General features: G+C 35.9%; 3 protein-coding genes and 1 pseudogene across 5 annotated transcripts; 2 read left to right on the top strand and 2 right to left on the bottom strand.

The window, feature by feature from the left end:
• Window positions 1-31,935: 31,935 nt before the first annotated feature.
• On the top strand, window positions 31,936-43,249 carry LOC137741599 (xanthine dehydrogenase 1-like). 3 transcript variants are annotated; one of them, XM_068481291.1, is made up of 14 exons: window positions 31,936-32,242; window positions 33,252-33,351; window positions 33,449-33,557; window positions 34,803-36,305; window positions 36,579-36,821; window positions 36,992-37,306; window positions 38,393-38,632; window positions 39,127-39,411; window positions 39,521-39,742; window positions 40,027-40,188; window positions 40,842-40,976; window positions 41,477-41,713; window positions 42,195-42,368; window positions 42,806-43,249. In XM_068481291.1, exons 1-14 carry the CDS (start codon window positions 32,104-32,106, stop codon window positions 43,046-43,048), a joined length of 4,107 nt encoding a protein of 1,368 aa, XP_068337392.1. In that variant the 5' UTR covers window positions 31,936-32,103; the 3' UTR covers window positions 43,049-43,249. The 3 variants fall into 3 exon arrangements, with proteins under 3 accessions (XP_068337392.1, XP_068337395.1, XP_068337393.1); XM_068481294.1 differs by lacking the exons at window positions 31,936-32,242; window positions 33,252-33,351; window positions 33,449-33,557 and adding exons at window positions 33,637-34,063; window positions 34,136-34,234; XM_068481292.1 differs by lacking the exons at window positions 31,936-32,242; window positions 33,252-33,351; window positions 33,449-33,557 and adding an exon at window positions 33,637-34,234.
• A 6,253-nt stretch (window positions 43,250-49,502) lies between these two features.
• LOC137742935 (extensin-2-like) lies at window positions 49,503-54,918 on the top strand (annotated as a pseudogene).
• Window positions 54,919-57,342: 2,424 nt separating this feature from the next.
• On the bottom strand, window positions 57,343-66,053 carry LOC137742934 (E3 ubiquitin-protein ligase BIG BROTHER-like). Its single transcript, XM_068482870.1, has 11 exons — window positions 65,769-66,053; window positions 64,811-64,905; window positions 64,546-64,715; window positions 64,016-64,259; window positions 63,420-63,454; window positions 63,068-63,112; window positions 62,055-62,182; window positions 61,084-61,196; window positions 58,672-58,768; window positions 58,519-58,588; window positions 57,343-57,525 (listed from the first exon to the last, which is right to left on the bottom strand). Exons 3-11 carry the CDS (start codon window positions 64,684-64,686, stop codon window positions 57,343-57,345), a joined length of 1,056 nt encoding a protein of 351 aa, XP_068338971.1. The 5' UTR covers window positions 64,687-64,715; window positions 64,811-64,905; window positions 65,769-66,053.
• A 2,887-nt stretch (window positions 66,054-68,940) lies between these two features.
• Window positions 68,941-70,387, bottom strand: LOC137741365 (ADP,ATP carrier protein 1, mitochondrial-like). The gene is made up of 3 exons (XM_068481086.1): window positions 69,905-70,387; window positions 69,418-69,789; window positions 68,941-69,307 (listed from the first exon to the last, which is right to left on the bottom strand). Exons 1-3 carry the CDS (start codon window positions 70,385-70,387, stop codon window positions 69,011-69,013), a joined length of 1,152 nt encoding a protein of 383 aa, XP_068337187.1. The 3' UTR covers window positions 68,941-69,010.
• Between the last annotated feature and the right edge of the window lie 1,702 nt (window positions 70,388-72,089).

Below are 72,089 nucleotides of genomic sequence, written 5' to 3'. Positions count from 1 at the left end.
GGGTTCCGTAGGAACTCCGAAGTTAAGCGAGAAGGGGGCTAAAGCAATCCCATGATGGGTGACCCACTGGGAAGTTGCTCGTGAGTTCCCAAAAACAAAACCGTGAAGGAATGGTAAGCCCAAAGCAGACAATATCGTGCTACGGTGGTGGAGCGGGCCCGGGAAGTGATCCGCCCCGGGCGGGGATGTGACATAATTAATTACTATCCTTGAATAAATGAAATTATTTTGAATTGATATTTTTTTTAAAACTTTTATGCATTTGACTGATTAAATTAGTTTTTCATTCTAGGTATGACTAGTGGGGAAGTTAGTTGTTTAGCAGATAGTGCAACCAAGCACACCGTTTTGCATGAACACATATATTTCACAAACTTCATACCTAAGAATGCACCTCTAACAACCCTCTTAGGCCTATCCAACCTGATAGAAGGATACGGTAAGGCACGTATAATGTTGTCCAATGGTATAATCTTGACCATTGCTGAGGCACTCTATTCTCCACGTTCCGAAAGAACGTTGTTAAGTTTCAAGGACATTAGAGATAATAATTACCATGCTGAAACCCACATAGAAAATGGAGTTAAATTTCTATAATTACCACGCTGAAACTCACATAGAAAATCGAGTTGAATTTCTATGCATATCTTCCTACGAATATGGCTAGAAGCGTATTCTAGAGAATATGGAATGTATCCCGAGTGGTCTGTATACTACGACCATACACCCCATAGAATGCCACTATGTGGCCGGCCTTACAACTGGGACCACGCATGAAATTACACTTTGGCATGACCATTTGGGACATCCTGGACGAACAGCGATGCGCCGTATCTTCAAATCTTCACACAGGTATCCTCTAACCTGAAGCTTAGGTTCAATCCAAGGAATCGTATGTCAAACATGTTCGATGGGAAAGCTTATTACTAAGCCTTATTATGACAAGATTTGTTCGAATCCTCCCATTTTTCTACAATGGATTCATAGGGACATTTGTGGACCGATTCACCCTCCCTGTAGACCATTTAGATACTTTATGGTTGTTGTCCATAAAGAACGCTGCATTCTCCAAACTATTGGCTTAGGTTATCAAGCTCAGGGCTCACTACCCTAATTATCCGATCAAATCTATTCGGTTGGATAATGCTGGGGAATTCACATCTAAAACTTTTGATGACTATTGCATGTCGGTTGGGGTTAAAACTGAACATCTTGTACCCTATGTTCACACCTAGAACGGCCTGGCAGAGGCTTTCATTAAGCGCTTACAAATGATTGCTCGATCGTTGGTCATACGTACCAAGTTTTCTATAGCTGCTTGGGGCCATGCAATATTGCACGCAACAAAGTTAGTCTGCCTGAGGTTTGTTGCGACACAACCATTTAGTGCTCTTTAGTTGGTTACCGGATACGAACCCAACATATCACATCTGCGCGTTTTTGGGTATGCAATATATGTGCTGATCTCGCCGCCCTTACATACAAAAATGGGGCCTTAACGAAGGATGGGAATCCATGTCGGATGTGATTGTCCTTCGATTATTTATTACTTAGAACCTTTGACATTCGATCTGTTTACCGCTCATTTCACGGATTGTTACTTCTATGAGATAGTCTTCCAGTCGTTAGAGGAAGATAAGAACGTCCACGTTCCTAAAGAATAACCTGAAATATCGTGGACGACCCCCACTTTGTCTCATTTAGATCCTCACACTGTTTAGTCTGAAACTGAAGTCTAGTGCATATTAGATCTCCAGAGCATAGCTCAGAGCATGCCAGATGCTTTCACCAATCTAGCGTGCGTGACAATATCACATAGTCCAGCTGTGAATACGCCTGCAAAGATAGATGTACCAAATGTACATCGGACTTCCCTCCTGGAGGCCTAGGACGCCAATCTTGGTGATCCACATACATCAGTGGCTAGCCAATCATCTGTCCCTACACAAAAGCATGGCAGACCTCTTGGTTTAAAGGATTCACACCCCCAAAAGAGGAACCCATGGCACAAAGTCCCGAAGAGCCTATCGTGAATCCGACTATCGCTTACTTATTTTATCCAACTCATAAGGAAATTATAGATTATGGAAGCGCCCTCGAAGAGACGAATCATCATCCTGAGAATCATGAGATTTTGGTCTATTATGCTAGCTTGGATGATATGTGGGATAGAAATGAGATGATTGTCGATGATGCATTAGCATATGCAGTAGCTACTGAGATCATGTTAAGCAATGACATTGAACCGCATTCCGTTGATGAATGTCGATGTAGAACTGATTGGTCAAACTGGAATGTCGACGTAGAACTGATTGGTCAAACTGAAACCAAGCAATCCAAGTCAAACTCGATTCGCTTGCAAAACAAAAGGTGCTTGGACCTGTTACTCCTATACCTCCACATGTGAAGCTCGTTGGCTACAAGTGGGTTTTTGTTTAAAAGCGTAATGAGAAGAACGAAATTGTGCGTTACAAAGCTCGTCTTGTTGCACAAGGCTTCTCACAACGCCTCGGTATTGACTATGATGAAACTTATTCACCCGTTATGGATGTGATTATTTTTCGCTACCTTATCAGTTTGGTAGTTTCCAAAAAACTAGATATGCAGCTGATGGCCGTAGTAACCGCGTATCTCTATGGGGATCTTGATACGGAAATTTATATGAAAGTTCCCGGAAGACTTACATTGATTGGTTCAAATATTTCCAAACCCCGGAACACGCTCTCAATTCAGCTGAGGCATTCACTCTAAGGTTTAAAGCAATCCGGAAAATTGTGGTATTACCATGTGAGTGAGTATTTGACTAATTAGGGATATGTGAACAACGAACTATGCCCTTGTGTGTTCATTAAGAAGTCACATTCCAGATTTGTGATTGTTGCAGTATATGTGGATGACATGAACCTTATCGGAATTCCTAAAGAGCTCGCGAGAACTACCGCGCACCTGAAGTCGAAATTTGAGATGAAAGATCTAGGTAAGACTCGATATTGTCTCGGTCTTGAGATAGAGCATTGTTCGGATGGAATCTTAGTACATCAATTGAACTACACCCAAAAGGTGTTGTGCCGCTTTAATGAGGATAAAATGAAGCCTTTGAGTACTCCAATGGTCGTTCGATTGCTAGAAGCAAAATGAGATCCCTTCTATCTGAAGGACGATGATGAAGAGATTTTGGAGCCTCAAGTTCCTTATCTAAGTGCGATAAGCGCTTTATTGTATTTAGCTCAATGCACTAGACCTAACATCTCCTTCACTGTTAATCTTTTGGCAAGATACAGTAATACACCTACACGCAGACAATGGACTGGAGTGAAAGACATCTTTTGTTATCTTAAGGGTACTCCGAATTTGGGTTTGTTCTATCCCTATGGATCCTCGAATGATGCCGCACCCTATGCTTCTTGAGTTGATTCTCGCCCTTGTTGGTTATGCCGATGCATGATACTTATCTGATATGCACAAGGCGCATTCTTAAATGGGTTATGTCTTTACCGTTAGAGGCACCGCAATCTCTTGGAGGTCAACTAAACAGACTTTAGTTGCCACTTCGTCTAACCATGCTGAAGTTCTTGCCTTACATGAAGCAACTCGAGAATGTTTTTGGTTGAGAGCAGTAGTGGGCCATATTCGAAGCTCCTGCGATCTTTATCCCGATGTTGATGTCATGACGACGATTTTTGAAGACAACGAAGCATGCATCAAACAACTCAAGAAGGTTTACATCAAAGAAGACAACACCATTGTGCCGAAGTTTTTCTTTTCACATTAACAACAAGAGCATCAGAAGATTGAAGTCACGCAAATCCGTTCACAAGACAATCTGGCTAGCCTCTTCACCAAATCACTACCGAAGACGACGTTTCAGAAGCTTGTTCATGGAATTGGTATGCGTAAACTTTCTGAGTTGTAACTTTGGTATTTCTCTTTGGAATTGTGTCGAACTTAGGGGGAGTGTCTTAAAGTTACTTGCTTGATCTTAATGTACTTTTTTTTCCCCACGATTAGGAGCATTTTTCCCACTAGGTTTTTGCTACCTAACTAGATTTTAACGAGGCACCCACCTTAAGCTGGTAATATCCTTGATGACGTCCCGTAGACGTTTCTTTTGACTTTGCATTTCTAACGCATTTTTCCTTAGATTATGGATTTTGTCCCTACTCGGGTTTTTACCATATCCTTAGGGTTTTTTAGTGAGACTTATTACTTATGCAAGTTCCTACCTTATTGAGAATAAGCGTTGTTCCTTAGAATTAGTGTCGACGAGTTGACTTCCTCAACTTCTGCATGATGCTGAATCTACCTTGAGTATTTACACACTCAAGTGGGAGTGTTGTAAACATTCCTAGTTTAAATGTGATTTTGTAAATCCTAGATTAGATTTTATTCTAGTTATCCTTTCCTACTGTATCTTGTATTCCTTGGGGATGAAGGAATATCTTCTCTCCTTTTACTACTATAAATAAAGGCACAATGTAGGAGGGATAACAACACACATTCCCCTGCAATTCTAGAAACACATCTCTCTCACTCTCTCTTCTCCTTGCCGCCGGCCACCATAACCTTGTCAAATAAAATAGACCACAACGAGTATTTGTTGAACATATCGTTTTGACGGGATACACATTCTACAAAACTAATTTCAACAATCCAACCGTCAAACTTGTTTATATATACTTCGATATCACTTACGCTAAAAATACAAAAAACAAACATTCAAAGAAAAGGTAACAGGACAAAAAATTTCAACGGTTATAAACGAAAAATCATGATTTAACAGTTATTTTAGCTCTTATTTTGATTTTTTTTACAAGTACACTCCTCAAACCTATAAGAATACAATGAACTAATTCAATCTTCAATTTAAAATATTTACACTACTGAATACCACATAATCAAATATTTACACTAGCCAATATTTTTTCCGACGACAACTACATACCCTCATAAATAAATATTCAATTTTAAGAGCCATTGATTGCCCTCGAAAAGAGATAGTTGTTTTTGAAGGCCTCTAGTTCCTCTCACAAATACACAATCACTTCCAATAATAACTAATCATCCTTGAAAATAGAGTAACCACTACCAACGACCACTTGTTACCCTTGGAAATAAACAATTACTTCCGACAATTTAAACAAGCCCTCAGAAAAAATATAACTATTACCAACGAAAATAAGTTTTGTCTTAAATAAATTTGGTGCCAAAATTTTCCTCCAAAAAATAGCTATTTCCGACGGTGATGGATCTCTTTTATGAAGGCTAGTAAACCTCTTGTCGACATATTTCTGACAGAGTATTTGTAGGTCCTCGGAAAAAGTTGGTTGCTAATGACTATTTTTTTTTTTTAGTGTGACTATTCAGAAAAGTCTCACAACTCTTTGGTACGATGAAGTCTATAAAAAATGAATTCATTCATTCAGACAAATATTATTCAACTCTAAACAGATTATCTTCTTTCCTTTGGCGTGCTACTTTTCCATTGGCACCCCTGCATAGTAATCAATAGCTACTTTTCCATTCTCAACATGCCCCCCCCTCATGTATGACTGAATTTCAACCCTACCACGTGGAAAACACAATGGGGTGACGTGGAGCGCGTGTGGCCGTTCACACGTGGGACAACGTGCTTTGATATCATGAAGAAAGTTGAGGTTCCACTATAAAACCAATTGATAATATGGGAAGTAACCCAACTTACTTATAAACCCATACAAGGTTTATCCTCCCATCAATGTGGGATTCATTACTAACACATAATGAGGACTTACACTTAAAGGAACTTGCAACGATCCTCTATAAGTTTATGCCTTTACTAGTTTGTTTCTATTTATTTTAGAAGATAAAATTAGTGTCGAACTTAATTTTTAAAATATAGTAAATTTTCATTGTATATTGAGTGGTATTATTTGGGTTGTTGATGGTGCATTGTGAATACGGCTAACAAAATTTTGAGTCTATTATAGTGGAGAGACTCAATAATATTAACATTGCATATGGAAATTGATCATTGCACATGGAAAAGAAGTACCACATACCTTCTAAACCATGAGAAAACTTTGTATACAAGTGAGAGACACATTGAAGGATTTCGGAGTTATACAAAGTGGAGATGGAATGGCTTGTGCCTCTATGCTCATGCATATAAAGGTGATTTGATTCTTCTTTATGAGGCGATACAATTCACAGATCGATATCAACTTACTTTAGTGATATATGTGAATCGTGTAAATAGCAATCCAATGAGGCAAAATTTCAATGGAGACCAAGACATGATTGAAACTCATGATATCGTCATGTGGAGAGATATAATTAATGATCATGACAATGATATGGTTAATGATGTGCTAGTAGGTTCTAATAACAATTATTAGAACAGTGGGAGAAAGAGAAAAAGAGATCACTTTAAATATTGAAATGTCATTAAATTTTCATCTTGAAAAGATTGATCAAATTAGTGGGAGACCCAAAGGAAACCTTGTTTCGGATTTTAGTGGGAGACCGAAGGAAACTTTGTTTCGGTTTTTGTTTTCAAACAAAGAAGATGATTACATATTTAATTAGGCAAGTTAACAAGAAGTCAAGACGGTTAGCAAGAACTTAAGGTATGAAATTTATTGAATTAAGTAATAAATTTTTTTTTTCTTACATTGTAGTGCTTTTTTGCAGAAAATTTGGATTAAAAACATAATGGTCACTTCTTGATTAATTAAGAAACAAAATTATGTGATAATATGGACTGGTCAGTACTCCTTAGTATGTATTGTTTAGTGATATATATGGATACTATATTCCTAGAAAGTCTGTCAATGTGTTTTATGATAATATGTCCGTCATCTTTTAGGAATTGTTAGTTCATAAGAACACGTTGATGTAAAGTATCATTATATGGAACTATAGTGGAGAATGATGAAGTGAAAGTCAACCACACACCTTCGGATAAGATGGCAAATGATCTTATGAACAAAGGATTGCTCTGAAAGAAAAATCATCTACATGTTGCAATCAGAGCACAAGGTATGCGCATCAATAGAAGGATTTTGGGGACGCCTGAAATGAACATTTAATGCGAGTCTATCTAATTAATTGGTCGCATAAAAGATTGAGAGGCACTTGGCACATAGATAAGGTATATCGAGGAAAGCCTTAGGATTGGCTTAGGAGGTACTTGATCGAAATTTCAGCACAGGTCAAGTTGGACTTGGTTGAAGTTCGCCATTAATACTAGGTATAGTGGTATTTTCCAAATAAAGAGTAATTGTCCCTTGGTAATTGAAAGATTAGTAAAATGGAGTCGCTAATACAAGTGCATTTAGTAATAGTGGTCAAAGTCTGCACACGTATAAGCCGAATCATGAAGTGGTGATAGTTTACAAATGTTTGTAATCCAATATGGATTTGATACTCAGTAATGATATCCAATATGTGTGTTCGACAAGATTTTACATCATCACAAACAAGTGAGAGGTGTTGGAATATGATCATGATGATGTTAACTTTACAATGTGTGTATTTGATGTATGGAGGTGCACCATAAGATTGGTGTACTGATATACGCTTAACCAAAGGGTATGATAAGAGGTATGACTTGTCATAAGGGTTATACCTTTCTATAAGTGATGTGTCGTTTTATGAATGGATAAGACCATTTAGAGAAGTCTCACAATTCTCTCGAAAAGGTATGACGAAGTCTATAAAAGGATGATTCATTCCTACAGACAAATTATTCAACGTGAAATAGATTCTCTTCTAATTCCCTTAGATGTGCAATTTCGTTATTGGCACTACCGCATAGTAATCAATAATCTTACGGCATTAAAATTAATCATGTTGAATCCTACAATATATAATTAATATTGTGGGCACCCAAAAGTATGTGTAAGTGCTGAATAAGATATTAGCTAGCTTCGAAAGACCTCCATTGATTCGTCGGCCCGTCACTTTGAATGCATGGTTAGCTTGACAAGAACGTTTATGTTGATGATCAGTGGCTTTTAATCTGGTTCACGAGACCTCTTGCCCTTGATTAGTGGACCAAAGCTACTCTGTTTATGAAAGAGATAGGAGCCTCAGTGACAATTTTATTAGTAGGAGTGACAATTAATTGATTGTTATGTGTGCAAAACTCGAGAAAATAAAATCCTAAACTTAAATTAATGACTAGAAATTAATTAATACTCACGTACTATTGAATAAATTGTGTGTATATATAGTAAATCCTACTACATGGACGAACTTCAACTCAAGTAAGTGTTAACTATAAATAAATTGAGTTAAGGAGTATATATCATAGAATTAGAACATGTATTAAAAAGATAAATATGCGTTGAGACGAGTTACATATGCAAATTTCAACTTGACTCGAAGTATTATGTTCACATTCTTTAAGATCAAACCAGAGTGCAGATAAAAGTAAACGATCGAGTATGCAAATTATTATATGCAAACGATGAATTGACTTCAAGTCTTCCAGTCTTCAAGTGATGGTGATTAGCTGATTTTGGGTTGCTTTGGGATTGTGGCGCTTAAAAAAATAAAAAATAAACAGCTTATTAAAAAAATTTGAAACATCAAATGTGTTTAGTAAAACAAAAAAAAAGAGTTTTTTTTTTTAATTGTTGTCAATAACTGGAGGAAAGTATAAAAAAGCAGAAGTAGGGTGTACTATACTTCTAAAAAAATGTTTTTTTTTTCAAAGCATAGTAATTAGCACCATTTAATGAAATTTTCAAATGACAAGTATAGCCCTACATATTTTACAAAATTACAAGTAGTCCCTACATTATTCTATTTGACAATTATCATACTACATTAAATATCATATTTTTTTTTAGTCATTTAACATATTCATAGCAATTTATATAGGGAAATACTCCAAAATGGGACATTTTCTTAATCTTAGGACAGAAGAAGGATTTTTTGACTATGCACAGAGCATGCACACGCCATGCACATTGGTTGCACAAAAATAGGATTTTCCTAACCTTGAAATGACCTAATTGCCCTCATATATAAATGGGTTATTTCCTTCCAGTTTTTTATTTCTCTCTCTACTCTCTTTCTCTGTCAAAGAACTCTAACGATGCACTCACCCTTTAACAACCCACATCACCGGAGACAACCCTTTTTTCTCTCATCGATAACCATCCTTTCACCAGTCCCCTTACTCCTTTGTTTTCGAACTGATGACCCAAGATTCATATCGCATCTAACTTTTGGGTGGCTGTACAATTCCCAACGCACAATCCCAAAAGCTTGGTGTGTAATGGATAATAATTCATCCACGAAAGCTCTCATAAAGGCTGTAAGTGGGATTGGATGAATCAACAGGAGCCAAAGTATGAGTGATGTGGGTTTCTTTACGATATTTGGGAAATAATTTTTTTATAATTTTTTTAAGTTTTGTTTATGGGTTTTGATTTCAAAGTGCAATATTTTTTAGTATTAATTTCTAGGTTCATATGTTTTATGGCTTTTGGGTTTCTTAGCTTTACCCGTATTTTGTGAGTTCACGGGTTCTATGGTTGGGGTCAAATATTTATTGGCTTTGACTTCAATTTTTCCAGAAAACTATACACGAGATGCATAAAGGAGGTCAAATTTGGGTTTGTGCTTAATTATTGTAGTCTAATTTTGACGTAACGCGGTGAACAACGATACAGAATCACTTCCTCCACGATTCGAACCTACGACATCGGGTTTTAGAGACTTAAGTATGCTTTGTGCTGTGCATCTTTTCATTTAAGGAAGCAAACAATGTTAATGATACCAAAAACTTTTCCCTTTTCCATTTACTAACAAAAAGTACATGACAACTAAATTTGAAGAAAAGTAAAGAAAAAGAAACAAATCTAGTCCCTATTAAAACCATTTAACATACCACAAAAAATGTTCATTTCCTAATGCCATCTACACGAATTGCAACTACTGAATTTGTCATGGCACCAGAAATCCCAATGGGGTCGGACTGTGAAGGGACCTTGTGCACTTCCACAGTTGCTGCATGCTTTAACGGCAGCACTGTCCTCGTGAAATTTTATTATTCTACCTCTAACTTCCCTGTCCACCCGAATTGACCAAAAAAACCGCCAAGCTCTTTCTCTACACTCTATTACGCTCACTAATTTCTGATGCTTGACAGAATGTAAAAGGCTGAGGCCTATGTCTTTTTCATCCCCCCTGGTACAACAACATTGCACCATTGACGTGCATTGATGCTTGATGACCCTTGGAGATCGCCGTCATCAGAGACTCAATTCTGAGTTCTGAATTATTGTAATGGAAGTACCATCTCATCATATAGTTGTACAGGGGCTCGAGATTGTTGCACTCTGTGCACCATTCCAAGAACTTGTGCTTTTCTTCATATCTCCTCCATGAAGTTAGTGGGTCGACCTTTTCAAATCTCTAAATGCTGATGTGTTCGAAGAAGCAATCATGTTGGGCGAGTTGGTTGAACTTCTTGCACATCATTTTTGCTAAATATAGGGAACGAAATGAACGGGAAGTAACCTAGGTGAGTATTTCCAGAAGAAGCTTGTCCGGAAGAGATTGTATGAAAGTTAAGGTTGTTGTGCCTTTCTTCATCACTATGTCTTTCATCATAGTAATGCCTTTCTTCATCGTTCTGCAAATGGATGAGGTGGTTTGTGCTTGTACAAACATGAATAAATGCACCACCTCTCATGCAACCCAAAAGTCATTCATGCACAATTTCGTAATTAATTATCACAATTTCCTAATTATACCTACTAAATTAAGCTTCTTGTTTATGTATGCACAATAACCAACTGGATGAGGTGGTTGAGACTTTACTACCCAACCATGCATGCATAATCACCAAACATTATCACTCTTTAATTCAGACAACCCTGGAGAACCCAACCACACACCAAACCTATAAGACTCGTCACTGACTATTATTTATACTTTTTTGGTCTGTTTAGGGGACATGAAGATGGTGTGTGCAAATATTGTGCATTTCATGTGCATGTGCATTTACTTAGCATTTTTTTGTGCTTAGAATGTACATTGTCTTTGCATGCCAATCATTCATGCATAATATCCAAAGAAAATAATAAAAAGATAGACAACCATTGATGAGTGGGAAAAAGTGGTGGCAAGTTGGATCGATGACATGGTAATGATGACACCTTGGGCTAGCTTTTGGTAATTATGCCTAGTTTTTAAAGCTTGTTGTTTGTGTATCTGTACCTATCTCTACTACATAATATATCACAAAATATATTCACTTCTTGATGCCATCTACAGGCATTACAAGTAGTGAATTTTTCATGGTCACATGCATCCCAATACGTTCAAAGTGTGGCCGGACCCTATGGACTTCCATAGTCATTGCAAAGTTTTATGGTGGCGTTGTCATGGTGCAATTTTAGGATTCGAGCCCTTACTACCCTATGCATCAAAAAACTCGACAAACACAGCCAAAACCTCTCTCGGCATTCCATTATACTCTACCGTCCCGAGTTGTTTCGTGCTTGGAACCCCACATGTGGCACACTAAATCGCACCATACACGTGCGTTGCTACTTGATGGCCCTCTGAGATTGCACTCTTAAGCCACTGAATTCCGGCTTCTTCCTTGTTGTCTCTGAAGAAGTATCACATCCCCACCATGTAGAAGGCCTCGAGGTTGCAGCACTGGATGTAGTGATTAATGAAGGTTATAACTTTGTTAGACGCACCCCATTACTTGTGTAATATATTATTTTTAAACATTGACTAAAACCCACTACTTGTAAGTACCTCAAGTAATGGGTTGACATTGGGAAATTTATTTTTCAACATTGGGAAATTTATTAGTTGATATGAGGAAAAAACATATCTTACACATAGTGAATGCAATGCACACCTCAAGTATGTTAGGACAAACATGAGGGTCATGTACACCACATCTTCACCGCATCTACCTTATCTTGTCAATTTGCTAACTAGTTTGCCAACCAATCCATTTAGAAACAAAGCATGGAAGGTAAAATTTGCTATCCAATTTGCACTTTATTGTTTGGGATTTCACTAATACGAGGATGGTGCATTTTCATAGATATGAAACCCTAAACTAATGGGGTAAGTCTCATCCCTTTTGCTGCCTAGTCTTGAAGAGAATCCCAAGGCCAACATGCTAATGCCGACTGGGCTTACAGCAATGTGTGGAAAAAAATTGACTTTTTATGTGGTACAATATTGGGTATGTTCCAATTTTTGTTTCAGTTCAATTGCAGAAATTTCACAAAATTCTCCCGATGTGTGTATACGACGTGCATATGTTGTGCAGTGTGTGCATACAACGTGCATATGTTGTGCAGGTTGTGTAGATAAGGTGTGCATGTCTTGCGCATGGCATTTATACAATATTATAAGGTGATATGCATATTATACGCATTTTGTGTGCATGTTTTGTGCATATAACAAGGGTACATAGTACACATGTCTATTATCATAAAATACTTAGCTAATACATTGCACAACAATAAAATGTCATATAATCCCATTATGGTTGACGCGGTTCCTTTCCTTCACTAGTCGACGAGAATCCTCAAAGCCCTTTTGCATTCCTCCTCTATTTCGGATGCTTAGTTCATCATACAATTTGCATCTCTAAACAACCAATTACACCATCAACCAGTCACAGAAATTCAAAATTCCATGACCATCTAATTCTTTTCATAGATTACAGCAACCTTGATTCACTGGATTACTGATTAAACACATAAACCACATAAAACTGCCACACACTTTAATACATCAGACAAACCAAAATCTGTCAAGACTTTGTTGTGTACAAATATAGTCAAATTAACAAGGGGAGAAATGATATCCTTAAAAATAATTTTTTTTCTAAAAGAATTACCTCTATGTTTTAGAGCAGTAAACAACCTCCACTTTTCTTAGCACCAAAACGTAATCTACTTACACATTCAAACTATCAAAACTAATTCCTGGAAACAGTACAGTATTGATTTCCGCATTTCTACTACAAAATTACCAAAACATAAACAAATTGAGCTTCATATAATCATTGTAAACAAGTACAAATGCAAATTTAGAGTACCTGAGGAGGAAGAGTCGGTGAATTTTGGAATTGAATAGCCTAGGCCGGTCTAGGGAGTCTTGGCATGGGCAAACCGTGAAGGGCAGAAAGTGAGACAAAAAGAGGGACTGCTGTCACTAACCCAGTCTTCCCAGCCACCAAACACTAATAATTAAAGAAAACCCAAAATTGATTTTTAAAATAAAGAATAATAAAAATTAACCCACGTTTTTTTTTCTTTTTGCTTCCCTTTTCTTCACTGACCTCCTCCTCTGCTTCTTTGTCTTCGAGTTTCCGTCTTTCTATCTCATTCTACAAAACTCAAAATTGACTACAATAAACAAAAAACCCACCAAAAATTACCTTCATAAAAAATGGCACCAAAACCAAGGAAAACACAAAAAATCTGAGAGAGAGTATTAGATAAAATGCTTACCAGACCGTAGGTCTGGCAATTCCTGACACGACACGAAATTAACAGGTGTTCGGGTCGACACGATAACGAATCAGGTTGTTATCGGGTAACCCGATAAGCACCTGTTAAGATAACGGGTTGATTCGGGTATACATGTGAGTAACACGATACACAATAAGAAGAATATTATTTTAATAATTTTATAACCCTAAAAAAATACAGTAATAATTATATACATTAATTTAACAATTTTATATCCCTAAAAACTATAATAAATAAATATATATATATATATATATATTAAATTAACTATAAAGTCTATAATAATTATAATAATTATATATACTATAATAATTATACTCCCAAAATATTAACTATCTATAATAATTATATAATTATATATATATATATATATTAAATTTTGAATTAAATTTTATAAAAACTATATTAATTATTAATTAATATGCGTGATGCATGATGCATCCATTGATTTGATTCCATTCCATTCCTGCTGCCCTTTTTGAAGAAAAATGGAGGGAAAATAAAAATGATAAGAAAAGTTGAAAATGAAACAAAAAAGTGAGGGAATTAGGAAAAGATACTGGAGGGAAAAGTGAAAATTATAAGAAAAATTGAAAAGGAAACAAAAAAGAGAGGGAAAAATGAAAATTAATAGAAGTGGTGAGAATTTTTTTTTATTTTTTTTTATAAGTTATTAACTTTTTGTCACACATATGACATATCTCACTATTTTTATAATGACACACATGATATACTACTCCGTGTACCAGTCAATTATACGTACAAAATAAATAGATTTAAATCTACTTAATAAATATATATACACACACACACACACACACCATTGGAACTTGATGGGATACGAATTCTCCGAAACTAATTTCAACGATCCTAACCGTCAAACTTGTTTGTATATGCTTTGAGATCACATCAGTAAAAAATCGCAAAAAACAAACATTCAGAGATCAAGTAACGTGACAAAGCTTTTCGACGATTATAAAAGAAAAATCACAATTTAACGGTTATTTTAACTTCGATTTTGATGATTTTTTATAGCTACACTCCTTGACCATATATGAATACAATGAATGAATTCGATCTTCAATTTAAAATATTTACACAAGTGGATACTACAAAATCTTATGTTATACTTGATGAAAGTATAAATAAACTCTAAGTGTTAGTTAATCTATTGTTTTTATGGGATACGAATTCTCTTAAACTAATTTCAACGATCCCAACCGTCAAACTTGTTTGTATATGCTTTGAGATCACATTAGCAAAAAATCACAAAAAAAAAACATTCAGAGATCAAGTAACGGGACAAAGCTTTTCGACGGTTATAAACGAAAAATCACGATTTAACGGTTATTTTAACTCCGATTTTGATGATTTTTTACAGGTACACTCCTTGACCCTATATGAATACAATGAATGAATTCGATCTTCAATTTAAAATATTTACACAAGTGGATACCGCAAAATCTTATGTTATACTTAATGAAAGTATAAATAAACTCTAAGTGTTAGTCAATCTATCGTTTCGATGGGATACGAATTCTCCAAAACTAATTTCAACGATCCAAACCATCAAACTTGTTTGTATATGCTTGGAGATCACATCAGCAAAAAATCAAAAAAAACAAACATTCAGAGATCAAGTAACGTGACAAAGCTTTTCGACGGTTATAAACAAAAAATCACGATTTAACGGTTATTTTAACTCTGATTTTGATGATTTTTTTATAGCTACACTCCTTGACCCTATATGAATACAATGAATAAATTCGATCTTCAATTTAAAATATTTACACAAGTGGATACCACAAATCTTATGTTATACTTAATGAAAGTATAAATAAACTCTAAGTGTTAGTCAATCTATCGTTTTGATGGGATACGAATTCTCCAAAACTAATTTCAACGATCTAAACCGTCAAACTTGTTTGTATATGCTTGGAGATCACATCAGCAAAAAATCACAAAAAACAAACATTCAGAGATCAAGTAACGGGACAAAGTTTTTTGACGGTTATAAACGAAAAATCACAATTTAACGGTTATTTAAACTCCGATTTTGATGATTTTTTACAGCTACACTCCTTGACCCTATATGAATACAATGAATGAATTCGATCTTCAATTTAAAATATTTACACAAGTGGATACCACAAAATCTTATGTTATACTTAATGAAAGTATAAATAAACTCTTAAGTGTTAGTCAATCTATCGTTTTGATGGGATACGAATTCTCCAAAACTAATTTCAATGATCCAAACCGTCAAACTTGTTTGTATATGCTTGGAGATCACATCAATAAAAAATCACAAAAAACAAACATTCAGAGATCAAGTAACGGGACAAAGCTTTTCGACGGTTATAAACGAAAAATCATGATTTAACGGTTATTTTAACTTTGATTTTGATGATTTTTTACAGGTACACTCCTTGACCCTATATGAGTACAATAAATGAATTCGATTTTCAATTAAAAATATTTACACAAGTAGATACCACAAAATCTTATGTTATACTTAATGAAAGTATAAATAAACTCTAAGTGTTAGTCAATCTATCATTTTATTGGGATATGAATTCTCCAAAACTAATTTCAACGATTCAAGCCGTCAAACTTGTTTGTATATGCTTGGAGATCACGTCAACAAAAAATCACAAAAAACAAACATTCAGAGATCAAGTAACGGGACAAAGCTTTTCGACGGTTATATACGAAAAATCACGATTTAACGGTTATTTTAATATATTTTTATATGGTATAGTATTATTATTTTATTTCTTTTCATAATTATTTTGGTAAACTTCTCATAATTTGAATGATTTTTAATGTTTGGTTTTTCTATACTTAGTTTATGCGGAAGAGAGTTCTGACGTGGAAAACCTTATTGAAAACATCTTCAACATAACTCTTCAAGGCAATAGATCAAGCCAAAGTTTCAATACAATTTTATAATGATCGATGTAAATTGAAGATTTTGTAGATAGAGGTGTAAACTTTTGAGAAAGACTTACAATCTTGAAAACAAAAACTCTTTCATTTTGCATATCCTTGCACATTTAATATTTGTAATAAATTATAGTGTATGTATTATTTTTTTATTAGGCTCTTATTTTCGAGTGTAAATATAGTACATAAACGAGAAATGTTTTAATGTTTTGAAGTAATATTTATGTGGTAATGTGTGGTATGTGCAAATTTAAAAACAAAAATATTTTTTTCTTAACGGGTCATAACGGGTCGGGTCACTTTACCCGACCTGTTAAGGACCCGTTAAGATAACGGGTATGACACGACACGACCCTTTAAGATAACAGGTGTTACACGAAAACAACACGAACACGACAGATATGACCCGTTTGCCAGGCCTACCAGACCGTCCTTGATGGTTAGGGATTTTTGGGGTTTGTGGGTTTTTAGATCTAAAAACAAACAAAACTTGAATAAAGAGTGGGAAATCCTAACATTTATTTTCTGGATTGCCAATTTTAGATGAAGAGTGGGGAAATCCTCACCAATTTTCTCTTTTGTATGCTATGTCGGGATCGAGAACATGGGATAAAGGGCGGTTCCATCTTCGTTTTGTAAACCGCTGCAACTACTGCTCTAAACCTGCGATAGATGGAGTTCTTGTGATGCACATTATTACATTTTTAACCCTGTTTTTTAGACAATTATTCATTCCTTTTGTCTATAAAGTGAGGGTGTTTTAGGGATTTTAAAATGTTTCACCATTTTGGGGCTCTATCTTTATATTTAGGGATTTTCGAATGTTTCACTATTTTGGGCTCTAGCTTTATATATATAGAAGATGACAACATGTGCTATATTGCTCCTATCATTTCTCTCCATACTTATATGTTGAACTCCATTTGAAAACTTTTTGTATTCCTACATTAAAATATATATATATATATATATTATTTGACCAAAACAATGAGAACATAAGGGAAAAAATTACTGTAACAGTTAACTAACATATGAAAGTGATATTAATCATAAAAATTCAAATGTTTATTCATCAATTTAATCAAACTACAATGAACAGCAAATTAGTCTTTTTTTCTTTCTTTTTTTGTGCGTGCAACAACACTGTGCAATGGTTAGAATATATATGTTGCATAACATAACATGTGTAGAAGTTACATATATGTTTGTGTTTCTTCAATTTTGAGTTCAAAATCAACGTCATAATTTCAAGCACTTCATCTAATAGCTAATAATGACAATTGACATGCCAAAGAGGTGAAATAATTCAAGAGATTAAAGGCATTTGAAATTCACCAATGGGGCTGGAGTCATCTTTGGCATTAGAAAGCAGCAGAATTTGTTCTCTCTGAGAGAAATTTAGTTCTTCTCTTTAAGTAGGATCACTCCCTCAAGGTCCTATGGGTAAATATGAATGTTTTCAAAGCTACCTGCCAATGACAAACACGAAAATAATACAAAGTTTAACAGGAATCAAAACCTATGTATACATATAGATAAGCATATTATCCATAAGACAACGATGATTCATATACAGCCGACGAGAAAATTATCATATAAGCATTGCATCGTCCCATGTAAACTAGGACAACATTGAACCGGACCAGTAGAAGATCACTGATTTCACTTCAGAATAGTTAAAAATACATGAACTTATTTTTCTGAGTAATTATGCAATCAAACTCTTGTATTTACTTTCTTGCTCGTCCGTAGTATCACAAAGTGGAGCACCACTGGCAAACGATTAAACACTGCCCCAAACAACAAACACGGAAGCATGCCTAACCAATGAGGTTGCACGCACAGATCCTCACACATGTGGGGAACTACTCTGTTGTGTAAATCATCAACACATTGTATGCAGTGAGGCAATGAACGGACTACATTGGTTCTTAGATGTTTAAGCTAATAATCAATCAAGACGTCGATATTTCAAAATCCCATGACTTTCAGCAAGTATTTACTAAATCTTAAGTTATATAACAACGCAAAACATTTTGAATTCAATCAAGAGAGAAAGCTAGCAATTATACGTCATCTAACCCAGCAGCAATGACTTTGATCGACGCACAGGTCCGAATATGATCAACGTTAACAAAAAATCCCACTTGCTAAAATCAATCCAATACTTGTTTCACAATTACAAAATGTGTTAAAAACCAAAAATGGATGAAAAAGCAAATAAGAAGCATTCAAAAGATTAAGGTATTTAAATAAAAAGTTGGGGAGGGAAGTGATAATCTCTGCAGTGCCTGCTCGATAATAAACAATGACACTAAAAAAGGACACTGTAAAATTATAAAACCATCTGAAATTTGGATTAAGCCAAGAAGTTTTTTTTTATTGATCTTAGATGGTTTGAAACATAAAAATGAATCAAACCAATATGTACCCATCGTATAACTGGATGACTCCCACGGTCACTCAAATTATCTTAATCACTTCTTCATTTGCCAAGACAGTACCAAGAGCAGGGCACCAATTAACCGGCACTTCAGTGTGAATGTAACAAAGTAGAGTATCAGATATGTGCAATGGCGAAAATGACACAAACTATCACCGCCAATATCTCATTTATACCTGATACGCCAATCCTCTGTTTAATAGCTGAAGAAATATCCATCGGGTCCATGTATAATATTCTGGTTCATATGAAAATGCTATTGACTTAAGCTGCAAGAGGGAACAAATAATTAGACGATAGAGATCAGAAAAAAGTTGGGGAGGGAAGTCATACTCTCTGTAGTGAGGCAGTAAAAATTGAGTCCAACAAATCCAATCTATTCCCTTTTGATTACTGGCTGTTGTGCCACACAATCCCAGTATTGAAATTTTTCCAATTTCATATTTCAGGTAAATGTGTGAATCCCATTTAAATAATTACAATTGAAAGAAAATTCAATGAGAAAAAAACGTAGGAAAAGTAAGCATTGAAACTCTTCAATGGAAAAGGAGAAGGCGCGGATTACCATTTCGTTCCGTTTAGGGTTTTAGAGAGTGAGGGAGGTCTCCATCGCAACAACTTTATTTCCATCAATATAAATCGAAGCATAAACCCTACAAACTTCCATTACAGTATGAGGGATTATAAATGAACCTGTGTCATGAAAATTTTGACATTAATTTTTTTTCTTTCCGTGAAAATTGAAAGGGAAGCGGATTACTGAAATGGAAGAAAGACAAAAGCCCAATCACATTCTCAAAAGGAACACGACATGTAGCTAGAAACATACCTTGTTGACCTTCTATTGAGCTTTAGGAACCGGAATTGCATTTACTGTAAAACCGAACCACAATGAAACCCAATGAGGGGAATTAGTGATCAAAACAACATCCTTCCCTCAACAAGGTAATTCAATTTCAGCTGCAACAATCCTTCACTGAAAGTACAATCCTTCCCCGAAAGTATAGACCGTATGCTAGCAGCCTAAAATCCCAAAAAACGCATAACACATCACGAAAAAAATTCAAACTTTGAAGCAATTTCACAAATTGGGATCAACAATCTGAAAACCCGGTTCGATTCTTCACAATCAGACCTAAAAAGTTTCAATAAACTAGGACAAATTGGTAAAAAAAAAAATAATAACTACACAGAAAACCGTGGTCATACAGGTTTGATTTTTCCCAATTGCAATCTTAATTGTTCATGTTCTGCACTTTCAATATCATACTTGAAATCTTAACTATGTTCACATTTGTCTGCTACGATCGTCTAATATGAAGTTAATATAAATTGCACTCTTATAAAAAGCAACCCTTCATTTTCAAGACTCTAGGACCAATGGATATGTCAACTTTTGATTTATTGGGGTAGCTTAATCTATTATTACTCAATTTGGCTTTGACATTTTTTTTTTTTTTTTTTTTTTGAATAGCATATGTATATGCATCTTCTTTACGTGAACTTAGGAATAGTTTATCGTCCACTATAATTTTAAGTTTGCGTTCAGATTATTGGTGCACAATTACCTAATTTGTTTGTAATTTGACGCCTGACTTGATGCTATTTTGGTTAATAATTTTAGTCAATAGTTACATATATGTATTGGCCGAGGTACCAAGAACAGGCATGACTACTCAGATTTTCTCCCCTTTCAGGGTTCCAAATTGAGGGAGAGTAAGCATATAGAATATTTGCGTTTAGCTTCTTCTCTATACTTTTATATTCCAGTAGTACTAGAAGTATTCTTTAAGTGATATTATTGAAAAGAAGTAGGTTGTAAAATAATGAGTAAAATCATGTGTAGGTTGTGACTAGAGTTTGGGATTAAAAAACTTATATGAATGTGGAAAAAAAAAAAAAATAAGGCAGCTACAGGTGGTAGATCGACAAATGGTGGTGGGCCATACAGTAACTTGGGTTTAAAGTTGGAAAGTTGTGATGATTGGGGCTGCGAGTTTTTAAATATAATTTGGGACTACTGGAAAATATCGGGGTTCTCGGGCTCTGTAGAGAAAACAAAGATATTTTAGTTTTTAAATTTTTTACAATGACCTAGCTCAAAAACATTGTCGGTTTGGTTAGGCCTTTTAAAAATAAAATTAAAAACCTCTTCTTCTTCGTTATAAGCAATGCTACATGCACATCATGGAGGCAACAAGTCTTTCCATAGCACTCAATGGCATACGTAGGATTTTAAGATTGGGTGATCCCAATATAAAAGTTCAAAAAAATATTAGACGAAAATACAAATTACAATGACTATAAATTTGTTCGCGACAAAGTTTCATACACAAAAATGTGTCATTATAGATTTATTGTTAACTGGAGCGAAAATATCCAGAATATAATTGAAATTATCTAAAATTGGAATTGAATATTTAGTTTGTGAAGACTAGGGAGGAGACTAGGGTGCTGGTGGGTGGCCTTCGGTTTGGTGGGAAGGTGATTGGAGAACGAGATTAGCCAATTAGGAGTTAGAAATGGAATTGGAAAAGTTCTGACTCTGTTTGAAAGTTGAATCATATTTTTTCAACAAAAAATTGCAAAAATTATATATATATATATATATATATATTAAAGAATGTTGTATCGAACACACCGTTTTACTTTTGTTTTCAAACCACACATCAAACGCACCGTTTTCCCAAGTCATTTGAATAAAAAGTAGTCGTCATCTTCTTTCTTCCTTCTTGTTTGTAGAATACCAGAAGTTCCAGAACACTTTGCAGCTACGCTCCCATTCTCCTCCACCATATTCCCAGACTTGGGTGATCCTCGGAGGTCTTCACGAAATTATCCCGGCTTCCGGGTGGTTTAGGACCACCCAGGTCCCTTAATAGATCCGCCCATCTGCACCTGCCCAAATTGTTGGAGGGTCCCGAAGGTCGATCACAAGTGTTTCATCTAGCTTCCGGAAGGTCCCAGGATCCCTCAGGTCCCTATATAGATCTGCCTCTGCGTGAACTCTTTATACTCTCACCAATAACTAGGGTGTGGCACCGATAAGGGGAGTGCGATGTCTACTCATTGAACTGCAGCAGTAAGTACAACGTCGTGTTCGCCAGTGATGGCAACACGTCTTTCACAACGCATGATAGTTCATGACGGCGCGTCGCTGGGAGTGCAGTACCTAAGATTTATTTTTGGTTTTTCGGTGTTCTGAATCACGTGGCGCCCTCAGTTTGTGCTAATTCGATATGTAAGTAGTAGTTTTAGTACTGGTTTGGTACTGAGATGCTTTTATAAGAAGTGAGTATTAAAAAAATCTGAGCTCAAAAAGGTGTTTGGTAAACACTTAAAAACAGCTTAGTTTCACAGTTTTGGGTGAAAAAAAAAAGCTGAAAATGTGAAGCAGTAAAAATGAGCTTATTCTCACAGCACAGCAGAATTAGTTTTTTTTTTTTTTTCAAAGCACAGCAATACCAAACCAGCCCTTAGATGATACTTCTTAGATTTCACTTTAAAGCTTATAGTAGCTTTATAACAAATTCACTGGTTACTTTGAGATTAAAAAGGAGTTAGGCAAAGAGCCTGTTGTGGAAGGGTGCTCTACTTACCTATGAGTGGATCCCAAAACTAAATGTTTTTAAATTACTATTATGTGTCTATTCTATAAATAATTATTAGTCTTTGAGGAGACTTATATCTAGTTAAATTAGGTTGATATCTTGAGTCTATTGGTGATTTATTTTCATCACATGGTCATCATACATATTGTATAGCTAGCTATGGCCATAGGTTATTTACAGGTACTTATTTTCTAGTAGAGGCTAGAAACGCTAGTCATCGATCAGGCAAACGCCACTTCACCTGCTTGTTATTCATTTGATTTACTTTGATTTTGTGATTGTTATTACTTTCTTTGATATAACGAGCGATGTGAATTCAGCGTTTTTACTATTATGATAGTATATTATATGTATGTAATGTTGGAGATATGTCCTGAAAGTCAATCTTTGGAAGAAACCTTTCAGGACAATGCCTTTATGCCTTTATGTATAGATAACTCTAATACAGTAAAAGGCAAAGTCACTCATTAGGACTATCTCAATAAATGATATACGTCCAAAATAGTGAATCCATGGACAATGGATCAATGGAAGAAGTAATCTAATGATGTTGGATTGCAGAGACCCTCTTCACATAACCATAATGTCCAAAAGGTTCATGGTCATAGGATTGTCAGAGGGACACTAGTACATACTATGTCCCCTTCAAATGGGAACGATGGAAAGTCTCAAGCCATTCGTATAGTGACATTAAGACAAGTATGTAGGTGCTCATTAAGGGAATGAGTTCACTGAACACAATCAAACGAGAGTACTTGCATGGAGGTCTACTCACATGTCAAGCAAGTAACTCTACTAGTTGGAATAATGTAAGTAATCCTTTGTCTGAGACATCATAGTTGTCTTGGGAATACATTGTTGATTATTTAATAATGAGACGTGATCATATTTCATCTTGGATGTATTCTACGCATTGTTGGGGTCGATGATTTATTCTCAGAGGCATGTGAATGATCAATGAGGGATCTCTAATCCTCGTTACGAGAGGAAGAATACTCTAAGATATGATTCGAGAATCTTCGGCTAAAGTATCAAGTGTAATGATGGAAGACGTTCCTATACGACTCAATTGAATCATATTACATAGTTTAATCACATTAGGGGTTTGACATAAAGTATACATACCCTAGTGATGTGATTGAGAGTATTGATTTAGAGAAGGATCGAATTACATTGTAATTCCAACCAAATAGGTTCTCCGACCAAATTCTACATTAGCTTGGGTAGCCATGATATATGGTTAGATGTCACTCATGGCTTGTGGGTCCTTCTTGATGATTGAATAAGTAGTCATCAAAGAAGAAGGAGAATTAAAAGTAAGTTTTAATTCACTAAGTGATTTGATAAATACTAATAAATTGGATTGGTACCAATCACCACACTGCCTCGCTAATTAGAACCTAAAACGATTGTACACTGATACATTCTTGTGGTGAGACAACTAAAGGATGATGGAATTAATTAATTGGATTAATTAAGTGCTATGACTAATTAGAAAGCCTAAAGAAATCATAGAAGCGATGAAAGATCGTTTTAGGCTTAAAGAAAAGTTCGGGTTCATTCGGGCCCATTGGGTCTTTTTATTCAAGCATAGGATGACTTGAAATGATAAAAACCCAAAGTCCAAACCAACCCTAAGGGGCCAGCTAAAGATGAGGAAAGAAGAGAGAGAAAGAGTTAATTAGTTGACTTACTTCTTTTACCTTTATAAAGGGAGTTTAATGAAAAAGTTTCATTAGGGCTTTTGTGTGTTCTTTTCAACAAGAGAAAAACAAGTCTCTTCTCTCTCTCTACACATACATAGCCGGCCACCAAGGGGACAAAACCACTGATCACCTTTTCTCCTTTTGGTCATCCACTCATCCATCTCACTACACTAGTGGGTGTGGATCTTTAGAGGTCTTCTACCTTGGAGACTAGACGAGAATCAAAGGAGTTCCAAATCTATCAAGGTGGAGGAAGCAAGGAGGGAGGCTAGACTCAAGGAGTTCAAAGAAGAAAGAGCTTGGAGGTGGTCCATCCATAGTCTAAAGTCTAGATCAAGAGGTATAAAACTTGACCTTCACTTTGTTCTTCAATATTTTGTTTGATGCATCATATATGAACCTATGCTTCTTGAAGGGGTTTTCCATGACTATAGCTTTGATAATATGTTATAATATGCTTCCATTGCTTATGTATATGAATTTAGAATTGTATATGCATGCTAGTCACTAGAAATCCCACTTAAATCTCAATATTTCCCTTAAATGTAGTTTTACTATATATGTAGTTTTCAGAATGGGGGCTATTATATTTGAATGATTTTAACTAGATAAACTTGATCTGCTCACGTTTTACTTTTTGATCCCTCAGGACGTAGGGATCCATCCTCAGGACTTTGGGTGATGATTCCTTTATTGCAGTTAATTCTAGTTTGTAATAATCGCATTGTCATACTTTCGATTATGCATAACATTGCACTTTTATGTGTTTACTGTTGTGTAAAACTTCTAGCTAATCTAAAGTGATGTGATAATAATGAGATCTTATCGCTGTACTTGTGTCCTCAAGTAGGGAGGTTGATTAGGAGACTTTGTAGCAACTTTTATTCTATTATTAATGAATGTTTTGGTTCAAATTCTCTCACATATAATTATCTTAATATGGTTTCATTGTCATCTTTTGATGGGGGTCATGTGGTCAGTTTAGTGACGACTAGACCTGGCATTCGTGTCGTGTTTCTCGTGTTCGTGTTGTTTTCGTGTCATACCCGATAGCTTAACGGGTCATGTCGTGTAATACCCGTTAAAGTAAACGGGTAATATGACCCGACCCGAAATCAACCCGTTAATATTTTCAGGTAATATGACCCGACCCGTTACCCGTTAAGAAAAATATATTTTAAATCAATAAAAATGAAAATGAAAAACATAATTTGACCCAAAAAAATGTAAAACATAATACTAAATCAGTATATGCATACTAAATTTTGGAGTTGACCCCTTAATGAAAGTTGTAAAGCTTTTTATTACGAGTGATTACATTTTTCACACTTCTACAATAATTTTTATTAATTTTATTAATTTTTCACTAAAATAAATAACATTGTTCATGAGATTTGGAGGGTTTTAAAAATCTAAACGACCATGTAACCTTGCCAATGGAACTCAAAGCTTACATGTTATTCCTTTTACAAAATCCTCAATTTTCATAGATCATCATGACATAAGATTTTGTGGTATATATCCACTTCTGTAAATATTTTAAATTGACGATCAAATTAGTTCATTGTATTCATATAGGATCAAGGAGTGTAGCTGTAAAAAATCATCAAAATCAGAGTTAAAATAACCGTTAAATCGTGATTTTTTGTTTATAACCGTCGAAACATTTTGTCTCGTTACTTGATCTCTGAATGTTTGTTTTTTGCAATTTCTGGCGTATGCGATCTCGAAGCATATATAAACACGTTTGATGGTTGGATCATTGAAATTAGTTTCATATGATGCGTATCCCATCAAAACGATACATTAACTAACACTTAGAGTTTATTTATATTTTCATTAAGTATAACATAAGATTTTGTGGTATCCACTAATGTAAATATTTTAAATTGAAGATCGAATTCATTCATTGTATTCATATAGGGTCAAGGAGTGTAGCTATAAAAAATCATCAAAATCAGAGTTAAAATAACCGTTAAATCGTGATTTTTCATTTATAACCGTCGAAAAGTTTTGTCTCATTACTTGATCTCTGAATGTTTGTTTTTTGCAATTTTTGGCGTATGCGATCTCGAAGCATATATAAATAAGTTTGACGGTTGGATCGTTGAAATTAGTTTTGTAGGATACGTATCCCATCAAAACGATAAATTCACTAACATTTAAGAGTTTATTTATACTTTCATCAAGTATAACATAAGATTTTGTGGTATCCACTAGTGTAAATATTTCAAATTGAAGATCGAATTCATTCATTGTATACATATAGGGTCAAGAAGTGTAGCTGTAAAAAATCATCAAAATCGAAGTTAAAATAACCGTTAAATCGTGATTTTTCGTTTATAACCGTTGAAAATTTTTGTCTCTTTACTTGATCTCTGAATGCTTGTTTTTTGTAATTTTTGGCATATGCGATCTCGAAGCATATATAAACAAGTTTGACGGTTGGATCGTTGAAATTAGTTTCATAGGATGCGTATCCCATCAAAACAATAGATTCACTAACACTTAAGAGTTTATTTATACTTTCATCAAGTATAACATAAGATTTTGTGGTATCCACTAGTGTAAATATTTTAAATTGAAGATCAAATTCATTCATTGTATTCATATAGGGTCAAGGAGTGTAGCTATAAAAAATCATCAAAATCGGAGTTAAAATAACCGTTAAATCGTGATTTTTCATTTATAACCGTCGAAAAATTTTGTCTCATTACTTGATCTCTGAATGTTTGTTTTTTTCAATTTTTGGTGTATGCGATCTTGAAGCATATATAAACAAGTTTGATGGTTGGATCGTTGACATTAGTTTCGTAGGAAGCGTATCCCATCAAAACGATAGATTCACTAACACTTGAGAGTTTATTTATATTTTCACTAGTGTAAATATTTTAAATTGAAGATCAAATTCATTCATTGTATTCATATAGGGTCAAGGAGTGTAGCTGTAAAAAATCATCAAAATTAGAGTTAAAATAACCGTTAAATCATGATTGTTCGTTTATAACCGTTGAAAAGTTTTGTCTCGTTACTTGATCTCTAAATATTTGTTTTTTGCAATTTTTGGCGTATGCGATCTCGAAGCATATATAAAGAAGTTTGACGGTTAGATCGTTGAAATTAGTTTCGTAGGATGCGTATCCCATCAAAACGATAGATTCACTAACACTTAAGAGTTTATTTATACTTTCATTAAGTATAACATAAGATTTTGTGGTGTCCACTAGTATAAATATTTTAAATTGAAGATCGAATTCATTTATTGCATTCATACAGGGTCAAGGAGTGTAGTTGTAAAAAATCATCAAAATCGGAGTTAAAATAACCGTTAAATCGTGATTTTTCGTTTATAACCGTCAAAATTTTTTGTCTCGTTACTTGATCTCTGAATGTTTGTTTTTTGCAATTTTTGGTGTATGTGATATCGAAGCATATATAAACAAGTTTGACGGTTGGATCGTTGAAATTAGTTTTGTAAGATGCGTATCCCATCAAAATGATAAATTTACTAACACTTGAGAGTTTATTTATACTTTTATCAAGTATAACATAAGATTTTGTGGTATCCACCAATGTAAATATTTTAAATTGAAGATCGAATTCATTCATTATATTCATATAGGGTCAAAGAGTATAGCTGTAAAAAATCATCAAAATCAGAGTTAAAACAACCGTTAAATCGTGATTTTTCGTTTATAACCGTTGAAAAGTTTTGTCTCGTTTCTTGATCTCTGAATATTTTTTTTTTTGCAAATTTTGGCGTATGCGATCTCGAAGCATATATAAACAAGTTTGATGGTTGGATCATTGAAATTTGTTTCATAGGATGCGTATCCCATCAAAACAATACATTAACTAACACTTAGAGTTTCTTTGGGTTAAATATTAGGCGGGAAATGGATGGATATAGGCTGCAAAATTTCCCAAACATTAGGCGGGAAATGGATGAAACTCTTGAAATATTAGGCGGGAAATTAATTATTATAATTTTTTTTATGTATTTGGTATTTTTATATTACTTGATATTTTTATTTTTAATGTGTTTTATGATTTTTAATCTCAATATTTGCCTATAATATACTATAAAAATAAATAAATAAATAAAACTTAAAATTTAAAGTTTATATAGAATAATAATTAATAAACAATATATACATATTCATTATATCTATTGCATTTTATAGTAAGTTTTTTTTAGTAGTTTAAAAAATTAAAATCATCAAAATAGCATTTTTCTTATCGTGTCGAAACATGTTACCTGCGTGTCACTCTCGTGTAAACCTGTTAAGGACCCGTTATTAACGGGTTATTATCGTGTGACCCAATAATGACCCGATTAGTTATCATGTTGACTCGAAACCTGTTATTTTCGTGTCGTTTACGTGTCGTGTTAACGGGTCGTGTAAGAAATTGCCAGGTCTAGTGACGACCATCATATCACAATTATATTTGTGGTTAGGGTGTGTCATAGGTCCGTGCCTAGGCGTTACACCCTAGTTTGCTGCCCAACTAATGTCTTAGCATCTTTGAGAAACTGGTCATTATACAATTACCTAATAAAACAATAATATAAGAAACGATGCTTAAATTCTCCATTAAATAATAGGGTTAGTCTAAATTCTTTTGCGAATATTCCGAGGAGTTCAAACTAAAGTGAGGTCATTGAGTTGGATTAAATATTGGCTAATCTTCTTGCAGAACCAACACTTGGACCTTGAATGGTTGTCTACATTTTCTTGGGATCTTTTACTCTTTTAAATTTCGCCCCTCCTTTGATAATTTCTAACTTCGTCATTGGAGGCAACCGACATTGGTATGTGAGTATCCAAGGAGGAGTATTGTGAAATCTAATTTGAATGTCATACATAGAGATGCATGATGAAGCAAGAAGCATGCAGCCAAGTATGATCAAGAAATGATGGGAGTAAAAAAAGTTACATGGCTAAATAATGTTAGTTTGCTTTTTATAATTTTTATGTGCTAGTTTTTCATAAGATGCCGGATGAAAACCTCTATAAAGATAAAAGAAGAAATCAATTAATCAAGTTTCCCTCACTTCTCTACATCTTTATTTTTTAGAACTCTTGTGGGATAATATATCAAAAGATAAGAAAAGAAAATATGTTATATGTTATAAATAGGAAAAAAATGGGGGGGGGGGGGGTGTAATTAAATTAGGATTTGATAGGATTTTAAAAGATTTTAATAGACTTTAAAATTATGGTGTAGTCAAAGTAGGTTTATGAGAATTTTAAAATACATCCAAATCTATGGGTATTTAATTGAGATTTTAATGGATATTTCAAGAGTGATTATAAATCTAGGTGTATTAAATAAATAAAAAATTTGACAGTATTTCATTAAATTGTGGATTTTGTTAGATTTGTGAGTACAAATATATATAACCAAGAGAAAAACGAATCTCATCTCACCCCTTAAGATTTCAAATCAAGCTTATGTTCTTCTAACCCTCTCTTCTCATTCTTGACTTCTCAACCATCGCTTTTGTTTTCCATCTTCCTCCAGTCCAATTATGCTCGATCAATAGTGATCGCTTGCCATTTGCCCGAAAGAAATAAGAATTTCATTGATTGCTTGGATAGATCAAATGATACAATCTTGATACGATATCCATACCAGTCAACAAAGGAATTAAGGTGATAATTCTTGACAAAAAGATATTTTTTAGGGAACTTTAATGAAAAGCTCCCGTACTGTTCACTTTAATGAAAAACCACATTTTTACACTAAAAAGTCAATCCTGAGACTATTCACTCCCTTTATTTTGTCCTTATCGTTAAAACTTGAAGTTTTCAAGCCATTTTTATTAGTTTTCCCTATTTTTTAATGACTGCTCATAAGGTTTTACAATTCGACTGCGGGTTTCTTTTTTTTTTGGAGCAAAGGTAACATGCATTACTAGCAACAAACATTAAAACACAGAGGCCCAAAAACAGAAAACACAAACAAACAATAGAGGCCCAACCAAAAGTTGAGACCAAACCAAAGAAAACACAAAAACAACTAGAGCTGCTGCGTCTTCCGCCATAACCGCCACTGCACCCACCAAAACAACAACCGTGCATGTCGATCCAGCCAAATTCGCTCCCCAAACAAAGCCTTGCCTTACCAATACCAGTAGCCAATTCCAAGCTTCACTCCTAGCCTAACTACAGATACCAGAGAACCTGTAGCCAAGTGAAAGAAGCTCATGGCAGTCCACAAGCAACGCTACCAACAAGGGCAGACTGCAAAGAGAAGGTGAGGGTGCAAGGAACACCCAACCCAATGCAAGCACTAGATCAAAGCGCACCAACTCGAAACACCGCAGCAAATCGTAGCAAATGGTGACTGAAAGCTTGGAAATTGGATGAATATGGATAAGAGATAGTAGAGGGGAGAAAAGAAGGCAAATCGGCCAATAAAACCAGGGAAGAAAAAATGGATGGAAGAGGAGAAAGAGAGGGAGACAAAAACAAAAGAAAACCCACTGATCCCAGCCACAGCTAGAATCGACGGCACCAGAATTGGACTCGATGGGGAAGCACTCACACAAATCGGTGAGATTAACCGTCACAAAGAGAGAAGGTCTCTCACAGAGAGAGAAAGGAAAGTTTCAATCACTTCGTGTCGCAGGTTCAGTTCGACTACGGTTGGTTGGATTTTTTTTTGCATTATTTGACTTTGGATTTCTTTTTTTTTTTTTTTTGCATTATTTGACTTTTCACTTTAGGTTATTAGCTCCTCGATTTCTCATCATCACGGCACATATTGGGATTCAAATGAGAAAAGAAAAGGCATATTTGAATTTGTATTTTCTTATATATACATATATATGCTGATATGTTCCTTTCAAATTGTGTATTTGGAAAGAAATTTATTTTATAGTTTAGAAGTCAACTAAATTCTAAGAAATTCATGAGAGAAGTCTATACAAATTCATAGAAGTTTATATAAATCTGTCAAAATTCATATAAAATTGTAAAACCTATTAAATTTTTTTGAAATTTGTCATTTAAAAAAAATCTATTAAAATCATTTGAAATCTAAATTGACTACAGGCTAGTTGGGTATTGCTGTGCTTTTTTAAAAAAATTGCTTTTGCTGTGTTGTGAAATAAAGTTGTTGAGTGTTTGGTAATAGTGTTTGGTAAACTTTTATATAAATTGCTGTGAATATATTAAATGATTAAAAATGATATAATAATTGTCAAATATAATAATATAAGGACAATGATTGTAATTTTATAAAATATGTGAAAATATACTTGTTATTTGAAAATTTTATTAAATAAATTAAATGAGCACTAATTATTATACTTTAAACAAACATTTTTTTTTAGAAACATGATAGATCCTACTTACACCTTTTAGTTTCCGTAGTTCTGTTTTTTGTACTTTTCTTTCAAGATTGAGTTACTTACTGTAGTGTGTACTTGTGCATTAATCTTTGTTTTTTTAAGTCAAAATCATACTTTTTGACTAAATGTTATTCTATTTTTATCCCAATGAAAAAGAAAAAGAAAAGGAGGAGTGAGAAAAAAATTGCACAAATAAATGGTCATTTATTATAATAGTGGAAATATGTTAAGTTTGCATGAATTTTAACTTTGTTAATGATTAATCTAACATTTAATTTAATAACAAAATTATCATTTGAAAAAAATAAAAAAATTGCAGAAATTGAAGCACACACCGGCATACTGCTTGCGTGCGGTATAACACTTACCGAATCTGAACACGGATCCTTGATTCCTCTGTCTCTACTGTTTCATTTCATCTTTTTCTCCCCCAGTTCTCTCTCTGTCTCTGTCTCTCACATACAAAGAAACTACATAGATTGAAGTTAATTGGGTTCTGAGGAATTGAAAAAACACATAAAACAATATTATGGGATCGTTGAAGAAGGAAGAGGAGGGGCTGGAACAATCGGGGGAGGACTCAAAGGAGGCCATACTGTATGTCAATGGAGTTCGTAGAGTTTTACCTGACGGGTTGGCCCATTTGACCCTTCTCGAGTATCTCAGAGGTATGGCTTTTTTGATCATTTCTTTTTATCTATTTAATTGTAATTGCAACTTGGTTTTGCTAGTTTTGTTTGTTTGATTGCCAGGAAAAGTGGGAAGAGAAAAAATTCAGATTAGTTTGGTCTTGTAATCTGTTTAGTTTGTTTTGTTGTTGTTACAAGATGCCATAATTCTTGTATTCCTAGTTGTGTTTGTGTCTTTCGTTGTCTTTGGTCCTTTCCTTTGTCTTGAGATTTTGGTTTCTCTTAAGAAACTTCAATCTCTTTGGAATTGGAGAGTTCACTGATGGATGAGTATTCGTGGAAATCACTGGATGGTTCTTCTGGTAGACTAGTCCAGTTCTGTTTTCGCCCCTCTCGCGCAGTTTGGAAGGTCAATGGATGCCGAATATTTAGATTGCTTAATGCTCCGTTGATCCTGATGCCTACTGTTTGTGGATGATTGGGGAGTTGAGTTTGGGCAACCCCGGAATCTTTTAATGCATTACTTTGTGAGAAGCCTAAGTTTTATCCAAGGGAGGAAGGGGGAATGATGCATTGAAGATGGACTATCTTGGAGATATTTTGGGTTGTTTGGATGGAGAGTAATAGGAAATTTTTAGGCCGCTAGGCGGGATGATGCATGCAGACCGTTTGTAGTACATACTTTGTTTCTGGACATTCTTATGGACTTCATTTAATCATGTTTTAAGGTTGTGTATTAGTTTGTTCTTTTGTTTTGTTATCATTTGGTGTCTTCTGCTTTGTCGTTCTTTAGTTTGGAACTCGGGCGTGGTTTAGGGATTGCCTTGTCCCTTGTGTAGTAGTTTCTTTTATATAAGAGCGAAGAGTATTCTTGAACTACAGAGCTGATTGCTGTTAATAAATGTCATAAATGTCATAATGGTCAATATTTTTTGCGCTGCATCTTTTACATTCTTAATTGCTGATTTCTTCCAGATTTTGTTGTCCACTTTGGTTCTTTATGTCAAAAAACACCTAATTAGGTTCGATGGCCTTTTCGACAATACAGATATAGGTTTGACGGGGACAAAGCTTGGCTGTGGTGAAGGTGGTTGTGGTGCTTGCACTGTTATGGTTTCGCATTACGACAAAGAACTGAAGAAAAGTTTGTGAGTCTCCCCTTCTCTTAAATATACATTCGCTCACATACATTCGGATCAAACCAAAAATATTTTGTTTATTTTCTTTTGTAAAATCATTTTGCAGCCACTATGCCGTCAATGCATGCTTGGCTCCTTTGTATTCTGTAGAAGGGATGCATGTAATTACTGTGGAAGGACTAGGGAGCCACAAGCAGGGCTTGCACCCAATTCAAGTAATATATGCTTCCTTTCTTTTTGCTCCTTGTATCCGTTATTACTTTTAAGTTAATCGGAATGATACTGCATACATTACCTAGTTTAGCCGGTAGGATCTCTTGTTTCATACATGAGGCATGAGTTGTTTAGGTAGAGAGACGCTATCTCTTACTGTGTACCATGGATCTGCAACGTGAAATCAAGGGGACCCTTGAGGAACACCTAAGGCATTCCTCTGTTTAGTTAAATTGCGAAGAGGATTAAGCTTCATGGGCACGTGATTTGTTTCACCAAGGTCAAACAACGACATTTGAGCTGGGGTTTTGATTTCAATTCTTTATTATTTTGTAGAAAATCAAATTCCTAGCTGCTGCTAAGTCTAGATCCCTCCAGGTCACTCCAAAACCTAATAAACGCCCAGCCCTTAACACACAACCCCCATAGATGGGATACTCAGTAGCTCGAAGGTGCATCCTGCAACCGAGTTGCTGTAAGGATACATTCCCCTGTTGGCCTGCATTTTGTAAGTTCTGCCATTTATTTCTTCGTCCATTCCCCTGCATGGTGGACTTTGTTTTGGTGAACAACTCCAAAGTGCTCTTGCTGGGGATTATTTCAGTAATCAGCCATGAATAGGAGGGAGTTTGATTGGAAGCATGCAAAAGAAATTGGAGGGAGAAAAAGGAAACTTAAGGTACATATTTTGTAATCCCCAAGTGGGTGAGGGCATTTGTAGGCTTACATCACTTAGCATATTCTGTAATCAACAATTCATGGAAGGTGTTTGTAGGCTTAAAAATCACTTTGGTCGCACTCACGATTGTGTACAGTCTCACAAAAGTTGTAAAGTTGGAATCCCATACAGTTTTGAAACATTGATAGAAGTAGCACAGAAAAAATACAAACACTCAGCGTAAGCAGTACCAAAATGTGCTTTAAGAATTCCTAGCTGTAATTGTGTTGCATAAGATAGGAATTCATCCTGTATGCTGATATATACCACTAGATCGATAAGTTGATTGGCCATTTCATGCTCCAGATTTTTTTTCTGATTTAGTCACTCTTTCTCGGGCGAAAGAGATGATATCTCAATCGTGGAAACATGATATGTTTTATCCAACAACTGTGTTATACTGAATTGCTTTTCTTGAGATTGGGGAGGATCCTGGGCGGAGGAGTCTGGAGTATGGAACCTCCATTAAAGTACGTAACCTGCCTAATTGAGATTCTAACCTATGCCTATTTTCTTTCATGTTATTTAGGAATCATTGGCACGATCTCATGGTTCACAATGTGGATATTGCACCCCCGGTTTTATTATGTCCATCTATGCCTTGTTAAGGTCAAGTCAGAAACCACCTAATGAGGAGCAGATTGAAGAATGTCTTGCAGGAAATTTGTGTAGATGCACAGGTTACAGGCCAATTGTTGATGCTTTTCGTGTCTTTGCCAAAACAAATGATACACCATACATTAATACATCTTCACTAAGCTCCGAAGGAGGTGAGTTTGTGTGCCCTTCGACTGGAAAGCCCTGTTCATGTGGATTGAAAAGTGAAAGTTCATGCACCACTCATGAAAGTGGTACTCATGGTGAGAGGTATGCACCTGTCTCGTACAGTGAAATTGATGGAAGCACATACACAGACAAGGAGTTTATTTTTCCTCCTGAGCTATTATTGAGAAAATCGACTTATTTGAGTTTGACTGGTTTTGGTGGATTAAAGTGGTTCCAACCGTTGAGTCTTAAACAAGTGCTAGGATTGAAGGAAAAATACCCTGATGCAAAATTATTGGTAGGCAATACTGAGGTGGGAATTGAAATGAGGTTGAAAAAAATTCAATATAAGGTTTTGATTTTCGTTACAAATGTACCTGAACTCAGTAAATTGACTGTGAAGGATGATGGCATAGAGATAGGTTCAGCAGTAAGACTTTCTGAACTACTTAAAGTTCTAAGAACGGTCATAACAGAACGCGCAGCTCATGAAACTTCTGCTTGTAAGGCCTTTGTTGAACAATTAAAATGGTTTGCTGGGGTGCAGATAAGAAATGTTGCGTCTGTGGGTGGAAATATCTGTACAGCCAGTCCAATATCAGACTTGAACCCTCTTTGGATGGCCTCTAGAGCGAAATTTCAGATTATTGATTGCAAAGGGAATATTAGAATGACACTGGCGGAGAACTTTTTCTTGGGTTACCGAAAGGTGGATCTGGCCAGTGGTGAAATTTTACTCTCTGTATTTTTACCTTGGACTAGGTCCTTCGAGTATGTGAAAGAGTATAAGCAAGCTCACAGAAGGGACGATGATATTGCAATTGTGAATGCTGGGATTCGTGTTCATCTGGAGGACAGAGATGGCTGGGTTGTGTCTGATGCGTCCATTGCTTATGGTGGAGTTGCTCCACTCTCTCTTTCTGCAAAAAGAACGAAAAATTTTCTCATTGGGAAGAGTTGGAACCAGGAGATGTTGCAGGGTGCCTTGAAAGTCCTGCAAGAAGATGTATTGCTCAAGGATGATGCTCCTGGTGGAATGGTGGAGTTTCGTAGATCATTGAGTGTTAGCTTTTTCTTCAAATTTTTTCTTTGGGTTTCTCATCAAATGGAAGGGAAGCAATGCATTAAAGAGAGTGTACCATTATCTCATCTTTCTGCTGTACAATCGTTTCACCGGCCACCTGTTATAGGATTTCAAGATTATGAACTTATAAAACGTGGGACAGCTGTTGGGTCTCCCGAGGTTCATTTATCAGCAAGACTTCAGGTATATTCTTGGATATACTGGCAAACTGTTTTTTAATTTTTTTGATATACCAGTTATTCAAATTTGTATTGTTTTGGGCCTATACTACCGAAGTTTGTAATTAACATTTGAGAGTTGGACGGCGCAATTATTTTATGTATTGCTAATGTGAAATTAAATGGCGTGAAGGTCCTTTTTATTTGGAAATCGGTATAAATCTGTGCACGGTACATGAAATTTTTCTCGTAGAGAGTAGCAGTATGGTGTTGGTATTGATACGATAATTTCTACCAGGTTACAGGAGAAGCGGAATATGCTGATGACACACCATTGCCTCCTAATTGTTTACACGCTGCTTTAATACTCAGCAGAAAGCCTCACGCTCGTATATGTTCAATCGATGATTCTGGAGCAAAGTTATCACCTGGGTTTGCAGGCATATATTTAGCAAAGAACGTTCCAGCTGATAATAACATTGGACCAGTTGTTGAAGACGAGGAACTATTTGCTTCAGAATTTGTCACTTGTGTAGGTCAGGTATGATGGTTAAAATCTCTCTCTCTCGCTCTCTCTCTCTCTCTTTCTCTCACTCTCTCTCTCTCCTGCATGAATCCAAGGCTATGTAGGATTTTTTCTTGCGTGGTACATTTGGTGCTATGCAACCCTTTTAGGAATTTATCCTTGGTGTTATTCAACATTTTATGCAGGTTATAGGAGTGGTAGTTGCTGATACACATGAGAATGCAAAACTAGCAGCGAGGAAGGTTCATGTTGAGTATGAAGAGCTACCAGCCATCTTATCAATACAGGATGCCATTGATGCCAAAAGTTTCCATCCGAATACGGAGAGGTGTTTTAGGAAAGGGGATGTGGATATTTGCTTTCAATCAAGTCAATGTGACCATGTCATAGAGGGGGAAGTTCGAGTCGGCGGACAGGAACACTTCTATTTGGAGCCAAATAGCAGTGTGGTATGGACAGTGGATGGTGGCAATGAAGTTCATATGATCTCATCCACTCAGGTATGTTAGAAACCCCCTGAAAGAATTGCTTCTTCAACCAATTTAGATATGACGGAAATGGGAGTCTTAAGTTGTACCTTTTTCCTCTTTTGATAAGGTTTTATTTCTTATGAAAAAGAGGACATCCTGTTTTACTCAAGGGCGCTTTTAAAAGCGCTTGATCCTCATATTGACAAAGCATAGCTCAACATTTCTCGTCTTCCATTGAATACTGCAAAGCGTCGAGTGAATGGGTCAATTACATTAGCCACATGTTTGACATCCTTCCCCCACTTGGGTAAGTATGTGATGCTCCCGGCTGGGCAATTAATTCAGAATTACAGCAGAATAGCTCCCTAAAACCCAGTGCCCTTTCTGCTGTCCCTAAAACCCACTCTATCCTTGATATCGTTGAAGCAGGCACTTTTGGGTTCCAAAGTTAACCTGCAAGCCCAATATTTCCCAAATCGATCCACCCTTCCCATCTCTAGCCAAGCAGCTAGAGCGTCCCTTTCTTCATGAGGAGATGCTCAAGAACATAGTTGACTAGTGGAAATTGACCTCTTCTTGATACAACCATATTTATTTTCTGAACTAGCAGATATGTGCATTGAAGTTATAGTACCGCCGATCCCATTCAACCTATTGGATGATACCTTGGAGATGATTTGAGTTGCAACATTGCATAGACTAATTAGCCAAATTGTATCATGTTCATCGGGTCTAAGACTGATGCTAGTGTGATTCAGCTTTTAAGTTGAATACCCTGGTGGAATAACCTTACACTTAGCCACCTTAACCTCCTCCCAAAACTCTTGAAAGATTTGCTGGACCTTTCTATTTTCCCAGTTACTTTGGTAGCGTTTTAACGCTCCATACTTAGCTTTCCAGTCGCTTCTTTTAATATTGGTGCATAGACACATTACCTCTCTCTCCCTCCCCCCTTTCTTCAATTACTATTGTTCCTAAGTACTGGTTGTATGTATTACAAGTATTTATGTGATGATTGGAAAAAGTTTGTTGGGACCAGTGTCAATTGAATGTCTATGACTTTATTTTAGTACTTAATTTTCTAATGCAATGTAAAACGAAATCATCAATCTGCAGGCCCCTCAGAAGCACCAGAAATACGTTTCTCATGTTCTTGGTCTTCCAATGTCGAAAGTCGTTTGTAAAACTAAGCGCATTGGTGGTGGTTTTGGCGGCAAGGAGACTAGGTCAGCTTTCATTGCTGCTGCAGCCGCGGTTCCAGCATATCTGTTAAATCGTCCAGTTAAAATTACATTAGACCGTGATACAGATATGATGATAACTGGACAACGCCATAGCTTTCTCGGAAAGTACAAGGTTTACTTCTGTTACTGTAATTGTATTTTCTGTTGGATCACCACATTTATGTCCTGCTCATAGGTTTTACAATCTGATGTTAGCAGTACCTCTTTTTCGTTTGTTCAAATTGTTGGTTCCTTTTTCTTTTGTCAAATAAGTGACAACGGACAAGCACTGCTATATAAAAGAAATTAAGAAAAGACTATTCATGCCACAAAATACACAGTGGGACTTTAGTATCAAGCAGTAACAATTTGGCCCCTTCTATGGTTCATTTACCATGTACAAAATTCTATTACCTGATTTAACTTCGATTAGGCGAAGAGAAATATGAAAGACTTCTTTAATTCAAGGAAAAAAATGGAGAAGAAGAGGGAGAAGGTTTAGGTTTAGGGTTTAGGTCAATTAAGCTATTATTGTTTAGTTGGATTTCATTTTTTTCTTTGTTGAAGTTACATCACATGTGATAGAATGAAAGAAAAGTATTGATTTCATATATGCTTTTTACACAGGTTGGATTTACAAATGACGGCAAGGTGGTGGCACTGGATCTTGAAATCTACAATAATGCTGGAAATTCGCTAGATTTGTCTGTTTCCGTACTTGAACGTGCTATGTTTCACTCAGATAACGTCTATGAGATTCCAAATGTGAGGATTGTAGGAAGGGTTTGCTTCACTAACTTTCCAAGTAACACTGCTTTTCGAGGATTTGGTGGTCCTCAAGGTATGATTATTGCGGAAAATTGGATTCAGAGGATTGCTGCAGAACTCAAAAAAAGCCCAGAAGAGATAAAAGTACGTTAAGAAATTTTATTATCTTGTATTCCTTATGTTGCAGTTGCACCTTCAGTTCATAAGCACCACATTCCTCTTAATTTGAGCTTGTTATATAAATTTGTTTCAGGAAATTAATTTTCAAGGTGAAGGATCAATATTACATTATGGTCAACAACTTAAACACTGCACATTGGGTCCGCTCTGGAATCAACTGAAGTCGTCTTGTGAATTTTCAAAGGCTCGCTACGAAGTTGACCAATTTAATATTCAAAATCGGTGGCGGAAGCGTGGTATTGCCATGGTTCCAACAAAATTTGGCATAGCCTTTACGTCAAAGCTTATGAACCAGGTAAGTTTTCATAAGCCATGTTTTTTTGGCTATAAAACTGTTAGAAAAATACAGGTTGGACAAAAGGATATTTTACTATCTTATTTTTTAGAACAATTTTATAAGGGGAGTGGGGAGGGTTTGAACATATTATAATAATTAGGGAAGGGAGGAGTTTCGAACCCGGGGTGCATGGGTAGAACCAACACCCTATCCAATCTTTTGCCTATAATTGATTTTCATTTCTATACGCTATGCAATCATGCTATTAGAATCCTGATTAGGCGTTCTTAAATGACTCTTAGGCAGGTGCTCTTGTTCATGTCTACACAGACGGAACTGTTTTAGTCACACATGGAGGTGTAGAGATGGGGCAAGGTTTACATACAAAAGTTGCTCAGGTCGCTGCTTCCTCCTTCAATATCCCTCTCGGTTCTGTCTTTATTTCGGAGACAAGTACTGACAAGGTAATTGACAGTGTTCCATTTCCTTATGGGGAACTTTGGTTTGGCGGTTAGATTTTGCACCTCGTTTATTCATCCAAGCTAAAGATAATGTAATAGATGTATCAATTTATTATATATGTCATATGGAATGGAAACCTTGTGCCCACTTTGGATCTCTTATTGCTGCCTAAAGGCAAGGGGTCGTTCCCATTTCTGCTGTTTTATGGTTCTTTAGGATACCTGTGATTGTCCTAAAGGGACTCTTAAGCTTTGTCAGAATTAGACGATCCAATTCAACCAATTGCAACGGATGGAGAGTGTCAGGACTTTATAGATTAATATGTAGTAAGGCTCATAACTCCCTATGTAGGATTCCACATTCTCCACAAGTTTATGCATTATTATATCAAGGAAGTTGCTAGAGTGCTGTTTCTGCAGTTGATGTTGAAATGTGTTTGATAATAGTAAAATTTACGAGAATGTGTGTACGAATTAGAGCCTGTAATTCTCTGTAGCACTTAAGATTGAATGGCTTTTGAAATAAATATTTTAACAAATTAATAGGTGTGAATAACTGGTTTATATTCCCTTCCGTTTCTGCTGTTTTATTTTTTATATATGCCCTACAAAGCTGATGATCCCCATGCTCGTATTTTGTTGGATTAATAAACTAGGTTCCTAATGCATCGCCAACAGCAGCTTCTGCAAGTTCTGACATGTATGGAGCTGCAGTTATAGATGCATGTGAGAAAATTAAGGCACGTATGAAGCCTATTGCTTCACAGCAAAATTTCAGCTCTTTTGCCGAGGTACTCTTTCTCTCATAGTTTCCAAATACTGTTCCATAATTTGGTAATCGTGTCTTTCATACAAGTTTATATCCTTCGTTCTCATGAGGAGCAAATGACTGTAGCATTTAGGATGCTTTGGCATTTACTCACCAGGAGCGTTCCAAAACAAAGAAGTTAATTATAATCCCAACGCAAAAAAGAGGAGAAAAACATTGTGCATGATTAGAAGTAAATCAATAAAATTGTTAGGCCATCAATTATATATCCAAAAATAAACTGAAAATGACGGTCAGTAAGATTTAAATGTTCCAAGATAAAGTTTTTGTTGCATGGGTTATTAATTGCTAATACCTTAGGGTGATCTATAATATTTTATCAGTCACAAACTTCTGCGAACATTTTCCTCCCCTGAATCCTGAACCCTAAACCATACATGGACTCTTATGTGAGCATTTTGCACTGAGAATTTCTAATGGTACAAAACTTATGTTAGCTTCGTGTTTCATAATTATTGTCAGCTGGCAAGTGCATGCTATGTGGAACGGATAGATCTTTCTGCTCATGGGTTTTACATTACACCGGAAATCGGCTTTGATTGGACAACTGGTAAAGGGAACCCATTCAACTACTTCACATATGGGGCTGCTTTTGCTGAGGTTGAAATTGATACATTGACTGGAGATTTTCACACTAGAGCGGCTAACATATTCTTGGATCTTGGTTACTCTCTCAACCCCGCAATTGATGTTGGGCAGGTGTTTTTTCTTTCTCCATTTTTCTTTTTAGTATCATTATTTAATTTATCAGTAAAGATCCTCAAGATATGGAAAGTTTAGCACTATCTCAAACAATGCTTACTGAAGCCCTTTTTTTAGGGATCTCTATGTTGCAAACTTGCAACGGGCTATATTTCATGAACAGAACTGCATCTGGTATTCTTAAGTTATGTTTAGTAATCCTGTGTTGGGGTATGCTTTGTTTCAATAGGAATAGATCGGGCTAGAACTGATGCTAAATGTTGCATAAATATAGATATACATAGACACATAAATACAAATACGTTAGAGTGAAAGAGAGATTGATTCTTGTCAGAATGTGTAGTCCTGGATCCCGATCTAGTTTCAGACTTCCAATCTTGCTGTTTTTCTAGTCTTGTTTACGAAATGGGGGAGGGGGCGGTTGAACTTGGTGATTTATTTCAATTCGGCCACAATAAATATTATGTTTCTTATGCAGATTGAAGGAGCATTTGTACAAGGTTTGGGATGGGTAGCTCTAGAAGAACTAAAGTGGGGCGATCCTGCTCATAAATGGATCTCACCCGGTTGCCTCTACACATCTGGGCCGGGAAGTTACAAGATTCCTTCCATTAATGATGTCCCCTTCAAATTCAGCGTTTCACTTCTGAAGGTATGCTGATTCCTTTAGAAGAGCATGTTATCCAATTAAAGGTTACTCTGGAAGGTAATTTGTCTACAAGTATTACGGGTGCAGTTCTAGAAGTCAATGAATGTCCTTGGGTTAATTTGTCTTTCATTAGCAAGTAGCTTGGGTTTTGTGGTTGGTGAATGTCCTTTGAACTACTTGAGGCTTCCATTGAGTGGTAACTCGTGTGCTTCGTGTTTTTGGGATGCAGTGATAGAAAAACTATGAAAATGGTTAGTTGGGTGGAGGCAAGGTTTCCTTTTGAGTCAGTTAATTGGATGGGATAGTTAGCTTCTGTTTGGAAAAGCTTTAATTCTTTGCTTAACAATTATATTTATTGAGATCGAATTTACTCGGCCACCCAGCGTTCGTTAATGATTCTTTCTGCTGACTTGTTTGTTGTTTCCTTTACTAATTGACAGGGCCATCCAAATGTGAAGGCCATCCACTCATCTAAAGCTGTTGGTGAGCCACCATTTTTCTTGGCATCAGCCGTCTTCTTCGCCATCAAAGACGCCATAATAGCTGCAAGAGCAGAAGTAGGGTCTAATGAGTGGTTTCCACTTGATAATCCCGCGACACCTGAACGGATACGGATGGCCTGCTTAGACGAAATTATTGAACCACTTGTAAGCACAGATTTCCGCGCCAAGCTTAGCGTTTGATTGCTAATCTCTGCTTTCCTGTATTTCGTCTATACGACTGGTAACGGACTTGTGCTAGACTGTTCGGTCTCTCATGTTTTTAGCCAATTACAACAGATGCATGTAAATTGTAATATTTTTGGTTTACATGAGATGTATACTCATACGGAATTTTTAAGGAGACGATATTCAAATGGGTAATGATTTCGGCTTCTGCACTTATTCCGTTGTTTATGCCGGTTGATTAGCTTACTGAAATTACAGTTAAGCGTTATGTTTGTGCTATAACAGCTCCCTTTGTAATCTACTCATATCATTTATCATGCATGACATTTTCCAATGAACATGTAGGCATTGGTCTTACATGTTTTATTTATTAATATATAAAGCGAACAATGTGATATTATAGATAGCTACCTTATCTTCTTCCCAACAAAAATAAAAACTAGCTTATCTTGGTACATTACTTGAGACCCACTTTTATTTTGTTGATTTTCTGTACTTCTACCTACAACAATTTCTTGTGGTCCAAATTTTGCATATAGCAGTTGTTATGATGCAAATGTAAAACCATGTTAGTTAACCCATAAACTTGAATTAAAAAAAGTAAATATAAAAAGTTAAAAAGTTAAAAAGTTTAGAGAATATAGTGTACTAAAGATGTAGAACATTGGTACCCTTTGTCAGCTGGACGCATAGCTAAGCATTAGCAGATGCAGGTCTTGTGGAATTCCATACATAGTAAGTGCCAAAAAATTCAATTTTTTTTAAGTGAGCCGTTTTGTCGAGCAATTGGTCAACCCATACCCCATTGTGTGCTTAGTTAGCGTACATCCCCCACCCTTTGTGCTATTTAATTGTTTTTAGGTCAATATTGTTATAGTAAACAAAGAGATAAATCATATATGTATAACACCTTTTATTAGACGTATGAAAGGAGAGAGGGTTAACGAGACTTTTATTGTTATGGTAAACTATTCTCCTCTTTCATCTGTTTCTTATTCGTGAGCTACCGAACGAAGTTTGCAATTAAACTTTTTTATGTTATATCTACCTTTGGTGGTTTTGAATGAGGAGTGAGTGATAGTGTTGGTGGTGGTAGTTAGTTGATTATTATTCATCCTAGTTTGATTCAATATATCAAGCAACATAAACCTATTGCTATTTAAACATACCCTTAGACGACTTTTCTCCCACCCAAACACTTGAACGGGAGGGGGTGGGGTGTGCGTGCCCCCTCTTGTCCTTAACATGATTGCTCATGCCCCTGAAGGAGCCTCAGAAAGCTAGTCACATGAAATAATCAATAAGTTAAGAGAATTTATTGAGCAGTTTTGAGTTCGATTCTCTTCTTTGCTGACATCATTTGTTATAAAATAATAGAGATAATTAACTATCACATACATGATATTTTTGGAGCAAACTAATTTCTTTTCGTATATTTAAATTGGAGGGCAGGGAGAGAAAAAAATATACTCGGATTAACATCATCGTTTCAGTACATACATGCATGTGGAATTGCAAAAGTCAGAATTCCTATAATATAAAATTGTTAATATCAAAATAGTAATTCCGTTGGAATATTGATATGCAGAAACATTTCAAGGGACAATTTCGAAAAGCTTAATGTAGCTTATAGGGCATATGGATTAATGAGTAATGACTATTTGGACTGGGCCTTTTCTAGAATATATGTTCGTACTATCCGTTACAAGTTCAAATTCTTCCTTTAATATATTAAAGTAGTTCAAATCATCGCTGTGCAAGAAATTTAATTTTGTGTGACGGACAATGCCTTCAATTTCAAACCTAATCAGTTATAAAATACTCTAGTATTATATGATCTTGTGCTGTAATTATACAAACATGTAAACGCCAAATTTAAAATTTATTTGAATGTTTGGGGAGGTAATTTTTTGGGAACCTTGATTGAACTGGACTTGTGAGTTTATGAACTCGTTTGGATATGTTTTTAAAATGACTGAAAACGCTTTTGGTGAAAATGTTTTTAAAACTATTCTTTAGTAAAGATGCAAGTAAATTATGAAAAAGCACTTAAAATGCTTTCTGGAGAAAACACATAACCTGTGTTTCTTCTAGATAACACTTTAAGTGATTTTGGAACCCAAAAATATTTTCCCTAAAAACGTTTTTAGTCATTTTAAAAGTACATTCAAACGAATTCATGCTTGCAATCATCATATTTCTGCTAGTTGTACTTTACAAAATTGACTTAAAAAAACTTTATGGTTATAAAATATACGCAAGGCATTTGGTATTTTTGGGCAATGAAACGACAATGAAGTACTAGAATATATGGGGTATCAATAGGCCTGGCAAACCGGTCGTGTCTGTCGTGTTCATGTCGTTTTCGTGTAACACCTGTTATCTTAACGGGTCGTGTCGTGTCACACCTGTTATCTTAACGGATCCTTAACAGGTCGGGTCACTTTACCCAACGGGTAAAGTGACCCGACCCGTTATGACCCGCTATGACCTGTTAAGAAAAATGTATTTTTTTTCTTAAATTTGCACATACCACACATTGCCACATAAATATTACTTCAAAACATTAAAGCACATTTTTCATTTAAGTACTACATCTACACTTGAAAATAAGAGCCTAATAAACAAACATCCATACACTGCTAGTCTATTACAAAATATTAAATGTGCAAGGATATGCAAAAGGATATTCAAGGTTGTGAAGCTTTTCTTAAAAGTTTAAATCTTGCCAATGGAACTCAAAGCTTGAATGTAATTCCATTTACAAAATCCTCAATTTTCATCGATCATCATGACATAAGATTTTGTGGTATCTACTTGTGTAAATATTTTAAATTGAAGATCGAATTCATTCATTGTATTCATATGGGGTCAAGGAGTGTAGCTGTAAAAAAATCAACAAAATCAGAGTTAAAATAACCGTTAAATCGTGATTTTTCGTTGATAACCGTTGAAAAGTTTTGTCCCATTACTTGATCTCTGAATGTTTTTTTTTTTTTTTGCGATTTTTGGCGTATGCGATCTTGAAGCATATACAAACAACTTTGACGGTTGGATCATTGAAATTATTTTCATAGAATGCGTATACGGTATCCCATCAAAACGATAAATTCACTAACACCTGGAGTTTATTTATAATTTCATCAAGTATAACATAAGATTTTGTGGTATCCACTAGGGTAAATATTTTAAATTGAAAATCGAATTCATTCATTATATTCAAATAAGGTTAAGGAGTGTAACTGTAAAAAATCATCCAAATTGAAGTTAAAATAACCGTTAAATTGTGATTTTTCGTTGATAACCGTCGAAACGTTTTGTCCCATTACTTGATCTTTAAATGTTTATTTTTTGCAATTTTTGGCATATGCGATCTCAAAGTATTTACAAACATGTTTGACGGTTGGATCGTTGAAACTAGTTTCGTAGAATGTGTATCCCATCAAAACAATAGATTCACTAACACTTAAAAGTTTATTCATACTTTCATTAAGTATAGCATAAGATTTTGTGATATCCACTAGTGTAAATATTTTAAATTGAAGATCAAGTTCATTCATTGTATTCATATAGGGTCAAGGAGTGTAGCTATAAAAAATCATCAAAATCGGAGGTAAAATAACTGTTAAATCGTGATTTTTTGTTGATAACCATCGAAACGTTTTGTCCTGTTACTTGATATTTGAATGTTTATTTTTTGCAATTTTTGGCGTATACGATCTCGAAGTATATTCAAACAAGTTTGACGGTTGGATCGTTGAAACTAGTTTCGTAAAATGCGTATCCCATCAAAATAATAGATTCACTAACACTTTAGAGTTTATTCATACTTTCATTAAGTATAACATAAGATTTTATAGTATCCACTAGTGTAAATATTTTAAATTGAAGATCAAGTTCATTCATTGTATTCATATAGGGTTAAGGAGTGTAGCTATAAAAATCCATCAAAATCGGAGTTAAAATAACCATTAAATCGTGATTTTTCGTTGATAACCATTGAAAAGTTTTGTCCTATTACATGATATCTGAATGTTTATTTTTTTGCAATTTTTGGCGTATACTATCTCGAAGTATATTCAAACAAGTTTGACGGTTGGATCGTTGAAACTAGTTTCGTAGAATGCGTATCCCATCAAAATAATAGATTCACTAACACTTAAGAGTTTATTCATACTTTCATCAAGTATAACATAAGATTTTATGGTATCCACCAGTATGAATATTTTAAATTGAAGATCAAGTTCATTCATTGTATTCATATAGGGTCAAAGAGTGTAGCTATAAAAAATCATCAAGATCGGAGTTAAAATAACCGTTAAATTGTGATTTTTTGTTGATAACCGTCGAAAAGTGTTCTCCCGTTACTTGATCTCTGAATGTTTGTTTTCTGCAATTTTTGGGATATGCGATCTCGAAGCATATACAAACATGTTTGACGATTGGATCATTGAAACTAGTTTCGTAGAATGCATATCCCATCAAAACAATAGATTCACTAACACTTAAGAGTTTATTCATACTTTCATTTAGTATAACATAAGATTTTGTGGTTTCCACTAGTGTAAATATTTTAAATTGAAGATCAAGTTCATTCATTGTATTCATATAGGGTCAAGAAGTGTAGCTATAAAAAATCATCAAAATCGGAGTTAAAATAACCGTTAAATCGTGATTTTTCGTTGATAACCGTCGAAAAGTTTTGTCCCGTTACTTGATATCTAAATGTTTATTTTTTGCAATTTTTGGTGTATACGATCTCGAAATATATTCAAACAAGTTTGACGGTTGGATCGTTGAAACTAGTTTCGTAGAATGCGTATCTCATCAAAATAATAGATTCACTAACACTTAAGAGTTTATTCATACTTTCATTAAGTATAACATAATATTTTGTGGTATCCACTAGTGTAAATATTTTAAATTGAAGATCAAGTTAATTCATTATATTCATATAGGGTCAAGGAGTGTAAAAAATTATCAAGATCGGAGTTAAAATAACCGTTAAATCGTGATTTTTCGTTGATAGCCATCGAAATTTTTTGTCCAGTTACTTGATCTCCGAATGTTTGTTTTTTGAGATTTTTTGCTGATGCGATCTCGATGTATATACAAACAAGTTTGACGGTTGGATTGTTCAAATTAGTTTCGTAGAATTTGTATCCCATCAAGTTCAATGGTGTCTATATATATATATATATATATATATATATATTTATTTATTAAGTAGATTTAAATTTATTTATTTTGTATGTATAACATAACACTTAAGAAATTGAATGGTATGTATATTTAAGCCAATCTAGTGGTCACCAATTTTTAATATTTAATTTAATATATATATATATATATATATATATATATATAATTATTGTGGTTTTTAGGGGTATAAAATTGTTAAATTAGTATATATATATAATTATTATAATATTTTTTTAGGGTTATAAAAATATAAAAGTAATATTTTGCTTATCGTGTTACCCACGTGTATACCCGAACCAACCCGTTATCTTAACAGGTGCTTATCGGGTTACCCGATAGAGACCCGATTCGTTATCGTGTCAACCCGAACACTTGTTAATTTCGTGTCGTGTCGTGTCGAGTTATCGGGTCGTGTCAAGAATTGCCAGGCCTAAGTATCAACCACAGTTGTTTATAAAATTGATTTATTTTAATTTAACACCAACCCACTTGATACATTCCAAGTTCCATAGGAAAATTTGTTAATTAAGAAAACCTAACGTCAACTGCTTCCTCTTACAAATTCAGAAATATTGCACAAGAATTTCAATGTCAAATAGTTATAATTCTGTGACCTAATACTACGGTCAAGTGGTATTCATCCTCACATGTAAGTGAGAGATTTTAAATTCAGTTCTCGCCAAAGACGAATTTGAACCACCTTATTGCTAGTTCATTGCGAGGCTTAGCCCACCCCTTCCCCTTAGTGTAGAATATTGTTTGTTCAAAAAAAAAAAAAAAAACAAAGTTGTAATTGTTTTTTTTTAATAATATGTGCCCAATTATTTTTCTCCATAATAGGCTATTCTACATGATTTAGACCTGGTTTGGTACTGAGGTGATTCTGAAAAAAGCTGCTATCAAAAAAAGCTGGGAGCTGTTTTTGTGTTTGGTAAACACTCAGCTTCAGCTTTTTTTCACAGTTTTGGATGAAAAAAAAGCCAAAAACAAGAAGCTGCAAAACCTAGCTTTGAAAAACCGGTTTTTTTTCACATCTGTTTTACATAAAAGTTTACCAAATACTCTAATACTGCTTTTTTTTTTTCAAAAGCACTTTCACAAAAAAGTTTACCAAACACTCTGCTGCTTTATTTCACAGCTGCTTATTCTCACAGCACAGCAGAAGCAATTTTTTTTCAAAGCACAGCAATACCAAACCAGCCCTTAGTCTAAGACTATTTTCAAGTAGATTTGCATGAAGACCCTTATTGTGCAAGCCTAATGAGTAATGGGAACCCATTACCCAATTGTTTAATATTTGAGCAAAGACATGAGATGATTTGCACGATTTAATTTGTCTCCAGTGGTTTACTACCCTACAGGTTGGAAAACTTCATTTAACATTAAACAAATGCTTCTGTGATTGAAGGGATCACTATATAAGCTGTGAATCTCTTTCAGTTGTCACTTACAAACAACCCTGTGGTCTTGAAGTCGAAGAGATACGAGTCCCAAAAGGGTTTAGGGTTTTGCTCAAAAATAAGCCTGGCTTATGCCTTAGCTGTATGCTTGATAGCCACCAATGTAGCAGCTAGTTATAACAAGCCTTATGTTTCTTCATCAACACCAGTACCTGCATCTTCATACCTACCACCCTATTCCTACAAGTCATCGGCACCGCCACATTATCCTCAAGAAACACCGCCTTACTACTACAAATCACCACCTCCTCCATCACGATCATCTCCACTTCCCTTTATTTACAAATCTCCACCACCATCACCTCCCTCACCTCCCCTTCCTTATGTCTACAAGTCACCACCGCCTCCTCCTTCATCACCCCCACCTCCCTATATTTATAACTTTCCACCATCACCATCTCCCTCACCTCCCCCTCCTTATGTGTACAAATCCCCACCACCACCATCTCCCTCACCTCGCCCTCCTTATGTGTACAAATCCCCACCACCACCATCTCCCTCACCTCGCCCTCCTTATATCTACAAGTCACCACCACCTCCTTCTCCGTCCCCCCCCCCCCCCTCCTCACATTTATAAATCACCACCACCACCACCCCCTCACCATCTCCTCCTCCTCCTCCTTATGTATACAAGTCAACACCTCCACCTTCTCCATCACCTCCCCCTCCTTATGTCTGCAAGTCACCACCTCCTCCTTCTCTATCCCCACCTCCACCTTATGTCTACAAGTCACCACCACCTCCTTCTCCATCACCTCCCCCTCCTTATCTTTAAAAGTCACCACCTCCTCCTTCTGCATCTACCCCTCCACCTTACATTTATAAATCACCACCCCCACCTTACATTTTTAAGTCACCCCCACCCCCATCTCCATCACCTCCTCCTCCTTATGTCTACAAGTCACCACCTCCTCCTCCTCCTCCTCCTTACATTTATAAATCACCACCACCACCTTCACCATCACCTCCTCCATCATACATTTACTAGTCACCTCCTCCTTGTCCTCCTCCATCCCCATCACCTCCACCACCCTACATTTACAAATCACCACCACCATCGTCTCCATCACCTCCTCCTCCATCTGTGTATAAATGTCCGCCACCACCTTCTCCTTCACCCCCACCTCCCTATGTTTACAAGTCACCACCACCCCCATCTCCGTCACCCCCACCTCCTTACATCTATAAATCCCCACCTCCCCCATCCCCATCACCACCTCCTCCTCATGTCTATTAGTCACCACCTCCACCATCTCCCTCACCACCACCGTATTATTATGCGTCTCCTCCACCACCCACTCATAATTACTAAACAAATTGAATTCCTATTCTCTTCATGTAAGTGCACCTTGCACCTAGTTGGAATTTCATGCATCTTTCTCTCACCGTTCTTTGTTTTTGTTAACTGTCAATATTGGTTTACATTGTAGGTTCCAGATTGGTTGCACAAATAATTTCTGCAAGAGAGAGTTTTATCCTGGTTACTTGTTTACATGTAGTCAGTCTACGATGTGGGTTAAGAATAAGAGGATAGGATGGACATTGTTTTTTCAGTTTTCATGCAATTTATGCTTTTATTATTTATGTTTTTTTTTCCTACACGAGATATGTTACTTGTGAGTTCCTTATGTGGTTCATTATTGGTAACATATGTTAAAATTTGTTGTAATCATCATTAACCAAATTTAATAAAATATTGCATCAAAAATTTTGGTTTTTTTTTTTGTTTGAGGGACACATTGTTTTTTTTTTTTCTTTCTTTAGAACAATTGATATTATCTACACTAGAGAGCGGGGGAGTGGGCTAAGCCTCACAATAGGCTAGCAATAATGTGGTTCAAATTTGCCTTTGAGGAGAATCGGACCCAAGAACTCTCACTTACAAATGAAAAGAAATACTACTAGACCGTAGTACTGAATTTCGATTCTCAATACACTAACCGAATACACTAACTAAGTGGCTTGAGGGACACATTGTTGAATGAATATGATACTTAGTTATTCGAATCAAATTGTTTATTTTAACGATTCAAAATGTTTGTTTTTTTGTAATAAAATAAAATTGATTTAAAAACGAAATGTTTATTTTTTGGAATAAATTTATTTTTTCAAATCATTTATAAATCATTCTTGTAAAAGGAAAAAAAATACAAATTTAAAACCACACTACTAAGAATAAATGATTGGGTAACGAAGGGGAAACAGTCGCACAAAGACCAATATCGTCGCCGGAAACATTGGGCGGCGAAGACTGCGTCGTGCAAAGCTTGTAACGTCAGGCATTGCGCGACGGAGGAAAGCTATTCATCGCTCAAAATGAAGATTGCGCGACGGAACTATTTATCGTTGTGTGTTCCGAGCAACGAAACTTGGTTCAACCCCCAAATTCTTGCGTGACAGAGGTAGAGATTTGACCACCAAACTCTTGCACGATGGATATAGATCTTCGACCCATAAACTCTTGCACGACGGATGTTGAGGCCATTGCAGTAAGATAATAAAATTAGTTTTTTTATATAATTTATTATTTATTTATATTTTTGTTTTCCTTTTAAATGTTGCTAATATTGTTTTTTATGTAAAAATCAATTTATTGAAATTAAAAATAGAAAATGAAAAAAAAAATATTGAATTAAAAAAATTATTAAAAATGTACATACAATGGAAAAAAGTATTTTTAAATTTGAAAACAATTTAAAACAAAACTAAAATAGGTAGTCCTCGACTTTACAATCGCTGGCTAGTGGTGTTGCTGCTATGTCGGTGGGCTGGGAGGTCGTAGCTATTGTGGTGGGGGGTTGGAAGGTCATTTCTGAGGGTGGTTTAACGTCGGGGAAGTTAATGCCAAAAATTTGAAGTGCGCGACGAATTTGGTGCATCAAATTGTTTTGGGCTGCAATCTAAGCCTGTTGGGTGACAATTTGCTGCTTTAGGTCCGCCACTTCAAATGTCAGTGTTTGAACCTCTTCTGTTCTTTGTCTAGAGGATGAGGTAAACGGGTCCTGAAGGCGGGCTTTCCTAAGCCCCTGGTGAACATTCCCAGGCCGACAACTGAGGGTTTGATCTAGTGTGTCTGTCATGATCTGAAACCCAGCATCCTCAGGGGGAAAAACTTCCTCGATTGGGGTCTCTACGGGAAGCTGGGAAGCCACCTCTTCCAGAACGGTCTAGCCTTTCTACAGCATGGTGGACTAGAAAAATGAAATAAACAAATTAATTTGAATATACATGTAATTAATATTAATACTAATTGAATATTAAAAAATTGAAATAACTTACATGAAGCTGCTCCGTCAGCTCATCCCCGGGCTGAACATACACCTCCTTGAACATGTCAATTTCCGGAAACTTTGACCCCCCTGAAAAAAATTTAAAAAGTGTTAACATAGATTACCAATTGTTTGTAATAAAGAGTAAAAAGATTGAAAACTTAAATTAAATAAACAGTTACCTTACGTCGCTCCTCCAACCTATAAGAGAAGCATCGTGAGTCAGATCAGTTAAGAAGCTTCTTATTCGACCGAATAATGGAGACTGTTCTGAATTATTGTTTGCAGTCAATTTGCAAGCCAAAACTTGAGAAAATATTACAAACCACATGTGCCACTCATATATTTGTAAGGAACATATCATTATGGCTATGAATAAAGATGGAACCAGAAGCAGGCATATCAATGGACAGAGCAAGCTTACCTGTCTAGGACCCCTCTCCATGGATAGAGGAAGCCTCACCAGACGGTTGAGCCTCCTCGGAACTCCAGGCCGTCGATGAGTCCGTTAGGCGCTTAGGATAGGATGCATCACCGAAGAATTTGATGACGCAGGAACCGTAGACACCATTGGCCCCAATGGCGTGACCAGAAGGACACCTGTCGTGCCCATATCAGGTGTGGAGGTGGCAGCAGCATTACCTCCCAGAGAAGGTGTCTAGCTACCCCTACTAGCTGCTCGCTGGTTTGATATTAAGTTCGACATCTACGAAAATAATTATGAATCTGTTTAGATATCATCTTATTATATGCATTTCATTTCACATATATAAGGTGAATGAAGACATGGGATAGGAATAAAAAAGAGTATTGCAAGGAACATGTTTATTCATAAAAACAAACAAACAAATTGACCCATCTACAATGACATATATGATGCAACAAATATTTTGAAGGGAAATCGAACAATAACCTCTAAGATGTAATCCATTAGCAAACCCTATAATCCACTAAGAATAATTTAGAGAAAAAATTAAGGACTATTTCAGATCACCTAGTGAAAAAGAGCAAATTCAATAAGAAAAAACTACCAATTCTAATAAAAAAGAGAGGGATTTCCTCCCTGATTGTTGTCATAAGAATCACTCAAAGACAAAAGGAACCACTCCAATTCATAATAGCATTTCACTGAGTTCAACACTGCAATGGAAAAACGCGAGAATATACAAACATAAAGCAACCAACTAATATCCAATGAAAATGATAAAAAATAGATATCAGACAGGAAGGAAGAAGCTCAAAAAAGGCAACTGAAACACAACCATTTAGACAACATAAATCCATTTTCACGAAGCACTCAGCACATATGTCGAAAGATACATCAATTGACTGAAATACGAAAAAGGATAAAGAACTCTAACCTTCCCTGACGACATAAGAACACAGTTAAAAGTAAGGTTCTAAAAATCGATAGGCGCTAGTCAGGCGATGGGCATGGGCCTAGCGCCTAGGCGGCTAGGCGGGGTCAAGGCAGATTTATGTAAATTTATTATATATCATGTAAATAAGTGCCTATTTACACCCAAAAAAAAAAAAAAAAAAAAAACTATACTTGTATGAATAATAAAAGAATGATAAAATGCAAAAATAGAAGTAGAAGAATACACAAATTATATATACATCCAAAAAGTTCAATATTTAAAAAATAGTAAGCATATAATCATAATGAGAAGGATTTGGATGATAGACTAAATTATTCTTGTTCATGAATCATGATCCTTGCATTGGATTGGACATAGACTAAGTTCTTTAACCTTGTTGTATCTAGTTTATTTCTTTTCTTTGTATGTATCCCCTTAACAGTGCTCTTCACCTAGGACCGCCTAGCTCCAGACCGATTTTTCGAAATGATTTGCCCAAAATCAGGGCGGGCCTTCACTGCCTAGTGCCTATGCGGCCGCCTAGACCTATTTTCAGAACACTGGTTAAAAGAAATCTATTTAGCCCTCAATGAAATCCTTGTTTTGGGCAAGACAATAACAACAAAACCTCTTCATCCAGCTAGTTTATGCATTCAAGGTCGGGATGAACATCACACAAATACATACAGAACCATAGAAACACATGACCGTGAAAACTTAGGAAGTACATGATGCCATTAATATAGTAAGCATTAAAAGTAAATATAGAAACCAGTCATAAGTGCCATCAGGAAGCAATTTGTATAAAAATTATATTCCCTACTCAAATAATGAAAGATAATAAAAAAAACAACAATATCTTTTATTCTATTACTAATTTTGTAATAAACACAAAGAAAACTTGTCATCTTTTTTTTTTTTTTTTTTTTTTTTATCAAAGGTAAACTTTATTAGATTCTAACAGAAACGTTTACATCTTGAGTAAGAACATTAAATAAAAACATCTGACCAATTGCATCCCAACGAAAAGCACCTCCATGTGAGGCCACATATGAGGCCACGGCATGCGCAGCAACATTTCCACACCGCTTAACAAAACCAAACCTCACCCTTCAAAATTGAGATACCAGAAGAGGTATATCATGAATAACGCATTCCAAAGTAGCATCGATCATGTACTCTCCCGTAAGCATTCAAATAAGAACCTAAGAATCAGATTCAAGTTCCACATCCGCATAACCCAGCTCGCAACAGACCCGCAAAGCTACACGGATAGCAGCAGCTTCTGCCATTGCTGCCGAGTTAAAGAATAACCCCCCTTCCCCACCAGCAGCTTGCAACAAGCCAGCGAAATCCTGCAAAACGCACCCATAACCACCCTTGCATGTCTTTCCACACCATGCACCATCACAATTGATCTTCATCACCCCAAAAGGAGGCCTCTTCCATTGAACCCGTAGCCTTGCAAAGCTGTCAACACTCCCCTCCGTGGCACCACCATCTTCACTCCGCTTATTGCATTGCCCAGCTCTAAACTCCAAGATATGACCTTACCAAATTCACCATCTCCATGGGATTAGCCAAGATTCCATTAAACACCATTTCATTCCTGCTCTTCCATATGCACCACATGATAAACACACACTCCTGCATCAGTTCCTACTTTCGGTCATTACCACGAAACCGGGCACAGAGCATCTGCCAATACTCGCAGAAATCCTTGCCTTCCACAGATGCCACATCCAGCTGCAAGGAACAACAATAACATAGCACACGACTAAACTCACATTGGAAAAACAAGTGATGCTCCGTGAAGAAGCGCAAGAAACAACCATTCCGTTCACATTGGAAAAACAAGTGATGCTCCGTGAATAAACGCAAGAAATAATAATCCAGTCATAAACTGAAAAGCGTTTTTGACTCACAACTGTGTATAAATAGAGTGAATAGTTCAATTACTGATTAAATTTTTCCATAAACAGATCGTGTTCAGATATCCAATACAGAGATTGTATTTCTGCTCAAAGATTATAATCTCAAAACAGAGAGAAGGGAAAAAGTGACTACTTTAACATCCTATATATTGCCATTCTCCTTACTAATTTCTCAAAATTAAAACCACCCCTCCCCCCCACCCCCCACAAATAAAAATAAAAAAATAAAAAATTAATCCCCAAGTTGTAAATTTGTAATTCGAACCCTAATTCAAAAACCTTACATCGTGAGCAACTACATGACTTAGTTCGTTAACCAAAATGAAACAACAACCACAATTCCCACTTCCAATCCAATTCCAACCCTAAATCCCAGTATTCCTAATTCCAACCCTAAATCCCTAACTTGGGAATTCCAACCCTAAATCCCTAAATGTTGTAATTAGAACAATTGAGAAAATTGCACTTAAAAATAATTGAATTAAGGGAGATGAATTAAGGGAGTCTGGGTGCTTACCTAGTAATGTTGCGGCGGCGGCAAGGAGAGGGTGTGGCGTCGAAGTGCTACGGATGCGAAAGGGAGAGTGACAGAGAGACAGAGAAACAGAGAGACTGCGAGAAAGGGAGAGATGAGCTTGAGATAGTGAGTCTGAGATAAAGACAGTGCAAGAGAGTGACATACGAGCTTGAGAGAATCGAGAGACAGGAGCCCAAATTTGAGTGAGTCTGAGATAGAATCGAGAAAGAGACAGAGAGAGAGAGTTAAGGTGCCGAAATAAACGAGTCCAATTTTGGCAAAAAAAATCAAAATTTTACATGTTTGTGTGACGAAGGTGTGTAAACTTTCGTCGCGCCAACAGTTTAAAAAAAAAAATTGATTTTTTTAATAATTGCGTGACAAACATGTGTAAAATGTCGTTGTGCATAACTGTAAATTTAATTTATTTTTTGTTTTAAATAAAAAAATAAATTTTTTTTAATTAAGTTTGTTACAAATTAAATTTTAAAGAAAATTTTTGTTTGTATACAACATTTTTAAATACCATTCAATACATATCATTACATTTACACCACAAATTTTCATTAATCCTCATATGAACTAGAATAAAGATCATCACTATCGTCAGATTCAAACTCCCATTCCTCAGCGTTTGTAGGCGTGTGAACTTCGTCGTTTGCGTGCTCGGTTGCATTGTATCGCGGTAGATCCCTAAGATCAATCATAATGGAGTCGATCGGTATTTTGATTTCAGGACCTCTGGCTATCTGATACGATTCTTGTACAATAGTCATATCTGTAGTGTATCTGCACCAAGTGCTATTGAAGTCTCCAATTGTTGATTAGCAACATCACCATAGTCATTATCGGCAGCATGATCTCAGTCCAGAATATCATACAACCCTCTGTGCTCAATCTTCTGAACTACTTCCCATCCCTTCCACCCTTGGGGTCATCTATATGGAAAATTTATTTAGCCATCGTTGCCAAAAATGTAGGGGTCGTCGTTATACCAACATCTGTTAGTGTTGACTGATAACAAACCATCATATCACTTAACACCTTCAACTTGACGTGGGTTTGTATCAAACCAGCGACACTTAAATAGGATAACTTGACACCGGTCTTTGTAAAGCAATTGCACAACACTTGTCAGTTTTCCATAGAAATCAATGTCTACAATGTCGCCCGCACCTGGGACATGTACCCCACTATTTTGCATGCAAAGCTTGTCATCATGATCAGCTGCCAAAAACTTGAGGCCATTTACATGACAACCGGAGTACAATTATGTGTTTAGAGGCCCAATCGCCAAGTTGTACAATTCTTCAGTGTAAGCGGGCTAATTCATTTCTTTCAATTTCTTCACCTAAAGTTGTCGAGTTGGTTTAACATTTACAATTATGCAAATAACCCAAAACACGAACAACTTACATTTTCACAAAACCATCGAGGAAACAATTCACAATGCATTTTGGCATATAAATGTGAAGGATGTTCCCGCTTGATCAACTCTTCATGCTCATCTAGGTAGGTAATTGTCTCATGACAATTGTTAAGTACAAACCAATGTGCTATCTCTATGTCCATTTTGTCAAACGACTCTCCTCTGATTGATTCGCCAAAGAGTCGAGCAATTTGGGCAAAAACAGAAAGTTTTTCACTTCTTACACCATCATCATTATTGCGTTGCTGTCGGTTGAACGTAGTCTCAACGTCTTGTAGGTACATTAGACAAAAGTAAGTAACTCAAATCTGACCCATGCCTCCACGATTGATCCTTCGGGCTTTGCCCTGTTCCATACACTATTGTTTAATTCACCCAGTAGTCTGCATCAATAAACAAATTATCGTATAAAATTAGTCAAATTGTACATACATCACAAACTAAAGTATTTATGGCGATTATATACCTTTCTATCGGATACATCCATGGATAGTTGACGGGTTCGGCTAGAAGTGCCTCATTCGACAAGTGAATCATCACATGGATCATACTTTTGAAGAAAGCTGGAGGAAATATTTGTTCAAACTTAAGTAGAACTTCAATAATATTGTCGCACAAATGTTTAACATTAGACTTGCACAAAGATTTTGCAGTTAATTGAGAAATATCTCACTAACAATATAATCGGCTTGACCACATCTTCAGGCAATAGGTGTCAAATTCCCATAGGAAGAAAGCGTTGAAGTATGACATGACAATCATGAGTCTTTAGGTCGGAAAATTTGCCTCCATCCACGTTTGCACAATGGCCGATGTTGAAGCATACCCATCTGCACACTTTACAGAAGATAGAAACTGCAAAAACTCTTTTCCTCTTCCAGTTTCACCAAAAACGATGCGAGCTTCTTTCTAGCTATGTCTTCGTCCCTCATCATCCATAAACCTGGCCTAATGCCCATTTTTTCCAGATCGATCTGAGCTTTTATTGTGTCTTTTGTTTTTCCCTTGATGTCTACTATAGTTCTGACTAGTGTATTAAACACATTTTTCTCAACATGCATTACCTTTTCTTTCTTTATAATTTTAAAAAGCCAAATTAGATAAATGGTCTATATGGTGGTAAGAGATTCAGAAGATAACTCTTGTGGTAAAATAATTCAGATTTAAACATTGTGGTAAAATACGTTAGAAAATTTAGTTCAAAAATAATTTTTCGTTAAATGTCCATTAATTGCATGGATAAAATTGTAATTTGACGTGGTGTTGTGAAAAGCAAAAGACTCATATGTCAATCCATGTAGGATTGATATATCGGTTGGAGTTTCTTTCTACCTTCAATTTGATCATGACATTCCACTTAGAATTTGGCACACCATTTGAAGATAGTCTAAGGTGCAATTTTTTGTTGTCATGAGCCTATTTAGACCTTTTGTTATAAGTTGTCATGCACAACTTACACCAAAAGCCCCAATGAGCCTAGAAACTCAAAACTAACTTTAAGGCCCATTTCAGCATTATATGCTCTTGTAATTTTTTGAATAACATCCTTAACTAAGCTAAGGATCTAATTAACCCAAATTAATTAACTTACCATCTATGTTGATTTTTTCAAACTTAAGCTTATGAGCTTTTGATCCATTAGGTTCTAATTTAGTGAGGTTTTAAGCAATTAGAACTATGACTAATCGATGATTAATTTAAAATAGTTTCCAATTCTATGAGAACTTGTTACGGTTAATTTTCACGGCTCCCACAAACTGAGAGTGACTCCTTGTAGTTTATCATTGTTATCTAAGCTAGGAAGAATGGTAGAGAACATATTTAGTTAGAACAGCAATGCAATACAATCTCTCACTAATTCATTATGCTTAACCGCATTACCAGTGCACTAAATCTGTGTTGATCCCTTAATGTGAATTCTCAAGTACATATGATTCATATGAATATGATCGAAACTCTTAATCATATTCAAACACTTTAACCGACGATTCCTAAATCATATCTTAGAGCACATCGCCCTCTTTACAAAAGGTAGAAATTCCTTGTACACTCTCATTCCCTGTTGGTTGAGCTTTTACGTGGGCGTGAATGGCTCTTTTCCATTCACTACAGTTTCTCATGTATTCTTATCCGAGCACGGTTTTTCTTTAAGCCACTCGTTCATACATTTATATACTCTTGTCCAAAAATTTCTACATATTTCGTGTTGATAACATGTTGTAAAAGAAGCACAATACGAGTGCCTGTGACTCCGAGGTGGGATTTAATGTGAGAATAGGCATAATACCTTTCATAACATTCAATTCCATGGAGCAAAACTCAAAGATTGTTGCAAACCCAACACAATACAAAGGAAAAGTGCAGCAGCAGAAATAAAAGGAGGGGAAACTATACCTACTGCAACTACCTTCCATATTTACAAGACCATTTTTGTGCTATACACTGCAACCGTCTAACGTTACGAAATCACCACATGTTATGAGCCGATCCTGGAATTTGCGAGCGTTTTGTAAAACTATATATATATAACGAAAGGATGAAACTCCTCAAAAAGCCACGACACGATCTATTTATCAGAATTCTTCACTTCGTAATATATTCATTTATTAGAAAAGCTAACACAATGGTTCTAAAAACAACGTGGAAAAATGAAGCAAACATACACCTCTGTTATCCAAATTTGAAAATTTTGAAAAATGAAGCAAACATACACCTCTATTTTGCGCTCTTTGACGCGTCACCAAACACCTCAGTGTAACACATTGGGCAAGCCTGATGAAAGAAATACTGTCAGGTAAATTGAGTCGCTGCTAAAACAAATCCAACAGATTCTAAAAACCAATATATTCATCTTTAAAAATAATAATAAAAAAATTACTTGCCTTGTTGATGCTTAGCCATCTGGTCCCACAACCAGCATGATAGAGGTGTTTGCACGGTAGAACAATCCGCCGGTCCCCTCGTTTATATTCCATCTGGCAAATCACACATCTACGTGCAACAAAGGGCTACAAGTTAATATGACTGCAAAAAGTATACACAGAAAGCTGCTTATAGGAGATACGGATATTACAATATAAAACGGTTGTCTTGTTTCAGAGGAGCTACAAGTCCACACCAAATTAAATTATTTTCTGGTGCAACTAAAGTGCACATGGGATGAAAGGCCTGTCGGCAGTAAGCACAGAAGGATCCCGAGCACTTTTAATAGGGAATGGGAATTAAATTGAAAAGTATACTCACCAATATGCATATTCACCGATTTGAAACCATTAAATTTACCAGATTCAATCCTAAGATTCTTATCCAATATTGCTTCTCCGTATATTTTCCGAAGAAAACTACAAGTTGCATAAGACTCAAGTAGGTCACTGAAGTATGCAGCTGAAGATCAAGTCCTTACTTTTACGCTCCACAGTGCCAATATATGAAAAACCTAAAGTCATGTCCACTTTAATTCAATATCCTAACGTAAAAATGATCCCAGCCTTGTGCAGAAAGAACCATTCGAGACTCAAATTAATCATACAACCTATGACACCTACCTTCACTCCCCAAGAAATCAGCGTTCTATATCTTCTCTACAGACCACCATACTAATGAAAACAACAAAAACAAGTTCCTTTTCTATTCTTGAGATTTGAGCAAGGAAAAAAGTTGTTCTTGCAAAAATTAGTAGATGTTAAACTTCCCATTTCTATATTTAACCAAGAGAGATTCCGTTAAACAGGAATTCAGAGAGAGAGAGAACAATAAATAAGGGCAATCTATACCTCTCGTCTCATGATTTCTTTAGAGAGAGAGTAAGCACATTTTTTCAAAAGAACAATAAATAAGGGCAATCTATACCTCTCGTCTCGTGATTTCTTTCTCAAGAAAAAGCTGCATTTGTACTTTGAGATTGGAAGCAAGGAGATCTGATCTTGGGAGAGACCTCGACTTTGAGTTCCAACTGCCTCACCTAACTCAAGTAATTCCTGAACGTAAAGAACATTGTCAGTAACATTTATTCCAAATAAAAGGTTTTTAGTGAGTAGCAGATGTTCCCATACAACACAAGACATTACAGGCATACAACTATAAAACTACCCTCACAACTCGAGAACCCTGTTCTGCTTTAGAGATTCACTCACTAACTCTCATACAGTTGGGTCCCCACCATGAAGACAATTCTGCCAGATCCAACATCACATCCACAAGTGAAAGCTGATGACACTAACCAGGAGTATGATATGCTTAATAAACTTCTATTCCAGTGGGCTCAAATAATTGAGCAATCCAACTTAAAAGAATTGAATTCAAAATCAGTCTATACACGTGAGTGCTTTAAAAGTAAATTCCACCAGTTTGACACAAATTTGTGTGAGAAGGGGAGCACTTAAAAAATAATACGAGGCCAGTCATCCTATAATTTCAACAATGCACTTAAATCAACGACAACAAAATTCGAATTCTACAATATGTGCAGTGCTACACTGAAACTTGTGCATTTGAGAGAGAGAAAAGTAAAGAATCAGAGACTAAGAAATTTGCAAGAATCTCCTCATTAAGAACAGAAATTACAGAAGGAGTAGTGCAATGATTGTTTAGCACACAAGCACTCCTCCAAACAATGAAGTAAATCTGTACCATAAAGAAAATGTACAGAATAACACAATTTAAATTTCCAAGGTGGGTGGTAGATGGAATTTATTCCTGTATAAACCATGGCTAGTGTATCCATTTGTTACAATAAAATCTGAATAATACCTAATCCAGATAAATGTTAAACAGAAAATCAACAGATAAGACAGATTACTTGAAATTATAATATAATTGTATTATCCAAATTCTAAGGAGGATAAAGTGCAGTTAGGTCTAACCTCGTAACTCATGCTGTCAGGATCAATGTTGTCTTGCCAAATAACCTGCATATTTCACAGAAAATGCTCCAACTTAGTAATTTATTGAGCTCATTTTGTTTCACATAAAAGTTTGAATATGATAATGATGTAGAGTAAAAATTTCCCGGTAAGTGGTTTTTGAAATCACTGGAACCAGGAATAAGCCTGCCAAAGCTGTGGTTTTACTTCCATTCATGTTAAGCCAATCTACTCAGCCCCAATTTAGGTGCCCGTGTGCACATTTGTTGCACATATGCATATATGAATGCATTCACAGTTATATGTATACATACATTTAGAGAAAGACCCAGAATATGAAGAAACTAAATACCTGATGATCATGGGAATTTTGATGTCTCCGTGGGCCTGAAATGTAAATGATGATACTTAGATTGATAGAAAATATTCAAGTCTCAAGTATAAAGAAGTGACTCAGAACAGACCAAATGACATTGGAAGCAAAGAGTATAGAAATGGAGGAGCAAAAAGCAGCCACACCATCAACTTCAGTCAGAAACATGTTTATAATATGCAGTCCTTAAACATAAGTTTATAATAAACAGTCACGGGGGTCCTACTGGACTGCTACCTTTAGGCAACAATATGAAAAATGACAAACTTTATAACAATAAAACACCTAATTCTTATCTTCTTCTTCCCTAGAGGTAGAATGTATTTCATCCAACTCTATAAGTTTCACTAAGAATACTTATTCTCTATGTCACCAGTCCCTCCGGGCCCTGTAATGTTCTAATCCACAACTTAGGAAAAAATAATAATAATAGAGAATGCTAATTATTTTACCGGTCTTCAGGGCCTCTCACATAGGACCACAAAAGAGAAAACCGCAGAGCATAATCATGAAGCCCTCCAGCCTCCTTGCCCATCCCAAGAAAAGAAAGAAGAAAAGCAACACTAATAACTTACATTCTATGGGGTTGTTGGGTGTAGAAGTATTTGCATTTCCTTCCCATTCTGAGTTCACTGCCACATTCTGTTCATTAGTCATCGTTGAAGCACTCTGCAAATGCCTTCTTTGTTCACCACTTCTTGGGTCAGGACCATTGATCTCATAAGCATGACTAAACCCAAGATCATAGGATGAAGTATTCCCAGGTTCCGATAACCCAAACTTGTAATAATTTGTATTCATTGTTGGGTAAGCACTCTCCTACACATGTGAGAAGGAAATTGCAATTGAAAGAAATTGAAATAGATGAAATACAGATAAACATTCCAAGGTTCAAAATTTGCATTAATAATGGGGAACATCAAACAACAACTCGGTACTTATGTCTTAAAGCAATCCTATAATGGGAACCCATATAAACTCCTTTTCAATGAAGTACAGCAATCCTACAGATCTAAATTTTGGAAACATAATAATTAAAGACTAACTAAACAAATCACGGTGGTTGAAAAAGAAAATCTTTGTGCAGATATTTAAGGTAAAGTACCTGAGCATGCAAATCGCCTGAAAAAATAAAGTTCACATGTTCATAGGTAAGACCCTCAAAATACTCCATAAAGCTACCCGCTGAGCTATAAGGACAGCTGGTGTAGGTGTAATGAACTTCCATGTTTGGGTCCCAACTCATTTTTAAAAACCGCAAGACAGACGAGCAATCTAAAGGGCACAAAGAGAATACAAGAAATGAATATTTTACAACGATGAATAGACGATAAGGTTCACAAATAAAACGAATCAGGAGAGATGTAAACCTGATCTTTCGACAAATTCCAACACCCAATATCATATAAAATAAATTCAGACAGGCAACCGAAAAATGCTATCAGTTTCGCACTTACAGAAATACCTGCAAATCACAACGAACAATCAAAAACTCATCCCAGAAGAAAAATCAAGAGTAGCGAATCAACAGCCAGAGAACATAAATCCAGAGTTTAAGAATGCAAGATGGTTGAAACAATGAAATCGAAGCTGTTCCAAATTCATATAGTTTCCGGTATCTTCATATTTCAATCGGCATTGGTAGATCTAAGCAGATTTGTGAAATTATTAATCTCCATTACATCTATCTCTGGGAAGGATTAAACTCGATTAGTTACTAGAAATTTATTACTAAAAATGAATGGAGATAACAGTTTACTTAATTAGGAAGCTTCCACGGTCATTTGGCCGAAATTTTCCTTCTGGTAACTCTCTAATGGAACAGTTTTTCGTTCAGACAGACACAAAACAAATGGATTAAAAGGAAACGAATCGCTACCGAAAACCAGGCATCATTATGACGACAACTAAATGTAAACTGCCGATTCCAACCAGACTGTTTTAATTTACAGATTAGCTAGAAAGAGATTCATCATTCCGAAACAGTAACAAGTTTAGATATGAAATCACTAATAATTTGATCCAAACACCAAAAATTAGAAATAATAATATCATAGCATTTCCTGTACTTTTCCTATCAACTTTCCCGGCAACCAAACGCAAAAGGAATCCCGCCAAATCTACCTAATCAGACGGCATTGATCTCAAAGAGCTCTCCAATCACACCAAATCAAGAAAAAACCAAACACCGGACAGCAGAGAAAATCCGAGAAAACGCGACGGAAAATGAGATTAGAATGCATCAACGGATCAGAGCAAGCTAACCAAAACGAAATAAATAAATAAAACCGAAAGAGATTGAGATTCTCAAGGGATCAAAGAACCGACATTGCTGGTTTTTCTCCTCAGAAGCGCTTCGTCTCCAACTTCTGCTTCTGCTTCTGCTTGAAGGAAATGGCTTTCCTGCTTTGCTCTGTGCCTCTCTCTCTCTAGGTTCAGGGAGGACGATGGTGCTGTACTTAGTAAGGGTGAGGAGGAGAGAGAGAATCCCGCGTGACTGCCGTGGCTTTATGCAGTGGTTTCAGTGACACGCGATGTCCGTTTGTTGAGAGGAGACTGGGATCTGCTGTCGCGCGGCATATGCCAACACAATCATCTCTCTCTGCTGCTGCTTTAACCGTTGCTTTTATTCTTTGTCCATTGCTCGGCTCCGCCCCCACTTCTTTGTAATTATTTTCTTTTAAAATTAATCGGTACACGTTTCACATTTACTCGAGTGGACTAGTTTATATTATGAATTTGGGTTCGAATTTTCTCTCTAGCCAATATTTTGGATTAGTGGTTTTTATAAATTCGGGTCTGAATTTTCTCTCTCGATAATAATTCGAATCAGTGGTTTAATTGTATTTCTCTGTTTGAGATAATACAACCAAAGTTTAACAAACAATACTTCAACTTTTTTTTCTCTCCCATCTTTGTCAACAATATGAAAATAAATAAATAAATATCTCACACGTGGTCCTTCTTTCCAAGCAAATTTAAGTCTACACTCTAGTTGAATTTGTCTCATGAAAAAAATACAAACTACTTACGAGCTTTATGAACTAAATAAACTAATGTTCAAGCTTGACTTGTTTCTTAATCAAGCCAAACTAAGCTTGCCTTATTTCTTTAACGAGCCAAATCCAATATAAGTTCGAGCTGTTTCATACTAATTTATAGCCCTAGGCTAAACTTATCATTTTATATATATATATGGTTTGCATATGCATTAACAACTTACACAATTGCGTAAACATGATAAAGCATGTAATTTCAAGTTAGGCGGATTTATTCAAAACACGAACTGTTTAATAACCGTGAATTCATAGCAAATGGATCGACATGATTATTATTGACATGAACCCGTTGTATTTTCCGAATCGATTTATTGTATCATGTCTAAAAATGCCACCTTTAAATCACATGAATACAAATTTACAACTTGACTCTATCCTTAGTTTCTTCTTTGATGTGAATGCGTTGGGATTCAATCATTCAATAGCCATGATACCGTACTTAAAGTAAATAAATAAGAATTAAAAAACGAGAGGCGAAACATTCGATCACCGAACTCGTGAAGTTTGAAGCGTGGGCTCCACAGAAGTCGAACCAAATGATCCAAATCCAAGGTTCTGGTTGGGATTGCAATGAGTGGTTGGCTTGCCAAATTTGCCATTACAAAAATGGGACCTTTAATTTGGTTGAAGATAGATCACCAAAACCATCTGACTCCCAACCCCCCGAAAGGAAGTTGGTGTCAGTCGAGGTTCGTTATGACTCAACTTGTTGTATTCCTAAGTTCGACTTTTGCAAATTACGAGTTTGGTGAGAGTTTGTCTTGATTAACTATTTGTGTAGCTTGATTCAAAAATATTTATTTTTTGCACGAATGATTTATTTATATTAAGGAAGAGGTGTGGGCTTAATCTCACGATGGATTAACAATAATGCGGTTTAAATTCGCCTTTAACTATAATTAAACATAAAACTTTTCACTTACAAGTGAAAGAGAATTATCACTAAATCATAATCGAAAATCTTTACTTGTTACTTTCTTGTGAGGGAGGATTCTTGTCGGATCCTCTTTGTAAGGATCTCGGGAATCTTCTAATTATATCTGTTCATCGTATATCGTGTGACCAATTTTTGTCAGGTATTGTTTATATTCAATTTTAAATAAAAAAAATTATAATGATTTATGACTGCACGATGTATGATGAACGAATGTGATTAGAAAATCTTCAGGATTCTTAGAAAGAGAATCCAGCAAGAATTCTCTTAGCTTTTTTTACCAAAAAAAGAATTCTCCTAGCTTACTTGTGACTAAAAACTCATGGATGATGTTATTACCAAAAAAAAAAAAAGAACTCATGGATGATGTGAAAGGAGTGAGGGGGGCCACTACATGTTTTGAAGTTAATATTGGTGGGGTGGTTGGTTCCCTTTTGACACCTGATTCAACAAATAAACTATACTATAAATGGAGCAATGCAAAAGTTTGTGATGATTGTTTGTTGCCACTAAGGAACTTGTACTTGACTTTTCTCGGCTGTGGCTGCGATGCAATTTTCAACCCTTATTTTTCATTTTTTTGGTTGAAATATGTACGAAATTACTTCAATTTCACCACCTATATACCATTTTGGTTCAAGTTTTCCAAACTCTAGCATAATCCTTTGGGCATCTTACAAACTCCAATACTTTGTCGTGTAAAAGGGCAAACATATTACATTCGTATTAGAACAATAGAATAAAGTTCAAACATATGTATTTATCAGGTCGAACAAGGGGTTGAACATCAAGGCATTATGGTCAAAAACAAGATCTTTTTAGACAAACGTTTGACCCAATAAATCAATTCGTCACATAATAATATTAAGTAGCTGTAAGTACTGTAGCTAGATCTCAGGATTTGTGTTGCTTCTCCCAAATGGGAGAGAAAGGATTACTGTTCCACTGTAGTTGTGGTCTCTCTGTCCAATTAATCGTTTTTAGCTTTTGGTCTGCCATGAGAGACAAAGGCTGGGGGCTGGCAGGCATAGGGACGGAATCAAACCTGGCGTGCAAGACAAGTCAAGGACAAGTAATCACATATATTCTTTATTCTTTTTGTCTGCCTACGTTTGGCAACCAAAGCAAAGTTGGCTCTTCCACTTGTGTCCCAATTGGACTGTGGAGAAATTTATCAGTGTGCCCAGAATACAAGCATATACGTCACACTTCATTACATATGTGGAGGGATATTTGAAAAAAAAAAAAAAAAAAAGAAATTTCTTCTACTTGTATAATAACATATAGCGTACCGTCTTTTGTTCCAAACATAATGAAATCTATTTTGGATTGGTGTTCCAAATATTTGCTTCTTTCCCTTATTAACCCTAATGTCACCAAAATAAAGCTTAAACATTTAACAGTAGAAGCTTGCAACAACTCTTACAACCAGGATAATGCGAACAAAACTCCCGGAACATGATTAAATAGTGTTTAGGAGACGAAATCCTCTAAACTAGGTTATTGAGTGAGAATCCCATTAGTTCCAAATCAATATCTGTAGCGAAATGGGGGTGGAGTTGTAGGTTCATTTGAACTTAAGCTCCACCAGAACCATACTTCTTTCCGAACACGATCTCCTGAAGCTTGTCGTAACCTGCAAGCACCCCGGCACCAGCAACTGCACGAAGAATGTTGGCACCGGCACCCTTGAAGAGAGACTTCGCACCCTCGTTCTTAAGGATTTGAGAGAAAGCGTCAAGCGAGCTCTTGTACTTGACGGCTTCACCGGATGTCATCATCATCCTTCTACGGACAGTGTCAATTGGGTAAGATGCAAGTCCGGCGCCGTTGGTTATAACCCAACCAAGACCAAAGCTAGCAAAGAAACTATCCTGAAATTTCCCAAAAAAACAAAAAAAACGAAAAAAATGTGAGATAATCCCCATAAGTTTGTGTATATGGACAGTGGAAATATGACTTGGTACACAAGCAATCCACTTACCTGCAACTTTCCAGTGAGGATCACAGGCTTCAAAGAATCATACATTCCAAAGTACAGACCACGGTACACAATGATTCCAACACAAGAAATGTTGAAGCCGCGGTAAAGGCCAGCAACACCATCTGACTTGAGAGTCTTTTTGTAGACATCAACCAGGCCATTGAATTGCCTCTCTCCTCCCTTCTTTGCGGCCTTGGAATCGTTTGCAAGACGGGTACGAGCATAATCCAAAGAGTAGACAAAGAATAAAGAAGAGGCACCAGCAGCACCGCCAGATGCCAAGTTACCTGCAAACCATTTCCAGTAGCCATCCTTGTCCTTTCTGAAATTGAACAACCTCTTGAAGTAATCTTTAAACGCAAAGTTTAAGGCCTGAACAAGGACAAACCAATGTAAGCACACTGCAGTAAGACTCGCAGATACAGGAGACTGAATGCGAGAACAAGATGACGTGGTTAAAGAACTCGGAATATGTGGAAAGACAGACCTGAGTTGGGAAGTAACGGATGACATTTGCCGTGTTTCCTCGCCACAATGATACCATCCCCTCATCTTTCATTGTTCGGCTAAAACAATCTCCAATTCCCTTGTAGGGTTCAGAGAGCCTACCAGCTTTGATCATCTCATCCTGATTTTGAATCAAGAGCTTTACACGCTCAATTGGAGCAGCAGCAGTCTTGGACACAGCAGCAGAAACTCCACCCATTAGAAAATCAATAGCAAAGCCCGAAAATCCTTTCTCCTTTGGGGCTTGGACAAACACAGGCAAGGCACCTGAAGCCACCAACGGATCATTAGCTCGACACGCTTGGTTCATGGGATATTGCAATGCTTCATTTGAATAACTTCCATATGAAAAACGCCTTTGATTGACGGAAGGGCTCTGGATGGCCCCATAGTGGCTGGAACTCAGATGAAGCTGACCCGAAAACTTTTCCGTGATAGTTGGGTGCTGGCGCCTATCAGCCATTACTTAGAAATGAATGAAATACCTGCAAACTCATTCAATCTTGTAGTCAGAAAGGAGGACAAGGGAAAATATCCAGTATGCTTTGACAATATCATGCAAAATATAGATTACAACGTTTCCAGACAGCAAAAAAAAAAAAAAAAAAATGAAGAATTGTACAAAAGATCGAACAAATCATAACAGAAACTCTAAAAGGATTAACAGATCCGCAACAACAATGAACCCTAAGTTAAAATTTTCTGAAAAATATACAAGACCGAAACAATTTTCAACTAATGAACAATGTTAATCATATAAAAATAAAAGGAACCAGCTGACAATTTGCTTATTGTTAACCCTCAGCTATCACAATCAATCTGTTGCATCAAAAGTTATAAAAACAACGTAAACTCAACATTTCCAGCTTGAAATTAACACGATCATATGGGAATTCGTTGCTTAAAACTTTTACAACCATTTCAATCCAAAATAAATAAATAATCATTTTACAGATCTCAAATTCTCAATTGTTGAAATGATCACTGTTCATTTGATATTGACCAGATCGATAACCCGGATTTGTATGATCATTTTAGTCAATTTCCCAACAAAACAATCAGTGATAACACCGACTGAATCTGAATTTTCAAACACGATGATAAGATTGATAATAAGATAAAAGGAATTAGTAGAAAGCAAGTGAAAGGAAAACTATATCATTAAGAAAAAAGGGAAAAAATAATCAAATCCCAAACTTCACATAAAATGATAGGAGTAAACAATGTATCAAACACATTACAAGCATATCTAGGTTAAAACCAAAAAATAATTATTTGAAAGCATTTACATTATAAAGAAAAAAAATTCAAAACCAACGCAAGCAACTGACAAATCATATACCAACAACAACGTGAATAAAAAAGGGTGCTAAATATTTACACTACTATTTTTTATAGATTGGCACTCCTGATCCAACTTTTTTTTGTGCTTCGGTAATTGAGTGAACATAATGAGAAAGCATGAAAACATGAAAGGAGCGCGAACAGACGAAATGGATGTGTAAAGTCGTGACTCTAACCCTAAACAAGTTCCCAAGATACATTCAACAAATATATATACCTTTTACAGCAGTTGATATATGCGATGCAGAGAGAGAGGAAGGGGGAAGAGTGATAGATCCAAGTGACCCAAAGGGAAAAAGAGAGATCTGAACACCCTTTTGATGGTTTATAACAAAAATGGAAATACAACAAATTACATCTGTGAAATCCGAAACTTCAGCAAAATACAAGGTCTAAACACCACATTAAATGTAAAAAATAAGAGTGATGTGATCGATCAAGTCAGAGAGAGAGAGAGGGGGTTACCCTTTGAGCTTTGGAAGCGGAATGTGAAAGGAGGAGAGGTTAAGGAGGAGATTTGGTGGGAAGGTCAATGCCACTCACGAGGGTTAGAAACCGAAATGAATACTCCCCTCCTACGTTGTTCTTATAAAATTTTCTCCAACGGCCCAGTGATTTGGAAGGTAATCATAGCCGTTGATAAGGGAGATGATACGGGAGAACTTAATTTTTTTGGGGACATGTAGGGCTGGAAAAAAATCCCAAAAATCCCAAACCAAACCGAAAAAATCCCGATCCCAAACCAAAAAAATCCCAAACCAAAATTCCCGAAATTTTCGGTATGTCATCCTGAACCAAACCGAAATTTTCGGTATGGGATT

Source organism: Pyrus communis, chromosome 8 (genome assembly GCF_963583255.1).
Source record: "Pyrus communis chromosome 8, drPyrComm1.1, whole genome shotgun sequence".
Lineage (NCBI taxonomy): Eukaryota > Viridiplantae > Streptophyta > Magnoliopsida > Rosales > Rosaceae > Pyrus > Pyrus communis.
The sequence above is the reverse complement of the archived record's forward strand: the minus strand, read 5'-3'. Positions and strand labels throughout refer to the sequence as shown.

Coding starts and splice junctions, on each gene's coding strand:
- LOC137741599 (XM_068481291.1), top strand. CDS start 32,104: ATGGGATCGTTGAAGAAGGAAGAGGAGGGGCTGGAACAATCGGGGGAG. Junction 33,558..34,802: donor AGGGCTTGCACCCAATTCAA/GTAATATATGCT, acceptor CATGTTATTTAG/GAATCATTGGCACGATCTCA. Junction 37,307..38,392: donor ATATGATCTCATCCACTCAG/GTATGTTAGAAA, acceptor ATCAATCTGCAG/GCCCCTCAGAAGCACCAGAA.
- LOC137742934 (XM_068482870.1), bottom strand. CDS start 64,686: ATGAGTTGGGACCCAAACATGGAAGTTCATTACACCTACACCAGCTGT. Junction 58,589..58,671: donor TGGATGTATCCGATAGAAAG/GTATATAATCGC, acceptor TTATTGATGCAG/ACTACTGGGTGAATTAAACA. Junction 57,526..58,518: donor GATCAATCGTGGAGGCATGG/GTCAGATTTGAG, acceptor GAATCGTATCAG/ATAGCCAGAGGTCCTGAAAT.
- LOC137741365 (XM_068481086.1), bottom strand. CDS start 70,387: ATGGCTGATAGGCGCCAGCACCCAACTATCACGGAAAAGTTTTCGGGT. Junction 69,790..69,904: donor TCCGTTACTTCCCAACTCAG/GTCTGTCTTTCC, acceptor GTCCTTGTTCAG/GCCTTAAACTTTGCGTTTAA. Junction 69,308..69,417: donor TCCTCACTGGAAAGTTGCAG/GTAAGTGGATTG, acceptor GGGAAATTTCAG/GATAGTTTCTTTGCTAGCTT.